Consider the following 72,089-nt stretch of genomic DNA (forward strand, 5'->3'; position numbering starts at 1 on the left):
GTTTCACTGGGCTTTTGTGTCTGTAAGGAAATTGCTGGGATAAAAGGAATAGAGTGAGTTTGAATCATTTTCTGGTGCTTGTATTGAGATCTTTCCAACCTTTTGTCTGGTGTAATATTGTTCATTTTTTCTTGTTTAATAAATGTTTTATTCCTCATGTTAAGAGTCCATCAGCAGATTCCTGTAAATGTGTTCAGTAACTTCCTCCACATTTTCTAAAAAAAAAACAAAGTTAGGATCTATCAAGCCAGGTTTCATGCAGGGTTCTGACTTGCCAGTATTAACATCAGCTGGGATCGTGACACTATCTACATAACTGAAGTGTTGCATATCATTTCAGTAAATAATCATTAAGCAGTGACCGAGGATGTAAAGCACACGCAGCAATAAATCAAAAACACTTCCAGTTCTACTTTTCACCAAGCATTTCAACAAGGAAATCAACAAAAAATTAAGCATGAAGATGCTGTGCAAATGAATAATGAGGCCACATGTCTAACGACTGTAAAACAAAAACAGAATTACCTGGAAAAACTCAGCAGGTCTGGCAGCATCAGCGGAGAAGAAAAGAGTTGACGTTTCGAGTCCTCATGACCCTTCAACAGAACTGAGTGAATCTAAGGAGAGGGGTGAAATATAAGCTGGTTTAAGGTGGGGGGGGTCAGGTTGGGTGGGGGGGAGAGAAGTGGGGGGGGGTGGTGTGGTTGTAGGGACAGCAAGCAGTGATAGGAGCAGATCGTCAAAAGATCTAACGACTGTGTTTATTACACATTTTGGTTTGCTCATCAAAGATGCAATTAAGCCAGACCTGGGATTGGATTTTATGGCCTCCCCCATTGGGTATGTTTTTGGGTTTTTGGCATGAGGGCACATAAAATACAAGGGGTGGTAAGCACGCCACTGTTGCTCCCCCCTCCCCCATTCCGAGCTAAGCACCATAGTGTTAGGTGGGCGGGGAGCTGAAATCAGCAGCCAACCTGCGATATTTAAGTGAATAAATAAAAGTCAATTGACCGGGATATTACGTCGCCTACATGATAATATGGTTGGCGCGGGCATGCGGCAGGAGTGTAAAGTCCATTTTTTGAGGCCAAGTTGTAAAAAGGTGGGGAGAAAGGAGGGCACTTAATGCAGGGGGTGACCTGTGTACAATGGGGCACCTACCCCAAGATGTCACCACACACCGCGTCCCCCCCACTTTGTTCCTCACTGCCCGCCCCCCCAAAACCCAAACCTCTCCCATCTCCCTGGGCTCACGGATTCCTCCCCGCTCTAAAAGCCCAGGATTTACCTGCCTCAGGCAGCCATCTTCTCTTATTCCTGTGGCTGTTTGAAGTCCAGGCAGCGCTCACGACTGAGCTCCGGTGCTACCGGGGCCACTAGAGCAGCCGGCAGCACCTCGGGGGCTGGAGGTCTGACCCTGAGCCTGGATACCAGTTTACCCACCAGCAGCATGTTATGGCTGCGACCGGGCTTCTTGTAGGTACATCGGCTGCCAGCCAGCTTCCCTTTGGTGTGGGGGGTGGGTGGGTGGGGTGGGGAAGGCAGCAGTCCACCCTACCCTCCCTCGACCCCATAAAACCCAACTCCTACATTCCCAACCAGCCATATGTAGCCAGTGCAGTGGTTGATGCATTGGAAAGTGTTAGTTTACTTTTCTAACCGTTGAATAAATCTAACTGGAGAAGTGAGCAATGATAACACCAGCTTTGAATCATCTCATGTGGTGCTTACAGGCAGCGCTGTATGACAAAGGGAGGACTCTGAGAAGCACTGTTTTCTTTATTAGTTAAGGACCTGACAAACCTGAAACCCCATTACTATTTTTCAGAGTCACTTAACTAAATTACTGAGAGACAGCCACATGGGAAGATTTTTGTTTACTTATTATGGAGATCACACCCTCTCCCCATAAGGATACATGGCACTAAAAACGTCAAGAAAACTTCACTGAAGGTTGGTGGAGGCAGTGTTTGCCTCCCACACAAAACGTACATAAGAATGGAACTTAAACAGCAAAATCTAAACGAGTCTACTAGTACAAAGCACTCGTAACCTTCCTCAATCCTTAACCCCTCAGATCACCCTACCTGTAAGGGTCTTAGCTTTATGAGGTCAGGTGAAAAGAATTCCAGGTCTCAGTAATAGGTCTGTCGCTCTGGGTTTCAGCAGTGAGTCAGTGGCTGGTCAATCACCAGTGTGGTAGATGGGGAGGTGATGGTGTAGTGGTACTGTCACTGAACTGGCAATCCAGAGATCCCAGGTAACGCTCTGGGGACTGGGGTTTGAATCTCGCCACAGCAAATGGTGGAATTTGAATTTAATAAAATCTGGAATTAAAAGTCTAATGATGACCAGGAAGCCATTTCCGATTGTCATGAGATGATGGTCCTTACCTGGTCTGGCCTACCTGCGACTCAAGACCCACAGCAATGTGGTTGACTTTTAAATGCCCTCCGAATGAGGGCAATTAGGGATGGGCAATAAATGCTGGCCTAACCAGCGATGATGACATCCCATGAAAGAATTAGAAAAAGATCAATCATAAAGTGGTCTAAGGTAGCGCATGTGTAGATTACCTATTCTACTCATTTATGAGCCTTCTGTCAACTTGGCAACGGAGCTTTGACTATTTATCACCCTCAATTTGTGAAACAGTGTTCCAAGTGGGCTCCAAGAGAAAAACAAAACCACCACTGAAAGAAGTAATGAAAGTTTCTGCTGTTGATGGATTTTGGTGTGTCCCATTATTTATTGCCACATTTGACCTGAACTGTCAGTCCATTCATGAGGGTCTAAATGGGCAGAAGAACTTAAGGATTTAGGAGTACAGGTGCACAAGTCACTAGAAGTAGGATCACAGATCGATCAGGCCATATTAAAAAAAAACATTAGGGGTTCATTTCTAGAGGGATAGAACTGAAAAGCAGAGAAGTCATGTTGAACTTGTATAAAACCTTGGCTAGACCACACTTGAGTACTATTAACAGCTCTGCATATTCAAAAAAACAGATATAGAGGTAATATAGGAGGTGCAAACTACATTTACTGGAGTGATACCAGTACTGAGAGATGAGATTTTACCTCTTAGGATATATTGAACAGGCTGGAAATCTCTTCTCTGGAAGACTGCAGTGTGACCTAATGGAATATGAAAGGATATACTTGGATAGATACAGAGAAAATGTTCCCACTTGCAGTTTAATCTAGAACTAGGGGTCATAAATATAAAATAGTCACTAATAAATCTGATATAGAATTCAGGAAGAATTTCTTTTCCCAGAGAGTGGTTAGAATTTGGAACTTGTTACCAAGTTAAAGCAATGAGCATTGATGTATTTATGGGGAAACTAGATAAGTTAGATGAGGGAGACAGGAGTAGAAGTATATGTTGATGAGGCTGGTGGAAAAAGAGTGGTAGGAGGTTCAGGTGGAACAAATAGACACTGACATGTAGATGACCTGTTCCTGTGTCATTAAAAACTATGTGCTAGTACGATAAACAGCACAATAGTGACATTTTGCAGTAATGATCAGTAAAGATCTTCGCCAAACATCATAAAAGGTCCATGACTAGAAAACTAAAAAGTTGAGACCTGAGCAACTGTACATTTTTAAGAACAGAACAAATAAGGGCTGGGGTAGACATGAGGCCCGTTAAGCCTGCTCCACCATTCAATACAATCATTTTTTAAAACTCATTTATGGGATGTGGGCATTACTGGCTAGGTCAGCACTTATTGGCCATCCCTAATTGCCCTTGAGAAGGTGGTGGTGAGCTGCTGCCTTGAACTGTTGCAGTCCATGTGGTGTAGGTACACCTATAGTGCTGTTAGGGAGGGAGTTCCAGGATTTTGACCCAGCGACAGTGAAGGAGCGGTGATATATTTCCAAGTCAGTGGCTTGGGGGGGAACTTCAAGGTGGTGATATTCCCACGTGTCTGCTGCCCTTGTCCTTCTAGATGGCAATGGTCGTGGGTTAATGGCTGATGGTCTGCCTCAAATCCTCTTTTCTGCCTACTCTCCATATCCCTTGACTCCTTGAAAGACCAAAAATCTATCCATCTCAGCCTTGAATAGGCTCAATGATGAAACATCTGCAGTGGTCTGGTGTCGAGAATTCCAAAGGTTCACTATCCTTTGAGTGGAGAAATCTTTCCTAGTTTCAGCCCTAAGTCGTGAGACTGTGCGCCTGTTCTCTAAATTCACCAGCCAGCGGAAAGAACCTCTCATGTCTACCCTGTGAAGCCACTTTAGAATTGTGTATGTTTCAATGAGCTCACCTTTAATTCTTTGAAGCTCCAGAGAATATCAGCTCAATTTACTCAGCCTATCATCACTGGACAGACTTTCCATCCAAGGGGCCAACCTGAGGAACCTATAATGTATGGCCACTTATGCAAGTATGTACTTTCTTAGGTGGTGAAGGTCAAAACTGCAGAGAGTATTCTCGGCATGATCTCATCAAAGCCCTGTACAACTATTGCAAGACTTCTTTATTCTTGTATTCCAATCACTTTGCAATAAGGGTCAATATTCCATTTGGCTCCCTAATTGCCTGCCATACCCATATTCTAACTTTCTGTGTTCCTGTTATGAGTACACCCAAGTCCCTTTGAACATTAACATGTAAAAGTTTTATGCCCTTCAAAAAAAATTCTGTTTTTATATTTTCACTACCCATATGATGGGCTGAATTGTCCCCCCATCTGGGAGGAGGGGGTTGTGAGGGGGCGGGCGGGAGCGAGCACGAACCCAATTGGCCACCCCCCTTGATCGGAAGCGCGCCGCCATTTTACATGGGTGGGCCAATTAAATCCTGCTCAGCATGCTGCTCGCCTGATGCGCTGTGCACTCCTGGTGTGGGCGCAGAGGAAACCCTGAGTCAAGGCCTGGGCTTTTCCGCGCATGCGTGTGAAAGAGCACAGAAATCTCCGAGGCACACAGGTGCCTAAGGGAGGTGAGTTTCAGTTCTGAAAAATTTAATAAAGGTGAAACTGTCACACGAGCTGGGACAGGTACGTTAATTTTTCAATATTTTTAATTTAAGTAATAAGCCCTTCATGAAACCTCATCCCGCCCATGGATGAGGTTTCATGAAAAATGCGAAGGCTGCCGGGGCTCTTCGTCTGTCCCCCCACCCCCAACACCTCCCCCCCCACCCACCCCAACCTTAATGTTGGACGGGCAGCATTCTTAACAACTTTAATTACTTTCTTAATAGCCTTAGGCCTTTGCCAGTTTGGCGGGCGTGCAGCCAACTTGGCTGTGTGCCCGCCAAGCTGGCAATCTAAATGACGTGCGGTGAAGTCAGGATGCATGCCCGATGTCACCGTGCATCACTTTGTGCATCGATGAGCAGGCCCCGCCCTGCTCGCCAACCCGAAAATCAGCCCTATATTTAATTTGCCACTTTTTGCCTACTCATTAACTTGTCTGTATCTCTTTGTGTCCTCCTCATAACTTACATTCCCATCTAGCTTTGCATTATTACTCTCGGTCTATTCAACTCAGCCATTAATATGGATTGTAGATATCTGAGGGCCCAGCACTGACCCATGCAACACTCCATTAGTTACAACCTGCCAACTTGAAATTGACCCACTTACTCCTACTCTCTGCTTGTTGCCCGTTAGTCAATCAATCTATGCTTCTTTTTAAATTCATTCCTGGATGTTGGCATCGCTAGCTAGACCAGAATTTATTGCCCAGCCCTAATTGCCCCTCGAGAAGGTGGTGGTGAGCCGCCTTCTTGAATGACTATGGTCTATGTGGTGTAGGTACACCCACAGTGCTGTTAGGGAGGGAGTTCCAGGATTTGGACCCAGCGACAGTGAAGAAACAGCAATATGTTTCCAAGTCAGGATGGTGAGTGGCTTGGAGGGGAACTTCCAGGTGATGGTGTTCCCATGTGTCTGTGGCCCTTATCCTTCTAGATGCTGGTGGCCATGGGTTTGGAAGGTGCTGTCTAAGGAGCCTTGGTGAGTTCTCGTAGTGCACCTTGTAGATGGTACACACGCTGCCACTCTGTGTCTGTGGTGGATGGAGTGAATGTTTGTGAATGCTGATATATTACCCCCAATTCTATAAGCTCCTTTCTTGCATGCAACTTCTCCAGTCCAGAAATCTGAAGTTTAAAAATAAAGGGTATCCCATTTAAGATGAAGATGAGGAGAAATATTTTCTCTCAGAGTGTCATTAGTCAGTGGAATTCTCTTCCCCAAGGAGCAGTGGAGACTTGTCACTTTTTCAAAAGCTGAGTTAGACGGATTCTTCATTGACAAGGGAGTCAAAGGTTATAGGGGGTAGACAGGAAAGTACAGTTGAGGCCACAATCAGATCAGCCATGATCCTTTCAAATGGTGGGGCTGGCTCGGGGGGGGGGGGGGGAGGTGAATGACCTACTCCTGCTCCCAATTCCTACATTGCATGTACTCGCAAACAACAGTTGTCTGGAATATTTTGGGCAGGCCCACGCCACTCACAGGGCAGAATTTTAGGGCAGTGGGATTTTACGTTCCCGCTGTCGTCAATGGGGTTTAAAATGTCTCATCGCATTTTACTGCCCCGTAACATTCTGCCCACAGACGTGTCACTGATGGCACTGGAACAAATCAGAGAATAGTGAACGTGATGGCCTTTACAGTTATTCTAATGGTCCTACTTCTATTGAAGATAAAAGTAACAGCCTATGGCTCTTCAGTGGGAAGACAAGATGGATGCCCAAGGAAGAAAAGTCAATGAAAATTAAAAATCAAAGCCTTTAGCACTGGTGGCACACACATTGTCAATATTTCTGGGAAAGGAATTTTTTAATATATTGAACGTTTAGTAAATAATCATCACCATACCTTCCCCAGCCAGGGCTTGTCGGTGATGCTAATTCTGGACCACCTGCTCCCTCAACGTCGTCGTAGTAATTTATGTTCGTTACAGCACTTTGGAATCATGAAAGAAACAGCGTTTGGATGAATGAAACAATTCTTATTAGTGCTTCATAATGTTTTGTCACCGTTTTAGGTCTCAGGTGCACATCTGTATTTGGTTCACACACTTGTGGTTAGGCATTCTAACATTATTCTATAATCCAGAAAATTCAGAAATCCCTCAGTCCCAAGCGTCCTGGACTGGAGCAGTTACAGCATATTATCCTTTTATGTGACACCTTATCGAATGCCTTTAGGAATCTAACAATACCACATCTACTGGTTCTCTTATACTACATCTTCAAAAACCTAATAAATTTGTCAACTGAGATGTCCCTTTTGTTAAAGCCTGCTGCCTTTCTGATCATACTATCTATAATTTAAGTGCATTGTTAAGGCTTCCTTAATAATAGATTACAGCATTTTCCCAATGTCTGCTGTTGGGCTAATTGGCCGATAGTTCTTTGCTTTCTTTCTCCCTCCTTTCTTGAATGGTGGTGTCAACTTCCAATTGCTACTTTCCAACCTGTTGTGTCCCGGAATCTGGGGAATTTTGGAAAGTCACAGCTAGGGAATCCACTATTCCTACAGTATGAGTACACCATTTTCAAAAATACATCTATCTAAAATCACACTGTTTAACCTCTTCAAGTGCATTGCAAATTGAAACAATCACAACAGGTAAAGAATGCAGAGCCAATTAAAAAAAGGGTGGTCTGTCAGGATTAGAAGCTGCAGGCTTGAAACTGTCCACAGAAGCAGTTGTTGTACTTCAGAAAGTAGGAGGGCATGCTGATAGGGTTAGATAAAATACAGTGCAAAAAGGCTCTTGTGGGTGCATCAGCAATGGCACAGATCAGTTGAGTTGAACGGTCCACTTCTGTGCTGTATATTCTATGTAACTAATGGTGTGACATTGTTTGCATTGCCTTGAACTACGGCAAGCGGTATATAAATGCAAGTGTTACCGTTACTAATAATAAACAAGTTTCCATAATATTGCCCATTTAGAGTCTAAATAGACAAAGGAACTATTTAATAAACACCTCAATAATAATATTCGTTCCTTTCTATTAAGAGACTAGCTTTTGTAATGGATTGCCAGAAGTTATCTTTATGAATTATAATTTGTTGGAACCTTGAACCTTAAGCACAGCACCAGCAGCATCAGAAGCATCAGATTTCCTTGACTGTTAAATATGTTTGAGCTGATAAATTATGTCTCAAAGAACCTAGAAAATGGGACATATCATTGTTATCTAATTATACAATATTGATGGTAATGAAAAACAGCTTATCCTTTAACGATAGCAAGGCCAGCTGTCTGAACAATTTCATGCTGGTTCTACACCTTTTAAGTTCTCTGTGTACAGAGTACAGCCTCCTGGGTCCCTGTCAACAGCTCAAGGTGAAGGATTCATCTTCACATGCAAGGCACAGCAGCACCAATGGAAATTTATGGTAAGCTCAGGTCCTCTAATTATTCAAGGTGTCTGAAGTATTTTTTTTCTCTGTGACTGTAACTGTGAGGAAATGCAGCTGCAGCGTATGGGCGAATTCAGAGAATCAAAGCGTACTTTGACTGAATGGAGCTCACATAAACTGCTAACTAAAATTACTGGTGCATTCATTAACAGTTTTTTGTAGCAAACGAATGTAATTGATTTATTTCTGGCCAGTAATTAGTCCTTTAGCCGTACGTTACTTTTAGTGAGAGGTTCTCAGCCAGTACTTTTGTGGGGAAAATGTGCTGACTTTGCTTGAAGCTCAACTTAGTTTCCAACTTCGAACAACGTACAGTCTCTTTGCCAAATCACCGTGAAGTCACTTGAAAGAAATAGAGCCCACCCCCAGTATTAAACAGGTGCCCACGCAAGCTCTAGACACTATGGCTGGTGTTCATCTGTGTAGTATTAGGGTGGTCAGGGTTGAAAGGGTTAATGTGTGGGGCTGGAGAAACAGTACTGGCCACCTGATGATGTCAGAGACACATCACCAAGAGACACGAGGGAGAATGCTCATGCCTTAGACTGAGTAACACCTAGTCATGTGTATCTGTATATGGTCCTGTTAGGTCCAATAAACCAGCTATAGTTCAGATATACCTGTGTCTCAGAAATTGTTTCTTAGCCAGTCACAACCAACACACAACAATATGCACCACACACACATTAGGTGAATTAAGTGGCCATAACACTGGCACAGTCCGCCATCTAGGAGGGCAGCTGCAGCCCCATCTTGGCCTTTTCTGGATGCCCCAGTGGGATTAAATGGCAATCAAGCACTTAACTGCTTGGGCAGGGGGTGTGAGGAGGGGGACGGGGGCACTCGGGGTTGGGGTGGTGGCACACTAGTTGGCCTGCAGCAGGCCCTGGAGCAGCATCTATGGCGGGGGCCTCGAAAGAGAGGTGAGTAGGGCAGACTCACAGGGACCAGTCAGGTAGGTTCCGGTGAGTTGAGTTGAATGGTCTGCTTTCACAGTGGGGGTTTGATCAGGAAGGTGCCCCCACCTCCACTTTGAGGTGGCAGGGGGAAGGTCAAGTTATACCCTGTACAGTGACCACCCCAACGCGGGTGGAATGCCAGTAACAGCGGGATTAGGCCTTTAAGTGGCAATTAATTGGCCTCCCTTGACCTTCCCTGCCCCTAACTTAAAGGGGGGACATGGGGAAAGCAACGGGCTCTCCTCCCTGTGCCTTACCTGTTTACACGGCCCTGACCCCTGTCTCCTAATCCATTCCTAGGTTGGGTTATAAATTTATCGCATCACCTCAAAATACTGTTCTTTCTACCAACACCCACAAAGATGTTCTCAACCGACCAGAACAGGAAGCAGGGTGATTACATTGATTTTCAATGCATTTACTTTACATCATCGCACTGCCTCCAATGTTTAAAATTAGGTCTTATTATCTGACTTTCCATGAACGAGTTGCACTGGCTTAAAAGTTGTACCCCCAATTTCTATGCTCAGCTGAGTAAAACTTTCAGGTACACTTTGAAGTGTCAGGCTGCATAAATATGGTCGATACACCAGATGTTCCAGAAACTGTAAAAGACCACAAGGAGAGGGGTCACGGCTGTAAACCCACAGCCTTACAATGAGTAACTAAACATTATCCAGCAATCTTGTTTTGACAATATGATTGCTCACTCCGCAGCTCTACTCTAGAACAATTTGTTGAGGAACCAGCTCGGGAACGGGTTATTTTATATCAGGTATTGTGCAACGAGAAAGGGATAATTAATAATCTCACTGTGAAGGAGTCTTTAGGGAAGGGTGGTCATATATGGTAGAATTCGACAAAAAAGTTTGTAAGTGATGGCACTCAATCTGAAACTAAATCTAAACAGATGAAGGTGTGAGGGGCAAGTTGGCTGTGATAGGCTGGGAAACTACATTAAAGGGTATGATGGTAAACAGACAATGGCTAACACTGAAAGAATTAATATGTGGTTGGCAACAAATTTACATTCCTTTAAGGCACAAAAACAAAGCAGGAAAAGTAATCCAACCACGTCTAACAAGAGAAGTTAAAGATTGTATTCGATGAAAGGAAAAGGCTTAGAAATATGCCCACAAAGTAGTAAGCCTGAGGTAAACACAGAAAATGCTGGAAAAGCTCAGCAGGTCTGGCAGCATCAATAGAGAGAGAAACAGAGTGCAGAATCGTCCCAGGTTTGCACTAAGTGCTGTAGCGGGTGGTTAAAAGGATGTTCGCTGCAATGGCGGGTTCTCGCACCATTTTGTTCCAATCCTGCCTCATTAATCATATATTCCCAGGAAACACGCCATTCTGCTGACAGGCAGCTTCCGATCCATCCAACGCACCATCACCTCACTGCTTCCTCAGGCCGAATGCCATATTTAAAGTGCAGACACGTGCAGACCTCTCAGTGCTTCCAGCCCAGGACTGCTGCACAGAAGACAAGACCCCGAAAGACAAAAAGACTGCAGCTCTCCAATTCAGTGACACATCCCTGGGATACCTTCTGGACACTGTTGGAGCCCAGCGCAGTGTCCTCTATCCCCGTTCTGGCCACAGGAGGCCCATCAGTGTCACCGCTCCGGCTTGGGAGGTGGTGGCAGAGGTAGTCATTGCCAACGCTGCCTAGAAGAGTTTTGCCATCCAGTGCAGAAAGAGGGTGAATGATCTCATCCGTGCTGCCAGGGTAAGTCAACCATCTCATTACTCTAAACTCAAACACTCAAGCCCATCACACATTTACTGGCATCTCACTCACTGCCAACTCAAGGGACATCACCACCCGTTCTCACACACACACACCCTCACATCTCCATCTGGGCTCATCTCCTCTGGAGACTGACTGCTCAGCCCACACCATCTTTAGACAACCTGCTCAGATCAATGAGCATCCCACACATCCTGGGATACCCTCCTTCCCCAGTAGATCCCTCGCCCTGCAGCCTCTTCCCTTGCCCGTGGCCACTTCTCCCCCTTCCCCACGCAAGCCTCAGCCCTGCAGCCATTGAGAAGCCACCCCTGCTTTATGGCTGGTCTCAGTAGAAACCTGCTCGTGATGTGGTGCTGCCTGTGAATCCTGGCTCTGATGACCATGAGTGCTACCCAAAGCAAACAAACCTCGAAGTCCCGAGTGAAGAGCAGCTCGCCAGGTTCACCATCAGACTTGAGCCTCGCAGGTACCTCTTCTGCAGCAGTCCTCCAAGTGCTGGTGAGATTGGCTGACCCTGCTTCCTTCTGCAGATATGTGTCTGTGCAGTGACCACCAGATTGTGAGACCCTTACTGAACTATATCTTCTACCCACAGAGGTGTGTGTCTCTGCGCTGGTAGAGGGTGCAGGTGACCTGCTGTGATGCCTCTACAGATGCACTTTCTTCCTCCTCCCCAGTGTCCTCGGTCCTCTGTGGGCTGGAGGAACTGCTGGACAGGGTGTCCTCTTGTTCCCTTGCCCTCTACCTGCTGGCACCTGTTAGTGAGAGAGGAGAGAGCGAGTGACTGCAGGAACTGCCTCCAACATGGAGGAGCGCTGACCCTTAGGTTTCTATGTGACATGCACGGATCCTTACTGGATGGAGGTTGTCCACTGGCCTTACCATCTCCGCAGGCTCGGTCTGGTTCCTCCTCTGCCATCTGCACTGCCTGCTCCTCAAAGTCCATCAGGCTCTTGATGTCAGGATGGCCCCCTCCTGTCTTCTCCCTCTCTCTCCTACTGGGTTTCATGTAGCTTTCTAATGCTTCCAGTCTTACAAATAACCCACTGGATTGTGCGCCATGTGATTGATGCACTGCAGGTTGTCCACAAGGGTTCTGGGACAGCACCCTCCAGAGCAGTGAGCCCGTGCAGATACAAGGGTATGGCTCACAGTGACATGGCATTAGCAGTGCTTGCTGGTGCCCTCAATGCGTGCCTCCCTGCCCCCCATCCCAGCAAGACAGTATCTGAGCTCTCTGTGTGGAAGGGTCAGGGACCCACAGTGGCCTCTCCATCTCCAGGCTAGGTGGGCTGCAATGGGGCAATGAGTCATCACCTTATCACGTTGCCACTGAAGCCCATGTCCCCTGTGTCATTCAGTGAAGCGAATGCGAGCGTTAGGGGTTCACTTACCCTGGCAGTGCAGATGAGGTCATTCATCCATTTCTGGCATTGCATGGCAGTCCTCTGCTGGAGGCCATGGGCACTGACCTCCCTGGAGACTTCCTCCCATGCTGCGTTAGTCTGTGGGCTCAGCCTTCTCCTCCCATCCTCCAGGTAAAGGACGCCCCTCCCTGGCCTCCACTTCATTCAGGAGGATTTCCGGAGAGGTTTCAGTGAATCTGGGAGCTGGAGGTCCCTGGGATCCGTGGACCATCTCCTCAAATGGTTGATATTCGGGCACTGGGTACCTACACCACATGAACTGCAGAGGTTCAAGAAGGCAGCTCACCACCACCTCCTCAACGGCATTTAGGGATGGGCAATAAATGCTGGCCCAGCCAATGACACCCACATCCCATGAATAAATTTAGTGCTCAGATTTGATGGCAGACAGCACACCATCCAGCTCATCCTGCTGCACAAAATGTCTGGAAACCCCTGAGGCCAGTATCGCGTGATTCGGTGCAAATTCCCAGTATCCTCATTGGAGGGAAATACTCCTTGTTCCTCCCCTGTTGTGGAACTTAGTCTCAGTGGGGTGCAAATTCTACCCTTTGTGTCTATCTTCACAGCAGAAGATACAAAGTACCCTTTGAAATACTACAGAACCAATAGACTAGTGAGATTGAGGGCCTGAAAGAAATTAGTATTCATAAAAATATGGAAATTAATGAGACTATAAGTTGATAAATCCCCTAGGTTTAATTATCTGCATCCCAGGGTGTTGAAAGGAGTGGCTGTAGAGATACTGGATGGATTGGTGATCATCTTCCAAAATTCTTTAGATTCTGGAACGGTCCCTGCAGATTGTAACAAATGTAACTCCACTGTTTAAGAAAGGAGGGAAAGAGAATTTAAGGAACTACAGACCTGTTAACTTGACATCAGTAGTAGGGAAAGTGCTAGGATCTATTATATAGAATCTGATTACTGAACACGTAGAAAATAATGGTAGGATTGGCAGAGTCATCGTGGATTTTTTTTAATGAGCGGGAAACTATGTTTGACAAACCTGTTAGTGTTTTTTGAGGATGTAACTAGCAGGATAGATAAGGGAGAACCAGTCGATGTGGTGTATTTGAATTTTCAGAAGGCTTTCAATAAGGTGCCACACAAGAGGTTAGTAAACAAAATTAGAACACAGGGGACTGGGGCAATTGGACAGAGAACAGGGAGTAAGAATAAATGGGTCAATCTTAGTTGGGCAGGCTGGGACTAGTGGGGTACTGCCAGATCAGTGTGTGGGCCCCAGCTATGCATAATCTATGTCAATGATGTGGATGTCAGGACCAAACATAATATTTCCAAGTTTGCTGATGACACAAAACTTGGTGGGAATATGAGATCTGAGAAGGATCCAAAGAGGCTTCACGGGGAGTTAGACTGGTTAAGTGAGGAGGCAAGAACATGCCAGGTAGAATACATTGTAAATATGAAATAATCCACTGTGGTAGGGAAAATGGAAAAACAGGGCAGAATTTTCCATTCCTAGATTAAGTCCTGTGGTGGGGGCAGGAACTGGGAGTGTTTCCCACTGCAGAGACCGGTAGGATTTCACGCTGAATCGCGTGATGCTGGCGTAATTAATGATGCAGTTGGGGGTTTCCCGATGTTTAGCATGGTGGGGCAGGCTGGGTGGCACACACCCTGCTGTCATGTCCAGGTGCCATATTCATTAGGCGCCCGGACATCAACTTCCACACCAGCGAAGGAGGAGGTGGCCCACCGATCACAGGGACCTCCGACTCCCAGATTCAGTCAAAGAAGTGGAGGCCAGGAGGGGCATCCTTGACCCCAAGGATAGGAGGAGGAGGCTGAGTCATCAGGCCAGCCTGGCATGGGAGCAAATCTCCATGGTGGTCAGTGACAAAGGCCTCCACCGGAGGATTGCTCTGCAGTGCAGGAAACAGACGAATGACCTCATCCTCTCTGCCAGGGTAAGTGTACACTCAACTGCTCAGACTCAACTCACTGAATGATACAGGAGACACGGGCTTCAGTGGCAACGTGATAAGGTGATGACTCATTGCCCCACTGCAGTCCATCTAGTCTAGAGGTGGAGAGGCCACTGTGGGTCCCTGGCCCAGCTCACATGTTGTGTGGGTGATTGGGGGGTTGCTGGGGGAAGGGGGTTAGGCATTGAGGCCATCAGTGAGCACCGCTAATGCCATGCCCCTGAGAGCATTATCCTTACATCTACATGGGTTCACCACTCTGGAGAGTGTTGCCCCAGAACCCTGTGGACAACCTGCAGTGCATCAATCAGGTGGCACACAATCCAGTGGGCAAGACTGGAAGCATGAGAAAGGTACGTGAAACCAAATTGCTCTCAACCCCATCTTCTCTCTTTGCACAGAAAAAGTTAAGGCACAACAGGAAGGAGAGTGAGAGAGAGAGAGAGAGAGAGATAAGACGGGAGGGGGCTAGTCCGATCTCAAGAACCTCACTGACTTTAAGGAGCGAGCAACCCGGTTGGCAGGGAGAGGATCCAGCCGGAGCCTATGTGGATGGTGAGATCAACGGCAGCCTCCATCCTGTAAGGATCCGTGCATGTCACCTAGAAACCTAAGGGTCAGCGTTCCTCCATGTTGGAGGCAGCTCATGCAGTCACTCGCTCTCTCACTTACAGGTGCCAGCAGGAAGAGGGCAAGGCAAGAGGGCGAAGTCCTGTCCAGCAGTCACACAAGCCCACAGAGGAACCAGGACATTGAGGAGGAGGAAGAAAGTGCACCTGTTGAGGCATCACAGCAGGTCACCTGCACCCTCCACCGATGCAGAGACACACACCTCAGTGGATATAAGATGTAGTTCAGGCATTTGTCAGCAGCAGGTGGAGCCAAGCTCACTGGCACTCTGCTGGGGCAGAGGCCTCAACCAAGTCCGAGTCGGACGCTGAGTCTTTGGGATGCACCATCCAAAAGATGCTGGGGAAGCTGGCAAGGTGCAGGGGAACATCAGGCAGAGGCGTTGGAGGCCCTCAACAGCGTGACTCCTGAGGTGAAGGAGTCTGTCCGCTTGCTGCTTGAATGAAGTGGTACCAACATGTGATCTCCCTGGGGAGGGTGGCAGATGCCATGGAGAATCTGGTCCAGTAGAACGTAGACCTGCGCCCCATCACTGTAGCCATGGGTGAGGTTTTGCAGTGGCTACACAAGAGGTGGATGGGGCACTTCAACCTCCCTCCATGTTCCCCTCCCCTCAACGAGTTAGGTTCTATCCCTCGGACACCCAAAGTGGGGAGGAGCGGCTGTTGGACACCACTGGGACTGCCAATCAGGACTCTCTTAGGGTATCCAGCCTTATGGGGCACTGCTTGCATGTGACCCCTTCACATTTGCCCTCTGTGACCGCAATAACAGGTTGCAAATCAATTTTACACCGGCAACTGGCAGGGGGAATGGCATCCCACCATGCCGGCCGGGGCACACATACCCACCGTCATTTCACACCGGCAGGAAACCAATTCCTTAGCTCCTGATGTATTGTCCGCATCCCTCCCAATGCCCATTCCCACCACCCCCGCCTACACCCCCGCCCCACCTTCCAACAAACCCGCTGCAGTGGGGGACTGCAAAATTCCACCCACAGAGTATTTATTAAAGAGTGAGAGATTGGCAAGTGTTGATGTCCAAAGGGACCTGAGTGTTCATAGGTCACTGAAAGCTAAATGCAGGTGTAACAAGCAATTAGGAAGGCAAATGGTATGTTGGCCTTTATTGCAAGTGGATTTGAGTACAGGAGTAAAGGTGCCTTTGAGTACAGTTGTATTGAGCCCTGGTGAGACTGCATCTGGAGTATTGTGTACAGTTTTGGTCTCCTTAGCTAAGGACTGATATACTTGCCATAGCAGGAGTGCAACAAAGGCTCACCAGGCTAATCGCTGGGATGGAGGGATTGCTTAATGAGGAGAGATTGAGGAGACTGGGTCTATATTCTCTAGAGTTTAGAAGAATGAGAGATGATCTCGTTGAAGCATAAAAATTTCTTGGATAGCATGACAGGGTAGATGCAGGAGAGATATTGCCCCTGGCTGATGGGTGGGGGGATGGAGGGGACTAGGGAACACAGCCTCAAAATAAGAGGTCCGCCCTTTGGGACTGAGATAAGGAGGAATTTTCACTCTGTGGGTGGTGGATCTTTGGAAATATCTACCCCAGAAGGCCGTGGAGGCTCAGTCATTGATCAGACAGAGATCAATAGATTTCTAGATATTAAAGACATCAAGGGATAAGGGGATACTGCAGAAAAATGCCTTTGCGGTAGAAGATCAGCCATGAAGGTGGAGCATGCTCGAGGGGCTGAATGGCCTGCTCCTGCTTCTATGTTCCTACTTAGATCTCAGGTGAGATTCCCAGGGGATGGCGGAAATGCTTTAGAGATGTCCTCAAAGCATCCTTGAAGAGGTCAGACGTTCCCAGCAACTCATGGGAGGCCCTTGTGGCCGACCGAAATGGAGAAGGCTCATTCAGGAAGGCACTGAGCGCATCGAGAAACCTCATCAGCAACTTGCGGAGGCAAAGTTGAGGCATTGGAAGGAGTGCATACATCTCCAAGCAATCCATCTACCCCAACTCTTCAAACACTACCTGCCCCACATGTGGCAGTCTGGAGGTTGCACACTGGGCTTATCTGCCATCTCAGAACCCATCGCACCAGAATGGAAGCACATCATCCTTGATTGTGACAGACTGCCTAAGAAGAGAAGAGGCTCAGTCTACAGTCAAAAGGCCCGATGACATCCACTCATGAAGATTAGCCAGTTGTGCAAGCTAATAGACGGAGATAAACTCCATTCAAAATATACTGACCAAGACGCATCACTTTCAGAAGAAGAGGGAATTTTTAAAAAAATATTCATTCATGGGACGTGTGTGTCACTGGCTAGGCCACAATTATTGCCCATCCCTAGTAAATTGTATAGGACAGGGGTTTAATAATTTTAGGTATAATATTCACAAACCATTTCCTCAGTGACCCTCAACGTTAAAGAAGTACATCAGTGTGATCTATGTCATTGAAGATTCAGGAAATGCCCCAATTTCTGTACTTATAAAAGGTAATCAACAGTAACAATAGGATAAAAAATTAATCATGGCTCATTTTCAGGCACACAGCTAGCGGCATGCTTTCCATTTTAATATTCATCTCATTTTAACAATAAGAGTGAGTTCTCAATACCCATCACATTTCCAAAGTTCTCACCTGATCTAATTTAGGCCACCTGCCTCAACATCAGTATCCTCTGGATGGGGGAAGTAAAAGGAGAAAACTAGAGGGTGGAAATTATGGGTTAGCAGTGGACTTTAGGGGTTGTATGGAGCTGGAAGGAGAACTCTTGTTCCTGCCAGATCCACAGGAAGAAAAGTAAATTGAAAAATATTTACACCTAGTTGGCATCAAATTGTTAGGCCACTGCAACCCCAGTATAACATGAGCAGTACAGGCCTGTTGCCTGCGCTTCTCAGTGCTAACAAATTTATTAACCATTATCCATAAACAGGCCCCTCATTAGCTTATCCAAGGAGCCTCTTAGAGACAACAATGACTTATACAGTGACCTCAACCTAATAAAACGTCTCAAGGTGCTTCACACAAAAGTTATACAGCAAAATTAGACACTGAGCCACATTAGGGCAGGCGACTAAACGCTTGATCAAAGAGGTAGGCTTTGGGAAAAGGGAATTAGAGACGTGGAGAAGTGTAGGGAAGAAATTCAGAGTTTTAGGCTTAGGAAACTGAAGGCATGGTCATCAATGGTGGGTGTAATGAAATCGGGGATGTTGAAGGGGCCAGAAGTTGATTTTTTTTTATTCATTCGTGGAACGTGGGCATCACTGGCTAGGCCAGCTTTTATTGCCCATCCCTAACTGCCCTTGTTCAGAGGGCATTTAGGAGTCAACCACATTGCAGTGGATCTGGAGTCACAAGTCGGCCAGACCAGGTAAGGACAGCAGATTTCCTTCCCTAAAGGATATTAGTGAACCAGATGGGTTTTCACAACATTCAGTAATGGTTTCAAGGTCATCACTAGACTTTCCATTCCATGTATTTTATTGAATTCAAATTTTACCATCTACCATGGTGGGATTCGGACACCTTCCCCAGAGCATTACCCTGGGTCTTTGGAATACTCATCCAATGGGGCTGGAGGAGGGAAGGGTGAGGCCATGGAGGGATTTGAAAACCAGGATGAAAATCTTAAAATCAAAATGCTGCTTGACTGGGTGTCGGTGCAGGTCAGCGGGCACAGAGGTGACAGGGGAACAGAGCTTGGTGTGAGTTGAGACTCAGGCAGCAGAGATTTGGATGAGCACGTTTGTGAATTATAGAATGTGGGAAGCTGGCCGGGAATGTGTTGGGGTTGTCAAGTCAGAAGGCAACAAAAGCATAAATGAGGGTTTTAGCAGCGATGGAAAGGAATGTGGATTGAGGGGGTTAGAAGGAATTGACCAGAGGTGGCTTTACCTCTGATGCGATGGAAGGAGTGAGACCAAGTGAGGTGGCAAAGTCAAGAAGGTGGCCAGGAATGTGGGTGGACTGTAAGATAATGGCTCGAGATGACTGAAATATAGTCAATAGACCATTTCCATGTGACTAAGGAATACAGACTGTGGCACTGTGAAATTTGTCATTTTTGGACCTTGTTTTCCAAACATTTAGAAAATATATAGCATAATATCTGGTAATTTGTGAAGGATGCCCATTAATAAGGGGGAAGTATGAATGTAATGTTTTTGCAATACGCTATCATACATTCGAAGCACATATTCAACATTCAAATTGGGCAATCATTTTCACAGATACTACAAGCAGGAAAAAGCTGTTACTTATTTTCAAAGTCCAACCGGTTTGTCAGCATAAGGAGGTTAAAGAGGAGTTTAAAATGGTAAAATTGATTTATTTCTGCAATGACCAAGCTGTCCAATCCCAGTCGTCTTCACTCTTCAGACATCAAGTAGCTTAGCATTAAATGTGATGAGCTGACAACCCAATGTTGCCTCTAAGCTGTGCGTCTGTGTGGTGCGCAACAGTCCATCAAGTGTCACAATCAGTGATTACAGCCATGCTTATCCTGATGGTTAAATGAGGTTTACTGTCATCCTTGGCCACAAGGAAAGAGCTGGTAAACTCGCTCATCACAGGAAATTAACAGACAAGAGCCAAGCCTGATATGATTAGCCAGATGAAAGTAACAGACAAAATTCACTCATGTCAGTTCCTGGAGCCCGAAGCTACGTGAACGCTTGTCGTTCCTGTGGCCCTCTCATTCACCACTTCCCTCCCACTTGCTATCTCCCTTCCCCACTCACTGCACCTGCCCGTTTCCCTCTGCCCCCAGCCCCGACCCTCCCACTCACAGCTCCTCATGCTCCCTCACTCACTGCTTCCCTGCTCGCCGCTCCTCTCCTGAGCCCTCATTTACAGCAAGAGTTCAGGAATCGGGAGAGGGAAGCGGCAAGCGGGAGGGAGGCAAGAGGGCGAGGTGGTGAGTGGGAGGGAGGCGGCAAGTTGGGAGGGAAGCCGCTAGCAAGAGGAGCTGCGAGGGAAGTAGCAAGTGAGAGGGAGGTGACGGGTCGGGAGAGGTGATGGGTCGGGAGAGGTGATGGGTTGGGAGAGGTGATGGGTCGGGGGAAGTGACAGGTCGGGAGAGGTGATGGGTCGGGAGAGGTGATGGGTCGGGAGAGGTGATGGGTCGGGAGAGGTGATGGGTCGGGGGAAGTGACAGGTCGGGAGAGGTGATGGGTCGGGGGAAGTGACAGGTCGGGAGAGGTGATGGGTCGGGAGAGGTGATGGGTCGGGGGAAGTGACGGGTCGGGAGAGGTGATGGGCTGGGAGAGGTGATGGGTTGGGAGAGGTGATGGGTTGGGAGAGGTGATGGGTCGGGGGAAGTGACGGGTCGGGAGAGGTGATGGGTTGGGAGAGGTGATGGGTCGGGAGAGGTGATGGGCTGGGAGAGGTGATGGGTTGGGAGAGGTGATGGGTTGGGAGAGGTGATGGGTCGGGGGAAGTGACGGGTCGGGAGAGGTGATGGGTTGGGAGAGGTGATGGGTCGGGGGAAGTGACGGGTCGGGAGAGGTGATGGGTTGGGAGAGGTGATGGGCTGGGAGAGGTGATGGGCTGGGAGAGGTGATGGGTTGGGAGAGGTGATGGGTTGGGAGAGGTGATGGGTCGGGGGAAGTGACGGGTCGGGAGAGGTGATGGGTTGGGAGAGGTGATGGGTCGGGAGAGGTGATGGGTCGGGGGAAGTGACAGGTCGGGAGAGGTGATGGGTCGGGAGAGGTGATGGGTCGGGACAGGTGATGGGTCGGGAGAGTTGACAGGTCGGGAGAGGTGACGAGTTGGAGGCAGAACCAGTGAGCAGGATCAAGTTGAAACGGTTAGTAAATTATGAAGGGTTGGTAAGTGAACACGGTTGCTGAGTTATTATGAGTTGGTAAGAGGATTTTTGAGCCAGTTAGGAGCACTGACCTAGTCATGTGCTCCACCACCCCCCCAGAAAAGTCCTGACAGTGCCACGAGTACACTAGTGGACTCTGCCGGGACGGCAAGCAGGCCCAAGGAAAAGGCTTATGGACCCTGGAGCCGGGTAAGTCAGGTGGTCGGGGGTGGGTGGGGGGGGAGTTTGGGCAGTTTAGGGAATGGGGTGAGTGTGGTGTGTTTTATAGAACAGGAATGTAGGAAGAAGGGGCGGGGTTACTATTTTACAGGGGCTACCTCTCGCTGCACAAAGGCCACCTTGCCAAGATAGTACCCACCTTCCGACAGCTTGTGTGGATAGTGTGGGAAAAAGCCATTGAAGTGGGTGATCAGCCATGATCATAGTGAATGGCAGGGCAGGCTCGATGGGCAGAATGACCTACTCCTGCTCCTATGTCCCTATATCCCTCTGGTTACCATGTTGCACTCCCATCCAACTGCCCATGCCAACCATGTCATGCCATGGATAGCGAATTATCCGGGTCGATTGGCTTGTTAATAAGCACAACTGACTCTTGATTATTTATTTAAATATGCCACCCGCCCATCCCCCCCGTATTATGGGGATGATCTCGGGGGTGGGCCGTGAGGTGGTGGGGTAGCACCCACCCTATTTTACATACCTCAGCCCCCCACCCCACCAAAAATATGCCCAGCGAGGACACGTAAGATCCATCCCTGTTAATTTACCCATGTGCTAAATGTAACACGGAGGGGTATGAGCCCTGAAATACCCCCCATTTGCCTGCTGTGGACGCCGTTTGGGCCCGGACTTTCCCTTGGTCGGTCAGGCGGGTCCGGGAGTGGCCGCAAAACGGACCACCACCCGCGATCAGGCCCCGACCGTGATTTCACGCCGGAGTGAGGTCGGTCCAGCGTGAAACGTGGCTCCTCGCTGGTCAGGAAGGGTCAGAGCGGGAACGGGAGGTGGAGGGGGGGGTCCAATGGCGGTTTAATAGCGGCCCAGGCCGCCCTTGGAAGACTGCCAACGGAGGACGTCTGGACAAGATCCCGCCTTGCCTTACGGCATTAGCCCCGCCAAAAGTGCTAAATCATTGAAGTTAGCTCTAAAAATACGATAATGCAATGCATAAGCTTATAATTTATTCCAGTCTATGTTTTCTCTATGTTTTGGTGTCAGCACTTGCACATTGACATTCGAAATTAAGTTGATGGATTTCATGGCAACTAGTAGTTGAAAAACTATAAGCAGTGTTGAGGATGAAAGAGCCAACACTTAGTTTTTCACCAGCATCTCAAACTGGCATAAATGATATGTAAACTCATGCAGACTGTGTGTGACTTCACTGCAAATTAGGACAAGTTCCACATTATATTAGTATCACACACTATCCCAACTTGGATCTGTAAGTACTGTTTCTTCATGGTTGCAGAGTCAAAATCATGGAACTTCCAACCAACAGCTTTAATGGAGAGCAGCAGTACAAGCGCACTTAGTGCCTTCTCCATGACAACAAGGCCTTGCTTGCGATCCTTATATCACAGCAATAAATAAATCCTTCACTTTTTTTATTTTCTTTCATGGGATGTGAGCATCGCTGGGAAGGTCGGCATTTCTTGGCCATCCCTAATTGCCCATGAATTGAGCGGCTTGCTAGGCCATTTCAGAGGGCAGTCAAGAGTCCAACCACATTGCTGTGGGTCTGGAGTCATATGTAGGCCAGACCAGGTAAGGATGGCAGATTTCCTTCCTCAAAGAACCAGATGGGCTTTTACAACAACCGGTGATAATTTCATGATCACAATTACCGACAAGCTTTTAATTCCAGATTTTTTTTGTTAATTGAATTTGAATTCCACCAGCTTCCTTGGTGAAATTTGAACCCATGTCCCTACTGAATTAGCCTGGATCTCTGGATTACTCCTCCAGTGACATTACCTCTATGTCATTACATCAAAATACACATTTCAAAATATTTCATATTTGGTAGGACAAAGGAGAAGTCAATTATTTGTAATGTTTCATTCATTTAAAAACATCTCTGGAAAACCTTCAGATTCATCAAACCTCATTAGTTTCTAAGATTTTTCAGAGGAAGGGAAGAGTATGAAGATGGATGTTATCTTTTAAAATATTTTTTGTGAATATGGTGGCATTTTGTAAAGAAGGATGTGTGTGTGCATGTGTGTGTGTGTGTGTGTGTGTGTGTCTGTGTCTATGGGTAATTAAACAGGGGGAAGATTAGTTATGACAACTTGTCTGTGGGAACTGAGAGATGAAAGGTGAAGTGATGGTGAACGGCTAAAAGCATGCATTTGTAACGAGAGGCTATGGCGAAGTTGGAATCACAAGTAAATAAGTTGGATCTTAACATTTGCATTAGGTGATAGGTAAGGACTTGACTTTTCAGCTGCTAAATTTCAAAGGGAGTTTAGGGACTTCTACAACTTACAAAGATTTCATCAGTAACCAAGGGAAGGTTATTAAATTTTATTGACCTGAAAATGGAGGAAATAGGAAGATACGAAAGATTTTTATATTTTTGAAAAGTTGAGTTCAAAGAGGTGCTGAGGGCAATGGAATCTAGGTTGAAAGGGAAAAAAAATGCTACTTAAGGGAGATGTTTAGTTGCATTGAGGTGGCTGTGTGGGTGAGATGCCCTGAAACTAGCTCTGTGCTGAGAAAAGTTGGGAATTTGAAGCAGCCATCCAGTTTCAAATCAGAAAAGTCTGTGTTTTCAGAAAGCAGTCTGTTTCTGAATTTCCTTCAGATTTTCCTAGTAGAGTTGAAAAGAATCAGAAGTTGTGTAGTATACTTTACTAAAGTAACAGCAGCTTTTGCCTTTGGTGAAATTACTGGATTTTTACGGTTAAACATGTGTAAGGGAACTATTGTTAAGTAGTTTAATTCTGTGTTCTGACGGAGTGGGCTTTTTTGAAGAATGTTTTATAAGACTGTTATCAATCTGCAATTTTACTCGTGTGTGTTTAATTCTCTTTTCTTCTTGTTAATAAATCTTTTAATTATAAAATCCTAAAACTGTTACTGGGATTGTATGCTTCTGGGATCAATAGCTTTTCCCTCATTTTAAAAATGTTTTTAAAAAGTCTATGAGCAGTCAGACAAGTTTCCCTCTGGGATTGGCTTGCTTGGTGATTAACACTGGCTGCGGTTGTAACAATAAAATGATCATACAAATCATAACATTTCAATCTTCAATTGCGGCCAAATTAAACTGAACACCAACACTTACACTCAACAGGCATTTTAAAACCGATATACATCCCATGTGAAAAAGGACTAATGTGAAATGACAATTGGCTCCTTCAGTTTGATTCAGCTACTCTGAGATGCTCATCTGCTAGTACAAACCCACTAGCTGATCCATCACATTGTAAAATCTGGTTTGACAGTATCTATTATAAAGCATTAGTTTAATTTAATTGCTTTTGAACATCTTAACATGTTAGTTTAGCCTCTGGTAAGAACTCGATTCAAATATGTGACAAGCATTTGATGTAGTAATCATACATTTTACACCAGACCTGTGCTGAGATTTGAGATTGAGATTGTGACCTCAGAGGCTTGGAAGAAACCATCCCTTTTGTTTTCAGAAGCTATGTTGGCCATGGGTAAGATGTGGTTTTCCATGAGGATCAATTACTGAGCTGTTCTGTTGCCTGTGCGAGTGGTTTGGGAGGAACAGAAAAATAATACTGGCTTATTTTATCTAATTGTAACAGCCCAGCGTTGCTACAACGATTCTAAGACACACACATTCTGAACACAGTGAGAATGCAGTGTGGGAAGAAATGAATCACATTTTGTAAAGTCTCTGTAATGCTGCCTGTAACATTAGTGAGATTGAAAAGACTCTTAGAGCAAGATAGGGGAAAATATTGATCAGTGCCAACAACATTATTTGTCACCCTGCAACTAAAACACATCCACAACCAGCATCAAGCTTAATAAGTGACTGACAGCTTGAATCCTTGCTGCTCGTGGGGCTGGCCATCACATCCTTTTTAAAAATACTTTTGCTGGTCATTATTAGTTCCAAGAAAAAATGTTAATGATGTAAAAAACTGATGCAAATATCTCCATATGAGGAATTTGGCACTTAAAGAGCAATGAATAGAGACGACATAATGAAACAATAAGTTAAAACGACAAATTAACTGTACCAGTTAGTACTTACAATATATGAAAAACTCCATTCATAAAGGCTAATGAGAGCAACATACACCATTAGTTATGAACTGTTAGAAGACACTTATAACAAGTTGTGTAGTTAGCAAGAAGACAGGTTATGGATTGGAAAAAAATGAGCAAGATGTTTAATATACATTTTCAGTAATGTGTGTGGTGAAGGTAACTTTAACTCCTTCCCGAACAGCAGTGTGTGTGTGTGTACCTACAACACACTTACTGCAGTGGACAATGAAAGCCTCTCACCAAAACCTTCTCAAGGGCAATTACTGGTCAGCAATAGATGCCGGCCTTGCCAGTGATGGTCACGTGGCATGAACAAAGAATTTTTAAAAATGGTTGTAAAACAGACTGCTTTGGAATAGAAAGAGTAATAAATTTCATTGAGAGATGGATCATTTTTTCTTGTTTTCTCAAATATTGGATAAATGTGAGGAATTGTTTTACATTCAAATCTACAGTTGACAGCCTTACAATGAATTGAAATCAATGTCTATATTTTTTCCTTGAAGAAAATTGGTATTTTATTATTTCAGTATGACTAATGGTCAGAAGTCAAGCCAACCCTCTGTTGGGTTCCTAATCAATTTTTTAACTGTGTTCAGGAAAAAGCAGGCAAACAAGTTGCATTCGTCATTAGGCTAATTTTACATTTCTAAAGCGATTGAACAGTTTAACTGGAAGACAAGTGAGAACACATGGGCCGGATGTTTTCCTTCGTAGGGCAGGCTCGGCGGGAGCGATTGGGAAGCCGATCGCCGGCCGCTAATCACTCAGTGCCATGATTTCACGCGGGTGGGCCAGATACAGCCAGCCCACATGGATCGCAAGCGGAAGTGCTGAGCACTGGCTGGCCCAGCATTTATTGCCCATCTCTAGTTGCCCTTGAGAAGGTGGTGGTGAGCTGCCTTCTTGAACCGCTGCAGTCCATGTGGTGTAGGTACACCCACAGTGCTGTTAGGGAGGGAGTTCCAGGATTTTGACCCAGCGACAGGGAAGGAACGGTGATATATTTCCAAGTCAGGATGGCGAGTGACTTGGAGGGGAACTTCCAGGCGGTGGTGTTCCAATCTATCTGCTGCCCTTGTCCTTCTAGACAGTAGTGATCGTGGGTTTAGAAGGTGCTGTCTAAGGAGCCATGGTGAATTCCTACAGTGCATCTTGTAGATGTTACACACTGCTGTTACTGTGCGTCACTGGTGGAGGGAGTGAATGTTTGTGGATGTTGTGTCAATCAAGTGGGCTGCTTTCCCCTGGGAGGTATCAAGCTCCTTCAGTGTTGTAGGAGCTGCACTAATCCAGGCAAATGGGGAGTATTCCATCACATTCCTGACTTGTGCCATGTAAATGGTGGACAGGCTTTGGGGAGTCAGGAGGTGAGTTACTCGTCGCGCGATTCCTAGCCTCTGATCTGCTCTTGTAGCCATAGTATTTATATGGCTAGTCCAGTTCAGTTTCTGGTCAATGGTAACCCTCCAGAATCTTGGTAGCAGGGGATTCAGTGATGGTAATGTCATTGAACATCAAGGGGAAATGGTTGGATTCTATCTCATTGGAGATGGTCAATGCCTGGCACTTGTGTGTTTCTTGCCACTTGTCAGCCCAAGCCTGGATTTTGTCCAGGTCTTGCTGCATTTGGACATGAACTGCTTCAGTATCTGAGGAGTTGCGAATGGTGCTGAACATTGTGCAATCATCAGCGAACATCCCCACTTCTGACCTTATGATGGAGGGAAGGTCATTGATGAAGCAGCCGAAGATGTTTGGGCCGAGGACACTACCCTGAGGAACTCCTGTAGTGATGTCCTAGAGCTGAGATGACTGACCTCCAACAATCACAACCATCTTGCTTTTCTGCTAGGTATGACTCCAACCAGTGTAGAGTGTTACCCCCGTTTCCCATTGACTCCAGTTTTGCTAGGGCTCCTTGATGCCACACTCGGTCAAATGCTGCCGTGATGTCAAGGGCAGTAACCTCACCTCACCTTGAGAGTTCCGCTCTTCTGTCCATGTCTTAACCAAGGCTGTAATGAGGTCAGGAGCTAAGTGGCCCTGGTGGAACCCAAACTGGGCATCAGTGAGCTGGTTATTGTGAAGCAAGTGCTGCTTGATAGCACTTTTGATGACCCCTTCCATTGCTTTACTGATGATCGAGCGTAGACTGATGGGACGGTAACTGGCCAGTTTGGAATTGTCCTGCTTTTTGTATACAGGACATACCTGGACAATTTTCCACATAGCTGGGTAGGTGCCAGTGTTGTAGCTCTAACGGATCAGCTTGGCTAGGGGCGTGGCAAGTCCTGGTGCTCAAGTCTTCAGCACTATTGCCGAAATGTTGTCGGGGCCATAGCCTTTGCAGTATCCAGTGCCTTCAGTCATTTCTTGATGTCACGTGGAGTGAATCGAATTGGCTGAAGACTGGCATCTGTGATGCTGGGGACCTCCGGAGGAGGCCGAGATGGATCATCCACTTGGCACTTCTGGCTGAAGATCGTTGCGAATGTTCAGCTTTATCTTTTGCACTGATATGCTGGGCTCCTCCATCATTGAGGATGGGGATATTTGTGGAGCCTCCTCCTCCAGTGACTTGTTTAATTGTCCACCACCATTCACGACTGGATGTGACAGGACTGCAGAGCTTAGATCTGATCCGTTGGTTGTGGGATCACTAACGGCTTATGCTGTTTGGCATACAAGTAGTCCTGTGTAATAGCTTCACCAGGTTGACCCCTCATCTTTAAGTGTGCCTGGTGCTGCTCCTGGCATGCCTTCCTGTACTCTTCATTGAACCAGTGTTGATCACCTGGCTTGATGGTAATGGAAGAGTGGGGGATATACCAGGCCATGAGGTTACAGATTGTGTCCAAGTACAATTCTGCTGATTGCCTAGTCTTGAGTTTCTAGATCTGTTCGAAAGCTATCCCATTTAGCATGGTGACTGTGCCACACAACATGATGGAAGGTATCCTCAATGACTGTGCGGTAGTCACTCCTACCGACACTGTCATGGACAGGTGTTTCTGCAGCAGGCAGGTTGGTGAGGATGAAGTCAAGTATGTTTTTCTCCAACCACCTGCACAGTCTATCAGCTATGATCCAACCACTCTTGGTGATAGACGTTGAAGAGAACATTCTGCACCCTTGCCAACCTCAGGGCTTCCTCCAAGTGATGTTCAACATGGAGGAGTACTGATTCATCAGCTGAGAAAGGGCAGTACATCATAAACAGCAGGAGGTTTCCCTTGCTCATGTTCGACCTGATGCCATGAGTCTTCATGGGGTCCAGAGTCAATGTTGAGGACTACCAGTGTGACTCTATACTTGTGCCACCATACTGTCTTGCTGGTAGGACAGGACATACCCATGAATGCTGAGCGCAGAGTCTGGAACATTGTCTGTAAGGTATGATTCCATGTGGATGACTACATCTGACTGTTGCTTGACTAGTCTGTGAGACAGCTTTCACCAATTTTGGCACTAGCCCCCACAGGGTAGTAAGGAGGACTTTACAGGGTCAACAGGGCTGTGATTGTGTTGTGGTTTCCAGCGCCTAGGTGGTCCATCCAGTTTCATTCCTTTTTTTTTGTGTCTTTTTAGCAGTTTGTTAAAACTGAGTTGCTTGCCAGGTAAGGACAGCAGATTTCCTTCAACAATCATGGTCATCATTGGACTTTTAATTCCATATTTTTATTAAAATCTAATTCCACCATCTGCCATGGCAGGATCTGAACCTAGGTCTCTGGATCATTAGTCAAGCAACAATATCACTATGCCATTGCCTCCCTTCAAGCATTTTTTTTAAATTAAGAAAGACACTAAAAATTTAATGAAACATGCCCCCTCATGTAACTCTGTCACATGAGATGGGACCTGTTTTTAATGCCAAAATAAAGCTTTTATTTAACGTGTATTCGCTTTAGGAAACCTCCTCCCACTCATGCATGAGGCTTCTTAAAAAATGTAAAGGCCACTTGGCCTTTTTGCCTGCCCGTCAACTGTTAGGTTGGACGGGCAGCGTAAATTTCAAGTTGATGAGGTTGTCATTGGCCTTAAAAGGCCTTTTAATTTTCTGCGGGAATGCAGCCCACTCTGGCGTTGTGCCTGCCGAACGAAACATCGCGAGACTGCGCAACGGCTTAGGGACCCACGCCCGACTTCATCGCACGTCATTTCACGCTTGGGTGAATCGGGCGCGCGCCTGCACACCCAGCGTAACATTCTGGCCATGTAATTCCATGGTAGATTTAACTAACTGGAAGGAGAGCGATATCCATGCAAGTGGGGAATGTTTGCACATCCCAATTTTCTGGGTGGAAAATGCGCAAACACTTCATGTAATTGTTGTAGCCCACAACCAGCCAGCCATAAGATGAATTTTAATATCCCCGTGAGCTCAACTCTCCTACCAGCCTTCAGATCAAATCCCAGCTTAATAATGAATTTGTATTTATAGAGTGCCTTTCACAACATCAGAATGTCCCAACGCACTTCACAGTCACGTTACTTTTGAAGTGTAGTCATTGTTATTATGCAGGAAACAGGACAGCCACTTTGTAGATAGCAAAGCTGTACGTGAAAGCCCACACACTGAAATGTAAGAAGTTACAGCTGACTTTGGATCCCATTTTATTTCTATGCACGCGCCATTCATCCATGTCATTCCTCCGTTTCTGATAAGATGATAACTTCTTCCTTTTTAGTGACAGCTGATAAGTGAGTCACTCTGAAAGGAAGAGGAGGCCCATAAATGGATTCAGATTTCCAGCGTCCATAGTAGTTGGTTTTTATGCCCATAATTGGGTTAGTTTCAAAAACCTGGTAATGCAAATACTGATTGCACATTGTCCAAATTGAAAAATCGTCCAATTGTATTTTCCTTATCAACTGCAAGCAAATTATAGGGACATTAATCTCACTCATGAATGACAGCTATATGAATAAATACATTTGTCCATGTTTCAAGGTAATAAAATAATCTTTATGTGTGATATTAAATGACCAGAAAGTCCTAGCTGTTTAAGGTGTGAGTTTTTATAGTGAGCACCAAGAAAAATAAACTTTAAGCATAGATTAAACACATTTAAATTATCTTATTTATCAAATCCTTCTGATACAATACACAGTATTAACAAACCTTTAATTTAAAATAAACATTTTTTTCCACCAAAATGTTTATCCTGATTAGTTTAAATAATGGTAATGGTACTTCCAGAAATTGCCATTCTTATACAAGCATGTGTTTATCTTATCGGCTGTTTGGTCCCTCAAGGATACATAACTGAAGTTAAAGAAGCAGGTTAGGGTAAATTTTAAATAGAAATTTAGCAATGCTACAAATATTAATGTGAACATTTTTATTTGTTACACATATAACATACCGTCTTAATTAAATAAACATTTCTTTATAATTTATACTGTTTACCATAGGGGGAATAAAAGCTGAAAACTCTGTTTCTCATGTTTTAAACATTACAAAAAAATACTATTTGTGCTTCTCCTGGCTGTTAGCGTTTCTCCATCACTGGACTGGAAGGCTGATGAACAACACACTCTGTGAAACAGAAACAAAACAACATTCTGGGAGCTCTAATCCATTAACTCATTGAGCTTTCATAAAGCTGACTGTAGTAACTCTGGTGAATTCCGTCAACTCAAGTCCAAAGCTTTTAGTGAAGCAAAGACCTCACAGGAATAAACTACTTATTTCAAATACACAGAATGCTTTGTCAAATTATTTTCTCTTTTTTTTTTACTTCTATGCCCTACTATTGACAACAACTGATTTCCAGAACCATTTTTAAGTTTATTCAGTATCTAAAATGGCAACCAAAACAATTTTAAAAAAATAATTTGGACTTCATTGCTCTGCCTGGTACTTATTAGTAGATTCTGTTAATTATTCATTTTTAAAAGTGCTTTCATAGGTCCTTGAAAATGTTTCCATTGTAAGTTAACATATGATTTTTTGCCTGTTTTTGACTGGTATATTGCCAACACTACTCAATATTCCTGTTTTATTTGGGTGAAGTGTGCAAGTGGTCAAAGACCTTTCTTAAATTTTGCAATTGTGGGACCAAACTGAATGAAACATTAGCATTGAGATGTTGAATGAGAATAGCTAATTGTCTAGCTTTCCACTTTCCAGAACTTAGCTAGCCAGAGTCCACAAGATTTAAATTTTGGATGTTTTTTTAATGTTAAAAATGCACCATTCTGAATTTTGAAGGCTTGCTGAGTTTGGTAATATTGCAACTGCAGAGGGTGAACCAGCAGCACATGTAGGGCGGAATTTAATGAGTGCGATATGGGTTTCGCCCTCATTGCTAATCTCCAGGAGGCTGGACATGATTACCCAGGTAATCAGGCATTTACCTATTACAGCGTCAGACTTCTCACTTGATTAAACCCCCAGCAAGGTGGAAATTCTTGGGAGCTACCAGACAATCAGAGGCAGGCAGCTCCGCAGCACCGGCAGCATCACAAAGAGAGGTGGTCACTGGAGGTACTGCTTGGGGAGCGTGTGATGGGACAATATACAGGGCTGTTTTCTCTGTATCTATATGGTGCTGTAAGTGGGAGAGGCTGTAGAGGGAGGGGAGGGGTACAGCGAGGGCTTGGGAGAAGTATGGCGAACAAGAGGGTGGGGAGGGGTTGGTGAGGGAGAGGTGGCGGAGAGCACAGAGAGGAGTGGCGAGGGATGATGAGGGCTCGGGAAAGGGGTGGTGAGTGAGAGGAAGCAAGGGCTAAGGCCAGTGGCATAGCGGATAGCGAAAGCGCAAACCAATACTGGCACCAGCTGATAGGCACATCCCAATGACATCAGCGATAGGAAATACCGTGCAATGTAGGCCAATTGTCATGGCCAGCCAGAATCAGGAGGTACAGCGTTACAAAAAAGACAGTCAGAAGGCAGGCAGGTAGCCTCATTATATCATTGAAATGATCAACCCCATGAGCAGCACAGTCCGCTTCCTGTGAGCGGAACAGCCAACTTCCTGTGAGTGAATCAACCCACTTCCTGTGCGGAACAGCCCACTTCCTGTAAGTGGATCAACCCACTTACTGTGTGGAACAGCACACTTCCTGTGAGTGAATCAACCCACTTCCTGTGTGGAACAGCCCAATTCCTGTGAGTGAATCAACCCACTTCCTGTGTGGAACAGCCCACTTCCTGTGTGGAACAGCCCGCTTCCTGTGAGTGGATCAACCCAGTTCCTGTGTGGAACAGCCCACTTCCTGTGTGGAACAGCGCGCTTCCCGTGAGGATCAACCCAGTTCCTGTGTGGAACAGCCCACTTCCCGTGCGGAACAGCCCACTTCCCGTGCGGAACAGCCCGCTTCCCGTGCGGAACAGCCCGCTTCCTGTGCGGAACAGCCCACTTCCCATGAGTGGCTTAACTGCTCCACCTCCCATGTTTCTCAGAGATAAAAACAAAAAAACTGCGGATGCTGGAAATCCAAAACAAAAACAGAATTACCTGGAAAAACTCAGCAGGTCTGGCAGCATTGGCGGAGAAGAAAAGAGTTGACGTTTCGAGTCCTCATGACCCTTCGACAGAACTTGAGTTCGAGTCCAGGAAAGAGCTGAAATATAAGCTGTTCAGCTCCTGTTCAAGACAGTTTGCATGTTAACCTGATGCAACCCAGAATCCACCCATTTTTAAAAGCTGAGACTCAACCAAATGGATCCATATTGAGAAATGTATTAAAGAAAGCACAATTTCTTTGTTGTTGAGCTAAACCTCCAAATTAAATCAAGTTGCAGCATTATTCAATATTAAAGCACTTATAGAAAACTGGCTTGTTCCCATTTCAATTTGAACATTTAATATCTGGGACTAATGAAGATTATTTAGTGATTTCCTGAGGCTGGAGACCAGAAAACTCCTTTAATGTTGAAGCCTGTGTAGTCTTCAAAGCTACTGATAGAGGTTTAGACATTTGTAGCTGGTGATATTAAGAAGCTTTGCAGACCAGGAGGGAAGTGAACGGGTGTGAAACAGGGAAGGAAAGGAGACTGAGAGAGATGGGAAGAGGCATTAGGTAAAGAGTTTTGGACGGGAAGGGGGAGATGAAATGTTAGAGGAAAAAAGCCAAGAGAAGAGGAGGAGAAGGGTGGATTGGGACAAAGAAAAGGGTGAGAGAAGAAGAGGGAGAGTGAAGAGGAAGAGGGGACAGAGTATGAGGAAGGGAAAGAGGAGAGGGGAGTGGGAAAAGGAGAGGGGAGTGAGAACGGGTAAAGAGAGTGGGAAAGGGAGAAGAGAGTGGGAAAGGGAAAAGGGAAGGGAAAAGGGAGAGGAGACTGGAAAGGGGGAGAGGGTAAGGGAAAGGGGAGGATGCAAGAAGAAAAGAATGGTGCTGGAAGAAAAAGATATGTGACAGGAGGAGAAGAGGGAAAGAAAAGGAGTGGATGAAGAGAGAAGAGGAGGGGGAGGGTTAGGAGCTGAGGGAAGAGAGGTAGAGAAATGTAAAGGTGAGTAAAAGGAGGAATGGAGGTAGAAGGAAGGGAGAAGCGGAGTGGAGAGGGAGGAACTTTGTAAGGTGATTGTACTAAAGGGAGGTGACCAGCTGTAAGTTTATATTGAGTGAGGGTAAGATGGCCGGGGGGTTGCAAGAAGAAAATTCCCAAAGTGAAGATGTGCTTGAGGTGAGTGAGGATTTATCTGGAACTAAAAGCTGAGGGGGGCAATGTGAGGGGGAGAATGTGAGGGGGAGAATGTGAAGGGAGAATGTGAGGGGGAGAATGTGAGGGGAGAATGTGAGGGGGAGAATGTGAGGGGAGAATGTGAGGGGAGAATGTGAGGGGGAGAATGTGAGGGGGAGAATGTGAGGGGAGAATATGAGGGAGGCAATGTGAGGGGAGAATGTGAGGTGAGAATGTGAGGGGGAGAATGTGAGGGGAGAATGTGAGGGGGGCAATGTGAGGGGAGAATGTGAGGGGGAGAATGTGAGGGGAGAATGTGAGGGGGAGAATGTGAGTGGAGAATGTGAGGGGAGAATGTGAGGGGGAGAATGTGAGGGGAGAATGTGAGGGGAGAATGTGAGGGGAGAATGTGAGGGGAGAATGTGAGGGGGGCAATGTGAGGGGAGAATGTGAGGGGGAGAATGTGAGGGGAGAATGTGAGGGGGAGAATGTGAGGGGGGCAATGTGAGGGGAGAATGTGAGGTGAGAATGTGAGGGGGAGAATGTGAGGGGAGAATGTGAGGTGAGAATGTGAGGGGGAGAATGTGAGGGGGTGAATGAGGGGGAGAATGTGAGGGGAGAATGTGAGGGGGAGAATGTGAGGGGGAGAATATGAGGGGAGAATGTGAGGGGGCGAATATGAGGGGAGAATGTGAGGTGAGAATGTGAGGGGGAGAATGTGAGGGGTTGAATGAGGGGGAGAATGTGAGGGGAGAATGTGAGGGGGAGAATGTGAGGGGAGAATGTGAGGTGAGAATGTGAGGGGGAGAATGTGAGGGGAGAATGTGAGGGGGAGAATGTGAGGGGAGAATGTGAGGGGGGCAATGTGAGGGGAGAATGTGAGGTGAGAATGTGAGGGGGAGAATGTGAGGGGGTGAATAAGGGGGAGAATGTGAGGGGAGAATGTGAGGGGGAGAATGTGAGGGGAGAATGTGAGGGGGAGAATGTGAGGGGGAGAATGTGAGGGGGAGAATGTGAGGGGGAGAATTTGAGGGGAAAATGTGAGGGGGCAATGTGAGGGGAGAATGTGAGGGGGGCAATGTGAGGGGAGAATATGAGGGGGAGAATGTGAGGGGGAGAATGTGAGGGGGAGAATGTGAGGGGAAAATGTGAGGGGGGCAATGTGAGGGGAGAATGTGAGGGGGAGAATGTGAGGGGGAGAATGTGAGGGGGAGAATGTGAGGGGGAGAATGTGAGTGGGGCAATGTGAGGGGGAGAATGTGAGGGGAGAATGTGAGGGGAAGAATGTGAGGTGAGAATGTGAGGGGGAGAATGTGAGGGGGAGAATGTGAGGGGAGGATGTGAGGGGGGCAATGTGAGGGGGAGAATGTGAGGGGGAGAATGTGAGGGGGAGAATGTGAGGGGGAGAATTTGAGGGGAAAATGTGAGGGGGAGAATGTGAGGGGAGAATGTGAGGGGGAGAATGTGAGGGGAGAATGTGAGGGGGAGAATGTGAGGGGGAGAATGTGAGGGGAGAATGTGAGGGGAGAATGTGAGGGGGAGAATTTGAGAGGAGAATGTGAGGGGGAGAATGTGAGGGGGAGAATGTGAGGGGGAGAATGTGAGGGGGAGAATGTGAGGGGAGAATGTGAGGGGGAGAATGTGAGGGGGAGAATGTGAGGGGAGAATGTGAGGGGGGCAATGTGAGGGGGAGAATGTGAGGGGGAGAATGTGAGGGGGAGAATGTGAGGGGGAGAATGTGAGGAGGAGAATTTGAGGGGAAAATGTGAGGGGGAGAATTTGAGGGGAGAATGTGAGGGGGAGAATGTGAGGGGGAGAATGTGAGGGGGAGAATGTGAGGGGGAGAATGTGAGGGGAAAATGTGAGGGGAGAATGTGAGGGGAGAATGTGAGGGGGAGAATTTGAGGGGAAAATGTGAGGGGGAGAATGTGAGGGGGAGAATTTGAGGGGAAAATGTGAGGGGGAGAATGTGAGGGGGAGAATTTGAGGGGAGAATGTGAGGGGAGAATGTGAGGGGAGAATGTGAGGGGAGAATGTGATGGGGAGAATGTGAGGGGGAGATTGTGAAGGGGTGAATGAGGGGGATAATGTGAGGGGGGAAATGTGAGGGGGAGAATGTGAGGGGAGAATGTTAGGGGGAGAATGTGCGGGGGGAGAATGTGAGGGGGAGAATGTTTGGGGGAGAATGTGAGGGGGAGAATGTGATGGGGCTGATGAGGGTCCCCAAAACAAAGTCAGTACAAGCTGTCAAATCTGCTCGTTGGGTGGGAACAGAGGGGACAATGCAAAGACTATTGTCTGAAGGACGGGCAATGCAATGTTGCTCTACATGTTGACCGGTCTTTGTAATCTGAGCTGGAACTGGATGGAAAGTGGAACCTGGAGGTGGCAGACAGGGCACCCGCAATTGCCAATAATCCATGCAATTGCCAATCTGGGCAGAGTCGATTGGGTCTGTCGTTGCTGCAGCTTGGATGTTTGGTTCCTTAGTTTCTCAGTTCTATGTTAGAGGAACGATCAGTAGCCTTTCTGACTGCACAGCACTAAAGTGAAGGGCCACCAAAATATTACAAGGAAGAGATTGTGAACAGACCAAGGTGAGATATGATATTTTTAGTAACTACTAGAGACATTTGATCCTTATATGGATGGGTCACTTCCAGAACAGACAGGCTCGGGTGCTGCCTGGAAGGAAAATAGGGCAGAGCAGCCGAATGAGAGAGAACGGAGAACTGAGAACTGAACTTTGAGTAAAGCAGGAGGTACAAAGGAAGGAGGGAGGGAAGGAGGGGCTGCGGAAGGAAAGCAGGAAGAAAGGCAGAGAGATAGACAGATAGACAGAGAGACAGAGAGACAGAGAGACAGATAGACAGAGAGACAGATAGACAGAGAGACAGATAGACAGATAGACAGAGAGAGAGATAGACAGATAAACAGATAGACAGATAGACAGAGAGAGAGATAGACAGATAGACAGATAGACAGATAGACAGAGAGACAGATAGATAGATAAACAGATAAACAGATAGACAGATAGATAGATAAACAGATAAACAGATAGACAGAGAGAGAGATAGACAGATAAACAGATAGACAGATAGACAGAGAGAGAGATAGACAGATAGACAGATAGACAGATAGACAGAGAGACAGATAGATAGATAAACAGATAAACAGATAGACAGAGAGACAGATAGACAGATAGATAGATAGACAGATAAACAGATAGACAGAGAGACAGATAGACAGATAGATAGATAGACAGATAAACAGATAGACAGAGAGACAGATAGACAGATAGATAGATAGACAGATAAACAGATAGACAGAGAGACAGATAGACAGATAGATAGATAGACAGATAAACAGATAGACAGATAGATGGATAGACAGATAGATAGATAAACAGATAGACTGATAGACAGATAGACAGATAAACAGATAGATAAACAGAAAGGAGAGACAAGTTGTCAGAGATATATAAAAAAAATGGAATTACTTAAAATCTACACCAAAACAGTTCATTCAGCCAACTGGTCTCTGCCAGTGTTTCTGCTCCACCACATGAACTTCAACCCAGCCCTCTTCATCTCACCCTATCAGCATATCCTTCTATTCTTTTCTCCCTCATGTACTTAACCAATTTACCCTTAAATGCATCTATACCATTCACCTCCACTACTCCCTGTGGTAGCAAATTTCACAATCTCAACACTTACTGGGTAAAGAAGTTTCTCGTGAATTCCCATTGAATTTATTGGTAGCCTTACATACCTATGACGCCTAGTATTGGTCTCCTCCATAAATGATAATATCTTCTCTCTGTGTATGCTACCAAATTTTCTAATAATTAAAAAGCCCTCTAAGAGGTCATCTCACAACCCTTTTCAAAGAGAAAAGAGACACAGCCTGTTCAGTGTTTCCTGGTAAGTATCGCCTCTCAGATCTGATATCATCCTTGGTATCATTCTCCAGTGCCTCTATATTATTTTTATGATATGAGCTGCAGTCAAACCAATGTCCTATACAAGTTTAATTTATAGTTGCTTGGTAGCACGGAACTTGAGCTGAAAATAGAGACATGCTGTTGAAGCTTGTGGTCCTGCACTCATCAGGACAGATGAAAGAATGCCAAATTTCAAAGGGAACAGCAATTTATACGGCATGAGAAAAGCATGGTGATTGGATGGCAACTCAGCCCTGATGGATTGAAAAGGGCACAGGGCCTGGAACCAGCCCATGCGTATGAAACCCAGAACATAATGGCCAAGAACTTCTGTCCCCTGGGGAACTGTATCCGGGAGGTACCCCAGAACCCCAGAAGATGCCCTGGGGAACAACGCCACCGGGAAGTCCCCACACAAGGACTTCACAGAAATTACCCCGGAAGTTCAAGCTTTCTGATAGTAGATTACTCCAAACCGGGAACCATCCAATACTCCGACTTAAATTGGAGACTTTGGGTAGTTCCGACTGTCTTAGCAGAATAGTTACGCAGGAAAAGTCAGAAGAATTAAAACCATTGCTGATCCCCAGCTCCCCTAAACCCCCAGTCCATCCCCCAACCCCTTGACAACCTGACTACCCCGTCCACGTCCATCTACTCCCCAGCCCCTGACTACCCTCCTCATCCTCCTATTACCTTCCTGATGCCCTGACTATCCCACAAACCACCCCTGCCTCCCCTCAGACTACTCTTCTGGCCCCCGACTACTCCCTCACCCCCACCGACTACTTTCCTGAACCTCCTTTTGCCTCCCCGGCCCTCTGGCTATCCCCCAGCCACTCAGCTACCCTCCTAACCAGCTGACTTCTCCGAACCATTCTAACTTTACTACTTTCCCAATCCCCTCAGCCCATCTTACCCTCCCTCCCCACCAACCTATCCTACCGACCCCCAGCTCACCCTACCCTCCAGACCTATCCTACCCTCCCCTAATCCCATCGTACCCCCCTGCCCCGACTCATTTACCCCTCCCATCCTACTCACTTAGCTTACACATTAACCTCCTGCCTGGCTTTTCAAAGTGGCTATGACCTTTAATCTTTCCTGCTTTACAACCACGAATTCACTTTCCTCATCGCTGCTACACTAGACAGCAGGCCTCAGGAACCCGCTGCACTGTACTCACCCAGCCTGAATCAGGAGATCGAGTGAGGAAGGTGCAGCTGCCGACTAAAGTAGGAGAAAAGTGGAGTGCCAATCTGACTGTGATTCTGTGATTGCTACTCTTCAGAAGTTCTGGCCCAAAGCCTAACGTTAGCTATGATTCAGTGATTGGGCAACACTTGTTGAACAATCCCGAGTGTGCTAAGAACTACACAGATAATCAATTTAAGGTTATCAGCTGGGCTCGTGATGTGGCTTACTTATGCTTGTTAGAAGCTACGTATATTCATATGCAGGATCCTGTCCTCTGCACAGAAAAAAACATGTCCTGGTTTTATGCCTTCTTTAATTAAACAAAAACAAGGGAAACAATAACTAACTCGACCCTTCTAGTCATGGCAACGCTTCAGCCATTCAGAGCTGAGTGGCCAACCAATCAGCACCCTTTTTCCATGCAGTATAAATTGTTGTTTCCTTTAAAATATGGTATTCTTGCATCATCCTGACGAATGCAAGATGAAAAGCTTCAACAGCACGTCTTGCTTTTCATCAATAATCAAATTTAATATATCTTTGCTACTTCTCAATTCTACCCCTCTAGCTGTGAACCCCATGACTTTATTTGCATAAATTATGGCCTTATTAACCAGTTTAAATACTTTTAGTGATCTATGCATTCGTACCCCTAGATTAGTTTTCTCCTCTACCGCTCGGGCTCATTTATCTAAGCATTATGTGATAACTATGTCATACTTTCAGCTTCGTATTGGATTGTATTACATTAATAATTAATTTAACTCTTTGACCCAGTAATGGATTATACTCTATTATGTTATTGAATTAGTTCACCTCTCTGACCCGGTACTTGCTGTTATATTAGAAACTTACTCAACTCTCTGACCCAAGTAATGAATTATATTTGGTCTCCTGTTATCCCATTACCTCAGCATTCTGACCCGAGTCATAAATTATGCTTGATATTGTTTTATTAAGGACCATTTAGCTCAGTTGGCTGGCGCGTGGTTCAGAATAATGCTAACAGTGGGGCTTCGATTCAGGTCCTGGCTGAGGTAGACTTGGGACTCGGCCTGGCCCTCAGAGTTGAAGGCAATGGCCAACCAGCACTGACAAAGGCTGCCAAGGATGTCTTAGACTGAAGCATCAGCAGAAAATCAGCCGAGGATTTGCCTTCGGGCAGAGTAGGTAGAATGAACCGTTTTGTTCTAGAATTCCTTTTCTAAAATGATCAGTTTTTATTGGGTGGGATTTTCCAGCCCCACCTGTCACCATGGGATCGTCCGCTCCTGCTGCAAGTCAATGGGATTTTGACTGGGCTGCCGAATCGCCTGTGTCAGGTCCCACCACAACGAGGCAGGAAAACCCTGGCCATAAGAAACAGATTACAAGGCATCTAAGAGAGGCGACCTAGAATGGAATATGAAAGGTGGTACAACAGGGCTACAAACGGTGATGACTGATAAGGACCAACAACAGATTCACAGCAAAAACAGAATTACCTGGAAAAACTCAGCAGGTCTGGCAGCATCGGCGGAGAAGAAAAGAGTTGACGTTTCGAGTCCTCATGACCCTTCAACAGATTCACAGAGTTGTGCACAACATTGGGAGAGGATCAAAATGGCCACGATAAAGGTCAATTGGTTTGCAAGGCATTGCAACAGTGACTAAGAATGAGGCCATAGAAGCACTGACCAGTAGGGACAGGATGGGACCAGAAGGGACCAAAGATAAACAATAAAAATGTTGAAATAAAAGCTTTGAAATACCAAATAAAAACAAAAATTGCTGGAAACACTCAGCAGGTCTGGCAGCATCTGTGGAGAGAAATAGAGGTAACGTTTGAGGTCAAGGTGGTCTTTAATAAAAACTGATTCAAATACAGATGCAGGAAATGTATAAGGTTACCTTGAGACCCTACAGAACTCAACCAAGAATATATCTTGAAGAGAAATATGTCCAAGATGGGGGGAAATGACAAATGATTAATCAGATATGAATATGAATAAAACATTAATAAAAAATTACGCGCCTTGCTTGGCAAGGACCCAACATGGTGGTGATTTGGACAACTTGGTACAGATGTTTCAGTACCCAGGAGTGTCACCCAGTAAAAAGAGCATGCAACTACATCCATACCCAATGCACTAAAGTGTATTAGCGTCACAATCCATCGGCTCAATGGCAAAATCCCCTCAAAATTCTTACAAGACTGACATCACCAGAATTCAATATTGCAAATATCACGGGCAGAATTTCTATAGAACTTTGAAGTGGAAACTTGAGAGGATATGCACACATTTCATATTTAGAATCATCTCAGTTTTACAAACTCTTTTCATTTGCTTCAGTTAATTTATTAGACACAAACAATATTTTTGCTACTTTGAAGGCACTTTGCACAAAAGATTCAGAGTCAATTTGACATGACTGAAATAAGGGTACTGCAAAGATAAGAATTGTCTCTTTAAAGGCTTGTTATTTCACTTTTTCATGTAAATTAATTATATTTAACCTCTGCAATTTCCATAATGAGCAATACTGCTACTGGTAAAGAGTAGGTTTCAAAAAGGATTAGCAGAAACATTAATTAACCTTTTTGTTTTCACTTTGGTTAGGTGGACTCAGGCACCCATTTAATCTGAATGAAGTCTAATTTTTTTTAAAGTTGCTGACATCTAGCAACAGTTCACAGGGCTAATGCTTTTCACCCATAGATTATTTTTGACCGTGTTCAACTGCATACGTTCCTGCAATTGTCAAATATCTTGCAGTGTTGATGATTTCTCAATAGCCTGGGATTCAGCACAGGTGAGGCCCAAGCTGAATCTGGTTACTTAAAATAATTTGAGTATGACTGAAAGAAAGAGAGGTTTTTGGTCGAAGCTTTTCGCCTAGCACTCATCAGGACAATTCGCAAGAGCACCAAATGCAAAGGGTACACCAATTTATACTGCAACAAAAAGCTCTGAAGAAGGGTCATACGGACTCAAAACATTAACTCTGTTTCTCTCTCCACAGATGCTGTCAGACCTGCTGAGTTTTTTTCCAGCATTTTCTGTTTTTGTTTCAGATTTCCAGCATCCGCAGTATTGTGCTTTTAACGATTTATACTTCATGCTTCAGCAAAACAAAGTGGTCTCTTTTTTTTTAAGCAATACTCAAGTTTTGTACCATTGCTATTTAAAGTGACTTATTGATAATCTCATGAGAGTGGGGAAGGACGGATACTGTTGGTGCAAACCAAAACATCTGGTCTTCGTCACGTATGACTAGGCATCAGAATTAAATCATCCTGATTTTTGATCAAAATCAAAAACCAGTGAAATAATCAAGTTAAAGCATTTTAATAATGGGTCAGATTCCCATCTGAGCTGAAATGAAAACTAGCTCTTTACTTATATTTATTCAAGATTTAACTTGAGTGATAATTTCACTGATTAAGCATTGCTTTCGTCTTTTTCAAAGAAGCTTTCTTCAGGGAATGTGGTACTTATTCACAAAATGGAAGAATTACTTACTTTTCATAAGTAGTTCTGGCAAACATGCTGAGGTTAGATTTAAAGAAGGCACGGAGCAAGTTTCTTCCCTTTCTGCCTCAGCTTTGGAACTTTAGCCTTTGCTTCACTGGAATGAAAATTCCAAGTTTCATTTTTCATACCAGTTATCCTTACTGATACACCAAGGGCAGGATTTTACATGTCGGCGTAACATGTTTACATGTTGGGGGGGAACTCCTGACATCACCGCGCCCCATTTAAATTTTCAGGAAGGCGGGGGTGCAATGAAATCAGCTGTGGGCCCGCCAACCTGTCAATGGCCAGTTAAGGCCATTGACAGAGGCAATTATGTAATTAAAGGACCTGCCCGTCCAACCTTAAGATCAGCGGGCAGGCCGTGAGCCCCGGCGGGAACTAGAAAAAGCATGAAACCTCATCCACCGGCGGGATGAGGCTTCATGTATAGGCTGTAAAAAATGTTAATGAAGTTTTTGTGAAAATTATGGGCATGTCCCAACTCATGTGACATTGTCACGTGAGGGGACATGTTAGGGAAATTTTATTTTTCTATTTTTTAAGTTTTTGACATTTACAGCTGATCTCCCTGAGGCTGCACTTAGCCTCAGGGAGATGAATGCACTTTTTCGTGCGCATGCGCAAAAGAGCACACTCTCAATTTTGGGATTCCCCCCCATCCCTACAGGGGTCACATAGCGCTTCCGTGCGGATGTCACGCAGGGTTGGCCTTTATTGGCCCGCCCACGTAAAATGGCACGCGCCCTCAGAAGTGCGCCTGTGCACGCCCGCCATTCAACTTCCCCCCAACGGGGAGAAAATTCAGCCCCAAAAGATGAGTGGTATTGAATTATGAATTGTGCTCCGGATTCACACACGCCATGAGTTTCCAGAAATTGTTACAATCCTTACCATTATCAGAGAGATAAGTTTTACGTTCCATTAATCAGGTTGGATAATATGTCCCCGAAATAAGTGTGATCACTATTCCAATCAGTTTCCTGTAATTATGCAAATCTCCCCTGGCATTGCTCAAATGTAGCTTGGGACCTAGAATACAGTTTTGTTGTTTAAGGTGATTCCTTCGCAGTATAAATGTGGCAAGGCCCATCAATATAATACTGCAAAATTCAGCAATTTATCATAAATGATCAACACTATTTACAAAACTGAATGCTTATTTCAGCAAATCACTATAGATTATGTGTAACAATCTTAAGTACAACACCCATGAGTTATAATGCCTTTGATAACTGTGGCATGTGATGCATACGCGACACAGAGTCAGGCTCACTTCATTCAGGACAGTATTGCACAAACAATTTCACAAAAAAATTCAAATTATGTTAATCTGCTAGAATGGGATAATTTTTTTTTAAAAATAAGTTTCTCGCACCTGTATCTCGGAGTATCTCACTGACTCAGCACAATGGGGACAATACATGTGGTTTGCCTGTCGGCCTGACTTTGGACCAAGCCATTTTGATTGGTCAGAAGATTGTTTCATAGTTTGCCATTGTGAGATCTGAACTCTTGATTTTGGAGTTACAAACCCAGTACCATAACCACTTGGCTATTTAGGCCAAGCTTTCAGAAGATGTAACTCTTTCGAGTACAAACCTGTTTCCATCTGTTTCAGATGAATTGGTCAGAAGATAGAGCACAGGGGTATTTTATAAGTACTAACTGACTTGTATATGGCCAAAGCATTAGCAGTTAATGGGATGAAATGCAAACACTTGAGCATTAAGCATTATCATGGGCAAAATATTTAGCTCAGCGGATGGGCGCGCATCCAACCCTCTCCAGCGTAAAATGACGCGTGTTGATGTCGGGTGCACATCCCAATGTGAAAGCGCAGTCTCCTGATATTGCGGTCGGCGGGCGCACACCGGAGTCAGCAGCATAACTGGCGACAATTAAAAGGCCTGTTAAGGCCAGCAACAAGGTTATTTACTTAAACTTTTCGCTGCATGTCCCACCTCAAGGCTGGCGGGCAGGCAAAAAGGCCAAGCGGCCTTTGCACTTTTTGGAAAACCTCATCCACGGGCGGGAGGAGGTTTCCTAAAGCAAATAAAAATAAAACAAACATTTACAATTTAATTAATAGCATGTGTTAGAGTCACGTGAAGGGACACGTTTTATTACATTTTTCATTTCTTTGTTATTTTTTTTTAAAATTCCTCATCTCCCTGAGGCAGCTCTGTGTCTCCGGGAGATTTTCGAGGGTGCAATCGCACGCATGCGTGAAGTTCACGCTCACCCTCCTGCCCCCTGCCCCTGCACAGGCAGCGCTGAGCGCTGAGTGCTGCCGCTCACCTTTCACGCTGGGTGGGCCTTAATTGGCCTGTCAGCATCAAATCGCGGTCTGGCTTTGATCACGGACAGCGATCGGCTTCCCAACCTTCCCCACCAAGCCCGCCCAACAGGGGCAAAATCCTGGTTTGTGACATGGGAATGATATCTTCAAGTGTTGCATTTTCAAACAAAAATGATTTCTAAAGACGTTTAAACATCAGAGACAGGTTTGCAAATGAACAAAACTATCTTCACTGCTGTTGACAATGGCTGATGTCACAATGCAATTAGCTATCTCATTTCTGATGACCTGGCAAAATAAACACACTCATTATAATAATTCGGTTCATGGGCGGTTTACATGGGATATCTGCTGAGAGTGTACTCTCAGGTGTTACCAATGGTAATTGGCATGTTTTTTATTCATTCATGGGATGTGGGCATCACTGGCCAGGCTGGCATTTATTGCCCATCACTAACTGCCCTTGTTCAGAGGGAGTTTTGAGTCAACCACATTGCTATGGGTCTGAAGTCACATGTAGGCCAGACCAGGTAAGGACAGCAAATTTCCCTCCCCTCCCTAAAGGATGGGTTTTTACATCGACAATGGTTTCATGGTCATGATTGGGCTTTTAATTGCAGATTTTTTATTGAATTCAAATTGCACCAGTTGCTGTGGTCCTCAGTGTATTCCCCTGGCTCTCTGGAATATTGTCCCCATGACGATAGCACTATACCAGCACTAGGCTTGACAGGCCTCCGGGGCGGGGGTTGCTGAATGTGGAAGAAGTTGGATGCACAGCAGGTCTCACTTACCAGAACCACAAAGAGAAAAGAGGCAGGCGGTGAGGCTTTTTTAAAGAACATAAGAAATAGGAGCTGGCCACTCCCTCCCAGGCGGGGCCATCACAGGCTCCACAGGCCAGAGGACGTCCGCCAAGGTCACCGAGGCCAACAGGACAGCAGAGTCAGCAGGCTGGCTCACAAACCACTCCCAGCGATGGGCAGCACCTAGAAGTAGCACCTGGAAACGTAAGCATAAGGCACGTTAGGCCCTCCCCGGGTATGTCATTGGTGGTTTTGTGTTGGCCCTAGAATATGGAACAAAATTCTTCTTATTGCAATGGAGAAGTATATGTACTTTTTTTGGACACAATAAAGTCCACTTTTCTGATTATGGCTGACGGTGTTTCCTTAGTGCTGCATTTTTCTTTTTCACAGACATCTCATGAGTGTTTGAGTGGACATTGATGTTTCTGTACTAAACCCTTAGTTGCAGCTGATGAGGTGGGAGATGTAGCACCAAGTGCCACGTGTGGAAGTTCCAGGCAAAGCTGGTCCTGCTGATCCATGTGTGTGGAGCTGGCTGCAGGTTCATTGGATTAAAGTGTCCCGGGTGTCCCTGCCTCCTTGGTGTAGTAGCGGGTCCACGTGCTGCCCCTCATCATCGCCCTGTGCTTCCTCATCCTCCGAGCCACTGCTGGATTCATCATGTGCAGCCTCATCCAGGGCATCAAGGTCTTCATCGTCAACTGCATCCCCCCTTTCCAGCGCAAGATTGTGCAGGGCGCAGCAGACTACAATGATCAGAGAGACACGATCTGGGGGGTACTGGAGTGCGCCTCCTGAGCGGTCCAGATAACAGAAGCGCATCTTGAGAAGACCGATGTCTCTCTCCACCACAGCCCTTGTGGAGCCGTGGCTCCTATTGTACCGCTGCTCAGCTTCTGTTCTTGGATGGTGGAGAGGCGTCATGAGCCACCTTCTGAGGGGATAGCCCTTGTCACCCAGCAGCCATCCATCCAGCCGGGCTGGAGCACTGAAGAGACCCGGCACCTGGGAGTGTCTGAGGATGTAGGTGTCGTGGGAGCTGCCTGGGTACCTTGCACAGACTTGTAGAATCAGCATCCTGTGATCACACACTATCTGCACGTTCATGGAGTGGAAGCCCTTCTTGTTGACGAAGGCACCGGACTCACCTGCTGGCGCCTTGATGGCCACATGTATATAGTCTATAGCACCCTGGACACGGGGGAAGCCAGCAATGGCCGCGAAGCCTCTGGCTCGCTGTGTCTGGCTTGCCTGGTCCCAATGGTAGTGGATGAAGGTCAATGCACATCTGAACAGAGTGTCTGTAAGCTGCTTGACAAAAGTGTTGACAACTGATTGGGAGACACCGCAAAGATCACCCACCGAGCCCTGGAAGGAGCCAGAGGCATAGATGTTGAGGGCAACTGCGACCTTCAGAGCTACTGGCGTAGGGTGTTCACCCACACAGTTAGGGGAGATCTCAGGGCCAATCATCTGACAGACATAGTTGACTGTCTCCCTTCAGATTCAGAGCCTCCTTTGGCACTGCACCTCAGACATATTGAGGTAGCTGCTTCGCCGCCTGTAAACCCTGGCAGCAGGATAGTGGCATCTTCTGCAGCCCCTTCCACCTTGGACAACCTCTTGACCCTGCGCCCCTTGTGCCTGCGCCTGGCCTCCCAAAGGTGGCTCCCCTGGAGGCTGATTGTCCACTCCCGGCCTCCTCCTTATTCTATCCCTCCCTTCCTCCTCAGAGGAGCTGCCTCTAGTGGAGAGGCCAGGTTAAATGGAGGCCTCTGGAAAGCTGCACGCCTGAGAAAGTTAACTGTCTGCAGACTGGTTTCAAAGTGCAGAAAAAGCTCTTGGAAATCGATGAGAAACTGCTAACAATCAAACAGGCAACTTAAAAACGCTTTCTGCAATTCAAACTCTGTGGAAAGCATGAACAACCCCTCTGAGTCCACATATCCCGCCAGTGCATGACTTTTATTAACAAATCTCCTACCCGCTCGCAGGTTGGGCCCGTGTGCTGACCTGAAGGTTGCACGGGCCCCTCAAAATCCTGAACAATTGGCAAGTTAAAAGGGCCTTAACAAGGCTTTTCATTCATGGCGAGCGCGAGTCCCGCTGCTGTCCGCGCCTGCCGACTGAAATATCGCAATGCCACGCGTTGACTTCGAGACACTCGTGCCACGTCAGTGTGTGACGTTTTAAGCGCTGATGTGTGGACTCTACTACCCACCCGTCAGCCAGAAAATTCTGCCCTCCGTCTTTGGACTTTACCTCCTTAATAATAAAAATCTATCATAGTGCCAATTTTACCAGTAATCATTGGGAAAAATAAACACTATTTCTTACCTTCCCCTGGCTAAGTGTTTCACCCCCTCTTTTGCTGAGTTTTTCCAGGTATTTCTGTTTCTGTTTTGTTTTGGATTTCCAGCATTCGCACTTCTTTGCTTTTATCTCTGTGTTTAATTGACTGCCCCTTCTCTTCAAGGAATGCCTAAATTGAAGAAGTTTTGCTCTACTCTCCACCAGGATTTTCGTATCTCACTTTTGCCTTGTTCACCTTCATTGCTTTCCATTTCTCTCCTGGTGTTTGACAAGGTGTTTACTAAAACCCGCTTTCACAGCCATATCTCCTTCCTCAGTGACTGTATCAGTCAATAATGTCACCACCTTCAACACCTCTTTGTCCTTTTGTCTGTGACATCTTTTGATTATCTCCACCCATCACTGGCCCTTTACCTAGCTCTTCTTGTCCCAACACCCCCCCGCCCCCACCTTCTTAAACCAGCTTATATTTCACCCCTTTCCTATTTTTACTTAGTTCTGTTGAAGGGTCATGAGGACTCGAAACGTCAACTATGCTCTTCTCCACCGATGCTGTCAGACCTGCTGAGTTTTTCCAGGTATTTTTGTTTTTGTTTTGGATTTCCAGCATCTGCAGTTCTTTGCTTTTATGCCTTTAATTCAATTAAGTCCCACGCACACAGACAGACACACACATACATAGACACAGGTCCCACTATTGCTCTGCTTTGCAATAAATTCCAAATAACATTATGAAAATTATTATATCTTCCTGACACTAATTGCTTTCAATAAGAGACAAAAGTTTGAGTGAAGACATTGGAATTTACTTTAACCATTGTTCTCTGTGTTCACATAGTGTTTATAAAAGAAAGTAGCTTACTGAACTGATTCTTCATTCGCCTATGGAAAGATTGGAAGACCATTCAAGGTGTAAAAGAAACAGCATTCATTACGGATAGGCACCTTATTGTTACACCTCTAGGTTACATTATTTTACACTAATTAAAAGACAGTATCATCACATTCCTGAGCACAAGAAGCTTGGGAAGTGAGAAGCTGGGGAATGACTATACCTGACAGCATATCTAAGAAGTGATAGGCAATAGTTCTGTCTTTATTTTTTGTCAAGGTTAATCAACTTCAGACATCTGAATCGCCTTAAGCTCTGCCTGGAGCACTGAACCGCATGTGTTAACTGGAAATCTGCAACTCCAAGTATCACATTGCACAGTTAAAGTCTACCAAAGGCCATTTCATCCAAAAGTCCCATCACTCAGCAAACTGTAAGAAACCTCTTATGAAGGGTCATCAACTTTAAATGTTAAATCAGTTTCTCTCCACAGATGTTGCCTGGCCTGCTGTTTATGTCCAGCATTTTCTGTTTTCATTTGTGTAAGAAACTTGTTCTAAATAGAATATCTTAATCACTTGCAGCCTGATTGTTTTCTTTAAATATTGTATTTTCATTGCCTTGTTATGTCTCAGTGTCCTATACATGATTAAACCTTTCAGTAAATCTATTAGTTTTGCCAGACACGAACTGATGTTGCTACACGTTTGCATCTCCTAAAGGAATCTGAAGAATATATTGTGCAGCCGATAAGATCATAAGAAATAGGAGCAGGAGTAGGCTATTCGGCCCCTCAAGCCTGCCCCTGCCATTCAATAAGATCATGGCAGATCTGCCCCAGGCCTCAACTCCTCTTTCGTGCCAGCTCCTCATCGCCCTCAAATCCCCGATATTTCAAAAATGTATCTACCTCCTCTTTAAATGTTCTCAGTGATCTAGCCTCCACAAATCTCTGGGCTCGAAAATTCCAGACATTCACTACCCTCTGAGAGAAGAAATTCCTTCAAATCTCAGTTTTAAATTAGCGTCCCCTTATTCTATAACTAGGTCTCCTAGCTTGATATTCCCCCACTAGTGGAAACATTCTTCTCAACATCTACCCTCTCAAGCCCCCTCAGAATCTTGTACGTGACCCAGAATCTATGTGACCCAGAACATCATTAAGCAGTAATTATTCATCCTGGGTATGCTAACCCACGTTGGCATATTGGAGGGCTTCCATTCACCTTTTCAGGTGTGTGTTCTAGATACCAACAAGTCTAAGCGAAAGCATTCTCCTCACCTGCCTTTCAACCAATTGCCAATGATTTTGAATCGATGACCTCCAGTTATTGATCCATCACCTGAGGAAATGTTTTTTCTCGGTATCTGCTCTATTATGACCTCTCTCTATTTTGTAAACCTCTTTACCTCCTCCGCTACAAGGAGAACAGAAAATCTCCTGTGCACCCTTTATAAGGCCTTTATGAATTTTGGGAAGTGTGGTGCGCACAATACCCCAGCTGAGGCCGAACTAGTGACCTGTAAAGTTCTCACACGGCCTCTCTGTTTTTATATTCTATTCTACTATTTATGAACCTGTGTGCTTTTTTTTTAACTACCTTATCAACTTGGCCTGCCATCTTTAAAGATTTGTGTATATGGACAACAAGGTTGCTCTGTTCATCCACACTTTTCAAAATTGTGCCATTTATACGTTATTATCTTTCCATATTACTCTTACCAAAATGCATCCTTTCACATTTCTCAATACTGTCACTCTCCCACTTGACCTTTTCCTTTGTTACAATCTTTTTTGGGGCCAGCAACCTTTTCCTCAAAGTGGATGAAGTTTGAAACCCATGCAATTTTTGGGGGGTATTTCTAATTTTCCTCCTGTTCATATCTCTCTGTCCTCTAATCTCATTTCTGCTTTTTCCGATCGTTTTTCCTCCCACTGCTACATTAGCTTAAGTCTGCCCGAATGGTTCTATTTAACCTCTCAGCAGAACGCTGATACTAGCTTTGATCAGGTGCACCCCATCCCACCTTGTACAGGTGCTCCTTGCCCCAGTGCTGATCCCAATACCATATAAAAATTACTTTGAAGATTCTAGAAGCTTTTAAAGCTCCACTTTATTGCAGTCTAAATAATGTGTGCAAACGCAATAACATTGCTGCATCATTTCAAGTACATAACAGAGCTAGAGATTGTCTCCAGAGAGACTGTCTAATGATTCCTTTTTACCAATTACTGCAAAGAAAGGATGAGTATAGGAGGTGTTTTCTTTGCATATTAATTTTCATAAAACAAATTTCAGGTTTCGCTCCAATATGCTAAACTGGCTGACAGTGTCTGATTCATCTCAATTCCACTGAGGGCAAAGCCAGTGTAGCTTTTAGCAAGAAACAATAATGCACTTCAGTGAAATATTCATCTTTGTAAGAGGAATGGAAAATTAGGCTCCTTAACTATTTAATTATCGCCAAGTAAAACCATTGCAATGTCGTGCTCTACCCCTGTGAAGATTTCAGGTCTCCTTTGAGAATCTTCATGACCACACGTATCAATCTGTTAAAAATCACCCATCTACCATCAAGTAACAGGATTTTTTTTTCCCCTCGGGATTCCTGAGCCAAAGTGTGTCGTCAATTCTTCTAGAACCAGTTTCATCATTTCTGATCAGCAAAGCAGAAGGTTTAGAAAAGCCTCAACGCTGATGATTGATGAATAATCAAACAAACAGCATGTTTATGGCCTCCTGAGCAGATAGGACAGATTAAGGAGGAGTATGTTCAAAGTATGTTTGCCTTTAGAGATTGCAGCTTAACTTGCTTTTTCCTTTCAAAAAGTCCAAAAACTTGTTTAAAAGTATTAAAACTTATTATTGAAGTCTTGCTACTCTATCCTTTTATATGTGTTATTCTAAGGAAAAATATCCTGAGGTGTACAGCTAATACATGAAACAGGTGAGGCTTCAGCTTATCATACAGTTAGTTGAGTACTCCACTGAAAATAATAGAAGGATAATAGAAGGTGGTGATCTTAATACACACCACCCCTTCCAAATACCACCCACCCCCCCCGCCCCCCCAAATGGTGCCTTAGCTGGCTTGCAACTCTATCCATCTCTGAAACTTCCATGATCACCTGCCACAACTGGGATTTCCTCACCTTCCCTTGAAGAGACCGGGCAACCTATTTCACACGCATGGATCCAGGTACAAAAGCACAATGGGCAGGATTTCTTGGCCCCGCCCCCCTGCCAGAATTGTCCGCTCCTGTTGAAGGTCAATGGACTTTTGGCGGGGCCACCGAATCTCCCACGACGGGACTGGAAAATCCCAGCCAATGTCTAATCCATTGCTTGAACCAGCTTATAAACCACCTTTGTGCAGCCTTTGGCCTTTATAGGCCCAATTTTAACTCTGAGTTTTGAATAAGAGATAAATTTGGGCCGTGTAAGACAGACGTACTACCCAACCAACAGAAGCAGGTTGGGTAGTTAAAATAGCAGGTGAGTACTTAATGCTGTGTTCACAATGCACTCATGCCCAGCGCCATTTTAACCATTCAGATTTTGAAGTCAGCTGAGGTATCAGCCAGAGGTAGACGTTGCCTCATGAATATATATAAATCTGGATCCAGGGAGTTGATGGCCTAGTGGCATTGTTGCTGGACTAGTATTCCAGGGGTAATGCTCTGGGGGCCTGGGTTCGAATCCCACCATGGCCGATGGTGGAATTTGAATTCAATTAAAATTTGGAATTAAAGTCTGATGATGTCTGTGAAACAACTGTTGTAAAAACCCATCTAATGTCCCTTTAGGGAAGGAAATCTGTCATCTTTACCTGGTCTGGCCTACATGTGACTCCAGACCCACAACAACAACCGAGCAAGCCACAGAATGAAATTGGATGGACCACTAGGCATTGACCTAGGCACTGGAAATGGCAAATGCAACCCTGTTGACCCTGCAAAGCCCTCCTTACTAACATCTGGGGGCTAGTGCCAAAACAGAGCTGTGTCACAGACTAGCCAGACATAGCCATCTTCATGGAATCATACCTTACAGATAATTTCTCAGGCATGACCATCACCATACCTGGGTATGTCCTGTCCTGTGGCAGTGGTATACAGGTGGGTGGGAGTTGCCCAGGGAGTCCTCAACATCAACTCTGGACCCCACAAAGTCTCATGGTGTCAGGTCAAACATGGGCAAGGAAACCTTGTGCTGATTACCATGTACTGTTCTCCCTCAGTTGATGAATCAGTGCTCCTCCATATTGAACGTCACTTGAAGGAAGCAGTAAGGGTGCAGCATATACCCTGGGTGGGGGACTTCAATGTCCATCACCGAGAGTGGCTTGGTAGTACCATGACTGGCTGAGTCCTTATAGCTCCTAGACCAGGTCTGCAGCAGGTGGTGAGGGAAAATCATTCTCACCAACCTGCCGTAAGCATGACATTATCAAAGAAGTGACTATGCACAGTCGCTGTGGAGACGACGTCTCGCCTTCACATTGAGGAACACATCGTGTTGTGCGGCACTACCTCTGTGCTAAATGGGATAGATTTCAAACAGATCTAGCAACTCAAGACTGGGCATCCATGGAGGTGCTGTGGGCCATCAGCAGCGGCAGAATTGTACTCGAACACAATCTGTAACCTCATGGTCTGGCATATCCCCCACTCTGCCATTACCATCAAGCCAGGGGATCAACCCTGGTTCAATGAAGAGTGCAGGAGGGCATGCCAGGAGCAGCACTAGGCACACCTAAAAATGAGGTGTCAACCTGGTAAAGCTATAACACAGGACTACTTGTGTGCCAAACACCATAAGCATCAAGTGATAGACAGAGCTAAGTGATCCCACAGCCAACGGATCAGATCTAAACTCTGCAGTCCTGCCACACCCAGTCGTGAATGGTGGTGGACAATTAAACAACTCACTGGAGGAGGTGGCTCCAAAAATATCCCCGTCCTCAATGAAGGAGAAGCCCAGCACAGCTGTGAAAAAGAAAAGGCTGAAGCATTTGCTACAATCTCCGGCCAGATGTACCGAGTGGATGATCCATCTCGGCCTCCTCCAGAGCTCCCCAGCATCACAGATGCCAGTCTTCAGCCAATTTGATTCACTCCACAGGATATCAAGAAACGGCTGAAGGTACTGGATACTGCAAAGGCTATGGGACCTGACAATATTCTGGCAATAGTACTAAAGACTTGTGTTCCAGACCTTGTTTCAACCCGAGCCTAGCTGTTCCAGTACAGCTACAACACTGGCATCTACCCGCCTATGTGGAAAATTGCCCAGGTATGTCCTGTACACAAAAAGCAGGACAAATCCAACCTGGCCAATTACCGCCCCATCAGTCTACTTCAATTGTGAGGGAAGCCCCCACTCACAACTGGAAAGCTTGGTGCTCTCTTCTGTTGCCTGTTGAGGGGAATGGGGAGGTGGTGAACCGGGTGTCGGTGGGCTGTTTAATAAAGTGGCGTGCTACAGATTGGGTGATGTAGCTCCCATCCTTCATCATCGACTGAAAGAAGCTAAGGGCTCTGGGGAATTTTGCTGCTACAGGGAAAGCATGGCCTACTGATCCACTAGTTACAGAAGGGGGCAGAGGTCTACAATAACATGTATTGAGAAACCCAAACTTCTGAGATAAATCAAAGGAAGTGACTCCTGATGTGTACATCCTATGTGCTGGGAATGCCCACCTAGGAGTTGCTGTTGTTTTTCATCCTCCAAATATTCTTCTTATTCTCCTACCCAAATTAAACATAATGATGACTAACAACTTAAAGGGGTGGGGCGGGGGGTGGGGCTTGTAATAACAGATAATGTCAATGAGTAGAGTTATAGAGTTATTTATGGCACAGAAGGAGGCTATTTAGCTCATTGTGTATATGCTGACTCTCCATGGAGCGACCCTGTCAGTCCCATTCCCCCTGTTCTATCCTCCAAACCCTGCAAGTTTATATCCCTCAAGTGCCCATCCAATTTCCTTTTGAAATTCTTCATCGTCTCTGCTTCCACCACCCTCAGTCAGTGAGTTCCAGGGCATTACCATCCACAGCGTAAAAATATTTTTCCTTACATTCCCTCTGCCAAAAACCTTCAATCGGTATGCGTGTGTGTGTGTGTGTGTGGGCATGTGTGTGTGCATGTGCGTGTGTGTGTGTGTGTGAGTGTGTGGGGGTGTGTGTGTGTGTGTGTGCATGTGTGGGAGTGTGTGTGTGTGTGTGTGCGTGTGTGTGTGTGGGCGTGTGTGTGTGCATGTGCGTGTGTGTGTGTGCGTGTGTGGGGGTGTGTGTGTGTGTGTGTGTGTGCGCGTGTGTGTGTGGGCGTGTGTGTGTGCATGTGCGTGTGTGTGTGTGCGTGTGTGTGTGCATGTACGTGTGTGTGTGTGCGTGTGTGGGGGTGTGTGTGTGTGTGTGTGCGCGTGTGTGTGTGGGCGTGTGTGTGTGCATGTGCGTGTGTGTGTGTGTGTGTGTGTGTGTGCGTGTGTGTGTGCGTGCGTGTGTGTGTGCGTGCGTGTGTGTGTGTGTGTGCATGTGCCCCCAGCCCACAGTCCTTGTACTATCAGCGAATGGGAATAGTTTTTCTTTGTCTGCCTCATCCAAACCTGTCATAATCTTGTACACCTCTATCAAATCTCCCCTCAATCACCTTTGCTCCATCAAGAACAACTGCAGCTTCTCCAACCTAACCTTGGAGCTAAAATTCCCCAACCCTGGAACTAGTCTGGTAAATATACACGATGTGTAGAAGAAAAGATCCGGAAGCTGGGGTAACTCTCTTGGCAATCAAGACAGCAAAAAAGATTCTGTGCTGCATTGTCCCGCATCATAAAGTGTTCCTTTAAATTTAGCTTCCATGCTCTGAGACACAATTCCTGCAAGGACTTAATGGCAACTTACTCAGCAGGTGAGACTTCTAAGAGTTTTAGTTGAAGTTGCATTGTCTCACAGGACCCCAATTTTCTGAAAAGAGCGAGGTTTGTATATGACGGGAACCTGTTCCAAATGAAAAACCTGCAAGGTTAAAATGGAGGCTGGCAGGAGCATTTCAGGAACATAACTGTAAGTTCATTATCACTATTGTTAATTGGTCCATTCTGGCCAGGATTGAAAATCAAGTGTTTAGAATTTGACCTGGATTTTCATGGAGTTGTGGAGACTCCTGCCTTATCCAAACTGGTACTGGAACCCAAGATCCAGAAGTCCTGGCCCTACTTTTGACACATATTTTCTCTGGTAGGAGAAAGGGATTGGATGTGATTAACACATGGGGAAATCTAAACATGGAAGGGATATCTGAACTCAGTGCTAAGTTCAAACAGTCACATTTTCACTGAAGTGAGGCCCATTTCCCAATTTATAAGCGTAGATGTGACTACTTGTAGAAGTCAGATAAGGTCTGTGGAGCTGTCAAGCTGTCATGTTATTTAAATCCCTTGCCCTTTAAATTTTGAGGCAAAAAAAAACTACTCTGTCCCTGAGTTGAATAAAATTGGTGCTTGCAGTACAAATAGCCACTTGTTGACAGAACCCTAAGGGCTTTCATCATAGTATTATTACTGTTTGCTTCCACAACCTGTCGTTATCACAGCGGGGGGTGAGGAGCTGTAAGTTCACAGTTTGATTCATGGCTCCAAGAAGTTATGAAGGGATTAGCTGTCTTTAATGTAAGGCTATGAACACAATGTTTTTTTTGTAAACAAGGGATTAAGCACTTGAGGAGATTTTAATTTATTGAATGGCTTTTTTAAATTAGACATCTTTATGTAATGAAGTCTGATACAGATACTTAGAATGTTATTTTATTTCATTTCAGCGTAGCTCCCAACGTATGCCCATGTGGATACTGACTGAATTGGCCTGGAGGCTATAAGTGCAAAGGATAGCATGTGGAGGCATGGGTTTGCATTCATTGGAATAAAGTTGGTATAGGAGCAGAAAGGGGCCATGGAGATGAGTGGGGGATGGCATCGATTAGCATGAGTTGGCATGAAGTTGGAATAGGTGCTATAAGGGGCCAAGGGGATGAGTGGGAGGGGCATTGATTGGCTTGGGTTGGCACTAAGTTGGAATAGGGGCTTTTGGGATGATTGGGTGGCTTATATTGGCATGAGTTGTTGCAAAGTTGGCATGGTATTACAAGGGGCCATGGGGAATGAATGGGAAGGCATGGGTTGGCATGTAAGGTATGAGGGGCCTTTGGAGATTGGGTGGAGGCATGTGTTGCCATGAGCTGGCTTGGATGGGGCATTTGGGGAGTGTGTGGTGAATTGAGGGCATGTGGGGGGTAAAGGCTAGAGGGCTTAATATTCAACCACACACACTGGGACGAAGTCCAGAGCACCAGCCTTATAACCAGCCCATGTTGGCACTCGGCATCCGCTGTGGCTGCCCTGAAACTGTTTCTGGGGGCAGTGGGACCGACTCCAGCATGTACCCACACCCCACCCGGAGTGAAGACCCCGTTATTCAGGGCAGTTTTTCCCGATGCGAGTGCGGGAGCTGGACATTTTCCTGACTCTGCACACCTGCCTGAGGAGAGAAATTCTGGGCCTTTGTCTTCAAAGTCATGTAGCTTTGTAACAAAAAACAAAAATAGCTGGAAAAACTCAGCAGGTCTGACAGCACCTGTGGAGTGGAAGACAGAGTTAACGTTTCGAGTCCGTACGACTCTTCATCAGAACTAAAGAGAAATAGAAATGTGGTGAAATATAAGCTGTTTAAGGGGGGCGGGGGGCTGCAGGTGAAGCTGGATAGAGGGCCAGTGATAGGTGGAGACAAAGAAGAGATTGTCAAAGATGTCATAGACAAAAGGTCAAAGGGGTGTTGACGGTGGTGATATTAGCTAAAGGATGTGCTAATGGTGACATTAAGGGTAGAAAGCAGGATGAGCAAGTGACTTTGTGGTTTGTGAAGTGGGTAGGAGAATAGTTAAGTTTGCGGTGCAGCATGCCAACAGTGCAGGTGAATGTGGTGCTCAAGAGTCACTGATGCAGCCGTATTCTGGGCAATAAAACTGACCCTGTGACTGTGACATTACAAAGCATTCATCTTAACTGGCACAATTAACAGGATGCTTTGCAGAGTTTCAACCGATGCTCAAGAAAGGTAACAAGCACTAAATACTCAGCTACAGTCCTTCCTACTCATGAGCCAAACAGGAGTTAATGGCCACTGAATTATTACCGCTTTAGTGGATTTAATTGGACTTATAACATAACCTGTTAATAGAATATTGCACCATTACTATTCCTTTTTATATAGTTCTGATTCAGTGTACTCTTCAACCATATAATTTGAAAATGCTCTTTGCTGTTTTTTCTTTCGCTTTTCTACAGGCAGGTTGGGTGAAATCCTTCCTGATATCGTCAGCGGCTGTTAACCCACCAATCGGGGAATGAGATGCGCATAATAAAGAGCTTTGAATCACTGAGCCTACATCCCTTAGCAGGCAGATGAGGCTAATGGTCTTTGCTGCTGAAACTCACACCACAATATAAACTGCACTGATGTCAAAATCAATGGTGCCAAATTAGCTACGCACATTATTGTTGGACAGTAATCTGCCTCCAAACTCTTCACAAGCCCCAACTTCATCGCCGCACAACCAACCCCCCCCCCCCCCCCCACCCAGCGCCAAAAAAACATAAATGCTTACAGGATTTTTATTCAGGCTACGTAACCCTTTTCGTGAGGAAAAGAAGTAATCTGAATATTTGAAAATGTCAGTGCCTCTGGAATGACAGAGCTTTATGACTCTGCTGATGTCAGGGCATAACGTGCATGACAAATGACCAGCTCAGGCCACGTTGAATACACTTATTCAAACACACTGGGTGAATACTGAAAGGCTGATGTCAAACTTCCTTCTTGTACCAATGGCTAACAATGTTCCAAAATGTTATTGAAGCTTTTTTTTAAAAAATGTATTCCTTCATCGGATGTGGGCGTCAATGGCAACAACAGCATTTGTTGGCCAACCCTAGTCACCCTTGAACTGAGTGCTTGGCTCGAGCATTTCAGAGGACAGTTAAGTTTAAAAATAAGGGGCCATCCATTTAAAATGGTGATGAGGCGAATGTTTCTCTCTCAGAGGGTCATGAGTCTTTGGAACTCTCTTCCTGAAAGGGCGGTGGAAGTAGAGTCTTTGAATATTTTAAAGGAAGAGGTGGTTAGATTCTTGGTAAGCAAGGGGGTGTTAGGTAATCGGGGGTAGGCGGGAGGCAGATTTGAAGTTACTATCAGATCAGTCATGATCTTGTTAAATGGTGCAGCAAGCTCGAGGGGTCGAGCTCCTTGTTCATACATTCAATCAAATTGTTGTGGGTCTGGAGACACATGTCAGTCAGACCAAGTAAAGATGGCAGATTTCCTTCCCTAAAGGACATTGGTGAACCAAATGGGCTTTTACAACAATTGACAATAGTTTCATGACCATCGTTAATGAGACCAGCCTTTTATTTCAGACTTATTTATTGAACTTAAATTCCACCAGCTGACATGATGGGATTTGAACCCCTGTCAAAGAACAAAGAACAAAGAACAAAGAAAAGTATAGCACAGGAACAGGCCCTTCGGCCCTTCAAGCCTGCGCCGATCATATTGCCTGTTAAACTAAAACATTTTGCACTTCTGGGGTTCGTATCCCTCTATTCCCATCCTATTCATGTATTTGTCAAGCTGCCTCTTAAACACCACTATCGTACCTGCTTCCACCACTTCCTCTGGCAGAGAATTCCAGACGCTCACTACCCTCTGCGTAAAAACTTGCCCCGCACATCTCCTCTAAAGTTTTCTCCTCTCACGTTGAATCTATGTCCCCTAGTAATTGACTCTTCCGTCCTGGGAAAAAGCTTCTGACTATCTACTCTGTCCATGCTACTCATAATTTTGTAAACTTCTATCAAGTCGCCCCTCAATCTCCGTCACTCTGGTGAGAACAATCCGAGTTTCTCCAACCTCTCCTCATAGCTAATAACCTCCAGAATGGGCAGCATTCTGGTAAACCTCCACTGCACCCTCTCCAATGCCTCCATATCCTTCTGGTAATGTGGTGACCAGAATTGCATGCAATATTCCAAGTGTGGCCTAACCAATGTTCTATACAGCTGCAGCATGACTTCCCAGCTTTTATACTTAAAGCATTAATTAAACCAAAGCATTAACCAGGGCTGCTGGATTACTAGTTTTAGTGACATTACCACTACCCCACATAACAATATTGCCTTTGCAACATTTGATTTTACCACCATTGAAAATTTGATGAAACGTGCTGGCCTGGAATTTTGTCATAATTTCTGGCACAAAAATTGTATCTTTTTTAAAGAGATTTGTGAGCAAGTCACTTACGTCAATTTTATGGTTGAACACCGCTATGTTCAAACTATTCTCCATCATATGCTTCATTCCCAAGTTACGTTCACCATAACACCATTTAACTCATTAAGTTAGTCCTGCTCCCCAAGCAAACGGTCAGACTGCAATTTTCATCTGCTAATCAGGCATAAATTTATCCATAAATTCTTAGGGACAGTAAGACGCAAAGTCCTATTTTTGGTGATTTACAACATTTCTTTTCTATTTCTCCTCATGGAGATCTGCATGCTAATTCCTGTATCTTTGGTACTTTTAAATGGCATCAGAATGTGTTACAATACATGAGAAAACGTTCCTGATTGTATTTCCTTAAGCATTTGCAGTCTCTCAAATGTTGAATTAGACTATTCCAACATGCAGCAAGATCCAGGCAGCATTCGAGTTGGACTGATGAGTGACAAGTAACATTCGTGCCACACCAGTGCTGGACAATGACCATCTCCAACAAGAGAAAATCTAACCGCCAATTAAGAGGTCAATCTGAGAACTCTATGGAATGGGCTGCAGGTGGACCAAGAAAGAAAGAAGTCCAATGAACGGAGTTGCAGTGATGTGTGGCTGGCAGCACAACCAGTGAGGTGGAAACAGCTGAGGAAGGTGGGAGAGCAGCAGAGCATGTTCACATGGTTGCACACACCACTACCTTCTGCAAACATTAGATTGAAGAGGCTCACACTAGATAGGGTCTTAGGTATGTAGAGGGAGCCTCTCCTTGATGCTGGCCATGGCGGTGGCCTTTACTGCGGCATGGAGCCTCCTGGTCTGGTGGCCTCCTGGTGGCAGAACACTCCTATGAAGGGAAGATATCATCTCCAGCAGAAAATGGCTCCTAATTGGGCTCTTAAGTGGAGCAGGCAGCTGGCTTTCTTGCTCGCCCGCCCTGGGATGTTCCTCCAGAGATGGGAATGCATTAGGAAACTGTCCTAACATGGTTTCCTTGTTTTCCCAGCCTCCGACCACTAACCCCATCTCAGGGAAATTCAGCCCAGTATTTGAAGTCCATGACCTGTCGCCAGAACTCAACAAACTCCACATTTCTTTCCGAAGCACACATCATCCTGACTTGGAAATATATTGTTCCTTTATTGTGAGTAGCTCAGGATTCTGGAACTGCCTACCCAACAATAGTACCTTCACAATCCTGACAGCAGTGATTACGAAGATGACTCAGTTCCTCTTTTGCGAGAGGAATTAGGGCTGGGCAATAAATGCTGGCCTTGTCAGTGACACACATCCCATGAATAAATAAAAAAAAAACTATGTTTAAAGTTTACAAAGGATGGTTTAATGACTTCAAACTTTCATTTTCATGACATAAGATAACAAGGAATTTCAATGTTGCACCCTTCCCTTTGGCCCTGAATAATTATGTTGAGTGCCATTCATTAATTGTCTATTAATTTCTTGCGAAAGCTAATTCTCAGGCCTAGCTAGTAAGATCAATGTAAAAACAGGCATGTATTTCAACTTCTTTATAAGATACGTTGTCTGAGAAAAATCTGTGCCATTTGGAAAGGAATTTATGGTGGATCCTAATAAGGCTGGTGCTCTGTCCCTTTTCACATTTATCATAAACGTCACCAAAAATGGAGATGGGTATTTCTTGTGCTTATTACCTTCCATGTGGAAATCACAGAAAGAGGCAGAACTAGCGGGACATCATTCATTGCAAAATAGAACAGAAAGCAAATAGAGAGAACACCAAGATAAATAAAGATACAATAAGTGACGGTAGTCTGACAGATAGATATACTATTAGAGAAAGAGAGAGAGAGGGGTTACCAGGTAAGCCAAATTACATATAGTCAGACAGACAGAATAGTACTAAGATAGCAGATAGTAGTGGAGTTTGAATCAAGAACATCAACACAGACAACTGAGTAAAGGTATAAGACAGCACGATACATACATATAGGTCTATGGGCACAGAAGTAGGTCAAAAGAGACAAGAGATGGACATATGGAAAAATGCTATCAGACAAGCTGAGGGGCATATTGGAATGCAACAGCTCTATTGATACTGCACTCATGTGTTCGTATTACATTACTGACTATTGCCAAACAGTCAGGTATTTGTAATCTCCGTTAGATCAGCAGATTTGATAGTGAGTAAATGAGCCATATGGACAATGATTCTAGATTCATTCTCCAAATTATGCTGAGTTATCTGACCTCAGCCAGGATCTTGATAGATTCACCTAGGTGCTAATGAATTAAGAGGAAATCAGCCATGTCCCATTCTTGGTCAATATCCTCTAATTCCAGATTTTCTGTTTTCTCTTTTGTGGACTATTGACATCATTGGCCTGGTCAGAATTAGTTGCCTATCCCTAATTGCCCTTGAGAAGGTGGTGGTGAGCCACCTTCTTGAGCTACTGCAGTGTACCTGGTGTAGGTACACCCATAGTACTGTTACGAAGGGAGTTCCAAGATTTTGTCCTAGCGACAGTGAAGGAAGGGTGATATAGTTTCAAGTCAGGATGGTATGTGACTTGGATGGAGACTTGCAGATGGTGGTGTTTCCATGCATCTGCTAGCCTTGTCCTTCTAAGTGGTAGGGTTCACAGGTTTGGAAGGAGCCTTGGCGAATTGCTGCAGTGGATCTTGTAGGTGATTCACACTGCTGCTATTGTTCGCCGGTGGTGGAGGGATTGAATGTTTGTGGATGGGGTACCAATCAAGCCAACTGCTTTGTCCAAGATGGCGTTGAGCTTCTTGACTGTTGTTGGATCTGCACTCATCCAGGCAAGTGGAGACTATTCCATCACACTCCTGACTTTTGTCTTGTAGATGGTGGACAGGCTTTGAGGGCACAGGAGGCCGCAGAGTTCCCGGCCTCTGACCTGCTCTTGAAGCCACAGTATTTATATGGCAGGTCCAGTTCAGTTTCTGGTCAATTCTAACCTGCAGGATGTAGATAGTGGGGGATTCAGCAATGGTAATGCCATTGAATTTCAAGGGTAAATTGCTAGATTTTCTCTCCTTGGAGTTGGCCATTGCCTAGCACTTGCATGACACAAATATTTCTTGCTATGTATCAACCCAAGCCTGAATGTTGTCCAGGCCTTGCTGCCTATAGACACGAGCTGTTTCAGTATCTGAGGAGTCACAAATAGCATGAACACTGTACAATGAACATCCCCAGTTCTGACCTGCACATGTGTAGGCAGCAAGTGAGGAAATGGTAAAGCTCGGCAGTGATTACTTTGATTGCTGAGTGGGATGTCAACACTCACCAAAGAATAGGATGTGGGTGGCAGAGACCTGGATGAGCTGGACTTAGACGAATGATGGAGGTCAGAATCAGGTGATTCTACTGAAGTAGAGGTTTCTGTTCCTGATAATGGATAGTCACCATTTTCTATTTCATGTTACCTGAACAACTATGTCAGAGGATATTAGATTAAAATCCTTAGATTTAGAGAGATGCTGCAATGTTCACTTTGCAGAACCAATTCCTCACTCATTTATGAATCGATTCAAGTCTTGCCTGAATAGACAGCTCCATTCCTAACAAAAACAACTGAACGTTCGCAACACTGATGTACACAGCTTATATTTTCATAACATTATTGAGAACCATTCTTTATTTCAATCTATTTCCTCTGCAGGGTGCATTTGTTCCAATTTCAATCTGAGACGTCTATATATTTCCAGAATCTGAGGTATAAGCATAGCAATACACATTTTCTGCCCTTGCCATGTCTAGTAGCATGTATAACTCAGAAAAATAACAAAGTCAGTTGTTTTAACTATTTCTTTGAAAAATGTGCATTAAAGTTTAAAGAGATACGTCCACTTTTAGCACCGAGATACGCAAATCTTAGTAGTTTGCGGGATTACCTGGCTTAATCTATTATAACATGTAATGTTACTTTGTTGAGAAAAATCTGTTGCAGAAAAATGTACAAGAATATTGTCAAACCTTTGGGGATCACTTTACAAGGTCCACAATAATAAGCAAAAATTGTATTTCATTCTTGCTTGTGAGGAAAACCCTCAGATGGTGCATGATAGGTGTTACATGTTAGCTTTCAGGTAAAATTTATATCTAATTGTAAAAAGTAAATCATCCTTCATCATCCAGTTTACTGCTGACTACCATGTATATATTATGCCACAAATCTTTGCCATTTTCAACCATCTTTGATTAGCTACAATAGTTAAAAGGGTATGATTGGAAAGGTCTGGAATATGTTGAAAGTTCCACCAAAAAACCCTGCAAACTAAACGACAGAAATATAAGCAGTCAATCAGCAACAGCTACTTTTGCCAATTGAGTATACATCAGAGAAGCCCAGTAAATGAGATAAATATTTTAATTTGTTCCTCACATTATACAGATTACATCCGAAAGCGAGAATGGAAGAAAACAGCTTGGCTGACAAGATACGCTGTTGATCTCTGAGCCAACACTTTAGTCAATAATTAATTGGCATTTCTCACCCAACAGAGCTTTGTAGCATTCAAAAAGTTGTATTCTGAACTCTAGCCAAAGATTTGGAAAGTTTCTGAATAAAGAAAAATTGAATTCAGTTTATGTTCTGCCATGCAATTTCTCAATTCTTGTGCCATCTTTTTGAAAACATTATACTTCAAAAAGTAACAACTTTTACAGTGAATGCTATTTTAATTTTTGAGTGTGGGTTTCATTGCAGCATAGGGAAATGCAGCCATTATTTCAACTGCATGTTTCAAGGCAAAATAAAGGACAAGAATGGAGAAGCTTCAGGCTCAGCTGGAAAACTCTGCTGCAGCCATTAGTCCATAGGTAATACTTGATTTCAAATCCATTCTTCGAACAAAGCAGCATGTAGGCTTTTAGGCATGTTTCATTTCAAAGCCTGCAGACTTTTAGTTGAGTAGGAATGAGATACATTTACGTTGCTTTGGTCATGAAGCATTTGAGAGGCAACCAGTAGAATTGATCCATCAAGACTCCATTAGCTCCAAGAGTCTTTGCTGTTTTGTAATGAGACCTTGTGCCACCACCAATAGGGATACAGTTATTGCACAACAAACTGTATTAGCTAATGATACACATATATGTAGCAATCAACTCGGACTCTTAATTTTTCTTCTGTCTCACGTTTTGCCAAGTTAATTCACAGCATTTAATGAAATAAATAATACACTCGCCCTTACTCATTTCTGAACTATTCAACAAATTCAACAGAATAGATTAATTGTAGGGTTTTTACAATTTTATATGTAAGTATGACATCTTAAAGTTCATAGGTCACAAACTGTCTTAGTCACAAGGAATACAGACCAAACATTGCAATGATATCATTATGAACACTGACATATTTCTAATTTCCTATCATCCATTCTTGCTTAGGCTTAAATGCAGCAAGTAATACCAAAATATTTGCCCATCGATTGAGCACTCATTTCAGAATAATGCAAATGATCGGTTCTAGTGTTGGATATCCAAGTTCATGATTTGATTGATGATTGTCACTTGAACTGGATGTCCTTTGTTAACCTGTAGACCATTTTGAGAATTTAAATAACTCTGTCCAGTGGGGTGACAAATCTCAACAAGCAAGTTACCTCAAGCAAGAATATGTGATAGAAAAAGTGGCATTAGGGCTCAGCAGGATTAATTGTCAAGAGCCAGTCACTGGTAAGGCAGCACCATGAGGTGCAGCCTCATAGAATCACAACATTCTAGAGGTGGATTTTAACTTTCACGACTGGGCTAAAAAAACAGCAAGAGCAGATCATTTACTCATTCTCCAACTCAGCCAATCTAAGTCTTGTGGGATGTATAACCAGTAACCAATCCATTTATCAAGATATCTGCTCGCTGGTAAAAGTTAAAATCTACCTATCCATTTCGAGGAAAGAGAAAAAATAAATGAACAATGCTCAGTTACACTTATTTTTCATTTGAAAAAAAATATTACTGGCCCGGAATTTGCAGGAGTCGGGAATCTCACATCATGTCCTGTTAGCTAGACTTGCTGCTGAACCCTTCAGCTCAAAAACTTTTGTCCACAAAATTGCTGGAAGTGCAAGCTGATGATAATATGCTGAGGGAAACAGGGGTGTGTAAACCTGGTGAACGATAGGGTTAAAAGTGAACCTCCTTATCCGATGAGATCTAGGAATTAGGAAATGAACAGGGGAAGGGCTGAGAAGGGAGGTGAATTAGAATGGGTGAATTCAATGTCAAATCAGGTGGTGGTGGTGTTGCGTTACAGATCACTCAGGGAGCCCAGGTTGCTGTGGAACATGCACTTTTACATGCATGTTGTTGCCTGTGATGGTAGAGGCTCCAACTTTCTTTCCATCACATGGCTGACCAGGCATTGCTCCACTCTTACCACCTGCCAATGGCATGTGTTGGAAGGATTTGCAGGTTAATACTCAACCTGTTTGGTCATGTTGTGAACGCACCTTCCATGGCCATCAAGTGCTTGGGTGGGACTCAAACCCGGAGCTTCTGGCTCAGAGGTAGAGATGCTACCCACTGCACAACAAGACCGCCATCAAATCAGCTGCGGAAGGACAAATAAAGGAATAGAAAAAGTAGATTGAGATAAAAGGTAGAAAGTAAAAGTAAAACTTTTTTTTTAATTTAACAGTTTGACATGGTTAACATCTCCAAAAACAGTTAATTCCCAGAAGGTATGAGCCTCCACACTTCCAATTATTCACTTTCTGGGCAAGAGAGGTGATTGTCACTCATTAACAATTATCATGTAATTAAAAGGTTACTTATGTTATTAATTACTAGACAATTACTGTGGAAAATGCAATGGACAATTAATATACAAATGCTGCAACTTCATGTGCATCACGTGGAATTTAGGGGTGGGATGCCGTTTGCAGAAAGCTAATGACAAAGTGGTGCGAATCATCGTGCAACTTGTGACAATTCACAGGGTGGCTTTTCCTCACTAAAAGTTGTTGACTAATTTGTATATTAATAATGTTGTGCATTGTTTACACCTTATTTTTTTCAGTAAATTCTGGACCAATGAATCCTTTCTAAATTGAACATTACCTGCTTGACTGAGAGAAAGCCCAAGGTTGTCTTAATCAGTTTGTCCGAGCTGAAAACCGATTAGGAGGTTGCACAGATAATATTTAATACATTAAAGTTAATTCTATACTGTATAGATGTTTTTTACAGACCAGAGGGAAAAATGTAAAAACAATTGTTCACAAGAAGCTTTTTAATTTTCCATTCAGAAAGGAAAACTTCCGCGATTCAACCCATGTACTTACATGACATTTCTGATGCTTTGTATGAAGTAGAATGTTCTGCATCAAAACAACCCAAAACAGTAGCCAACACAATCACATGGACCTTCACTAGAGCCAGTGATACTCAATACCTGCAAAGTAAATTGGAAATAATTAATAATCAACAACCGAGTGTGCTGCACACATAGTTAGAAGGTTTTAGGTTAGAATCCCAGTGGAATTAGAATCCCAGCCTCATTTGTAATTCTGAGATTATCTGTCTCACTGTGAATATTTGCTTTACTTCATCTAATGTGCCAGAAATGAGATAATATACTTTGCCCAGTAAATCATTCTATTTCAAGCAAAAATGACACAGAATACAATCAGGTCCCATTGTACATGTTGCCTAATAATCAATCTGTTACATTTGCACCATTGGACTCTGTCTCTGGCCTGTTGTTCTTTCATTGGTAACCTTCTTCCTTCCCTCAGAGACTATCGAAAACAATTCCAGCAGATGCTGCCACATGAACGCTCCCAGCACCACTCACCCACCCACCGACACCCCCCCCCCCCACCCCCACCCGCTCCTTTTAAGAGGGGCAGGTGACCTTTAAGAAGTGCAAGCTAGCTGAAACTTGCGGTCTGCATGCCCATGCCTGGGCTCCATTGCTGGACATACGGCCATTCAGAAGCAAATTTAGATGAGCAGACAGCACAAAGTTTTCATGCTGCCTGCATCACCTCAATTAGGCAGAGTAATTGTGTGTTGCTTTTCGCAAGCCCGCTAACAGGCTGAACTGAATTTTTGTTCCAATAATAAAACTGTAAATGTTCTTGTGTCTTAAGAGATGTGCTGGAAGGAAGATTTGACTGTACCTAACCATAAACAGGAGGAATGTTCAAAATCCTAATGGGGTTATTGGTGTAGGTCAATACTTTGCAACAAAATAAAAAGGCGTACCACGTAAAAATTTATTGATAATTTTATTATTTCAGTCTCTTCTTTATCCTACACCATGTATGAGAAGATACAGAGATGACCTGTTCTAAGATCAATGCTTGGTCTATAATGCTATGTTGATACCACCTCTGTAAAGACCAATATCTTTAATAAAAAGAGATGGGGCAGAATTCTGCCCTTGGCGGGCGTGCTTGACGGGGGTGGACAAAGGTGGTCAGGGAGCCGACCGCCACCCGAGATCAGCACCGCACCATGATTTCACGCTGGCGGGCCAATTAAGGCAAGTGAGAACTTCATGCATGTTCATGGCTGAGTGCTTCACCATCTCCCTGAGACACGGAGCTGCCTCAGGGACATGAAGAGATATTGTAAAAATTAACTTAAAAAGTAAAAAAATTTAGTGAAACATGTCCCCTCATATGACTCTGTCACATGAGCAGGAACATGTCATTAATTAAATTTTAAAACTTTTATTTTATTTTTATTTGCTTTTGGAAACCTCATCCCGCCCGTGGATGAAGTTTCCAAAAAAAACGCAAAGGCCGCTTGGCCTTTTCCCCTGCTCGTCAACTGTTAGGTTGGACGGGCAGCGAATAAATTAATTTATTTGATTATTTAATGGCCTTAACAGGCCTTTTAATTGTTGGTGGGCGGCTGCCGACTCCAGTGTGCACGCACTGACTGAACTATCGCGCGACTGCGCATTGAGGTCGACACACTTGGCCGAAGTTAAGGTGCATCACTTCATGCTCAAGCGGGTTGAACGATGACCACCCGCTGAGTGAAAATTTCTGCCCACGAGTTCCCCAGAAATAGGCAGAAAGAATCACACAAGATTTCACGTTTTAAGAGTTTTACTGTAACAAACTAACTAAGATCATCCACAAATAAACATTACTTAACAGGAAACTAAAAACCTAAACAATAGAAAAGGTACTTCCCCATTAATTAATCAGTTAACTACACTCCTGACAGTTGGTTAGCTGTGAAGTTTCAGTTCCAAGCCTATCCTGGGTTTTCAGCACAATCTATCATTCTTCCAATACCCTCTGAATGTTGCTTCATTGTCTTCTGAGTACCCTTGAACAAGATTCCAGCAGCAAGGCCCACACTGATGACCACTTGTTCCTTAAAACTCCACAAGTTGCGTCTCTTCAAATAGAGAACCAGTTCCCACCAATATCCTGCTTGGTGGCTAACGCGAGAAAAGTCCTTTCCCTCTGCCTTGCACAGAAGCAGCTGTTTCTCTCTCCTTCTCTGGCTCTCTCAGTCTGTTTATCTTTCTCCGTAAAAAAAAAGCTGCCACTCATTTGTGTCAAGGTGTGAAAACTTGTCAATTGATTTTCCATGGGTTTCAGTTACAGATCTCATGAGCCTGTCTCCGGGCAAAATGGATATGATCACACCAGTTCCATTCAGAACACTCTGCTTTAGACAGAGTAGGTAACGTAGCCTATATTACAAAGAAAGATTTTCTCAAGGGACACTGGCAAGTTCCTTTGAGTACCCATGTGAAGGAAATCTCCACCTTTGCTAAGACTCTTGTGACCTACTGAGGTGGGTCAAGGGCAAGTACTGCCCAGAACTGCAAAGGTAAAAGCAATAGTACGGTCTCCCATTCCCACAATAAAATGGGAAATCATGAGACTTTTTAGGGATGTGTGTATTCTACCGCAAGTTCGCCCCAAATTTCAACACTGCAGCTGCCCCACAGACAGACTTGCTAGAGAAAAAAAAGCAAAATTGGTATGGACTGAGAAATGCCAGAGAACCTTTGAGAAGCTGAAAGCCATTTTAATAAACAAATCAGTGCTAGCAACTCCGAGCTTTAACCAGGTATTTAAAGTAGATATCGATGCTGGTGACCTCAGGCTAGGCGCTGTGCTCCTCCAGAAGGACAAATCAGGAATAGAGGGACCAGTCGGGTACTTCTCCGAAAGCTGAACAAATATCAGAAATGGTTATTCCACACCGGCAAAAGAATCCCTAGGCTTACTACTGGCTCTCAAACACATTGAGATATGTGCCCAAAATGGACACAGAGAGACCGCAATCTAGACCGACCACAACACCTTAACCTTCCTGGAGAAATTCAAAACTCAGAATGCAAGATCATTCTATTTTAGTCTGTTTCTCCAACCATATCCCCTAAAAATCATCCACATTGCAGGGAAATCAAGTGTGATTGTGGCCACCCTGTCCAGAACTTAAAGGGTCCAGTGAGAACTGATGGGGTAATCCAGACCAAGGCTAAGAGAGAAAATGGGAGTAAATGTGTATTTGTTTTTATTTGGATTTTTTTTATACCTCGTAATTGTTGGGAAAACCATGTCTTCATAAACTGGATTTTTCTTTTAAGATCTGGAACAACGGTACATTATCTGGATGCTGACCTGGAATTTTTTTTTTTAAAAGGGTCACAAGTTCACCTTGGAACTGTCAACCAACAGCCTTTTCCAAGAAATCACCTGACCAGCATGGTATTTGAGGGAGTGCTGTTTATTTGTTTTGAACTGCAATCACTGCAATTGGTCGGGGGGGAGAGAAAAACTGGTAAAGGCACAGACAAGCGATTCACTGGAAATCACATGGCAGAGACAAGCTTTAAGTTTTGAACCTGTTATTTTGTGAATTCAGTCTTGTTGGGGAATAAGCTAAGCAGGAAGGCTACCTTAACTGACTCTCTCTCTCTCTCTCTGCCTTGGCTGAAACTCTGTGCGTGGTTATAAACCTGCAGCCAGGGAACCCTCATCTGAGTATAACTTGCCTGTATTTTGGATCTGCAAAGCTGATGCAGGAAAAATTGGTCCAGCTCTACATTCTTCTCCATGCTGAAGTTGTTGGTGAGCTCCTCCAGGCATCTACTGGGACCAACAGCCCATCTTCACATGAGGGAACTCCAGATCCATAGCATCGAGACCCTGCGAACTTTATCTTTGATTTTTTTTAACTCCTGTCCTCAAAAGCCCATCTCTGCAGAGAAACCCTGTCTATTTGTCCTTTGTTTGTCTGTGAGTGCATGCATGCATTCTGGGGTATTTATAAAAGGGATAGATAGTTATACTTCCTGCGTACAACTGTGTGTTAACCAGTTCTTGCAACTTATTTTTAAAACAAGTTTTTTTAATATAATAAATCAATCATTCTGAGAGTATTGAAAAAAAAAGCCTGGTTAAAGTCTCTTTTGTTCTAGGTCTAACTGTAGTGAAGGTAACTAATGGGATATTTTGGTGCATGAATTAAACTTTTAAACTAAGGGTGCGACCTGTGGAGTAGTGGGGTGAGATAAACTGCAAACTCTTCCCATCTCGGTCGTAACACCCCGATCATAACACTCACGATCCTCGTGAGAAAGAAACTTAAGCCTTTGTTGTGGTCACTCAAGGAAGTTGAATAGAGAAGAGTCAGTTAACCCCTTCTCACCTGGTCATAATAGTTGCAATGGACGATTTGGTTAAAAAAAATGTCTGGTGATTGGTTTTCTCAACACTAGCATTGCTTTTCTATTGAGGATGATATACTCCAGGATTTAATTCCTCAGCTCATTGTTATTTTGTTTTATCCCCAAATCATTCCCCAATTTTCTTTCCCGCACTCCATTCCTCAAGGCATCAACTGCAGCACCCTTCTGTGCTTCCAAGTATGCATTATATCTGAGCTCAGTATTGTCCTTACCTGACAGCATACATGTACACTCCTAGTAGCAGTTGGCAGGTGGTCATCAAGAGTGAGAATCTGTGACTCCTATCACCCTCTGTCTAGGATGGTTGTAGCAGCCCTACCTCAGG

This window comes from Carcharodon carcharias, chromosome 10, assembly GCF_017639515.1.
Source record: "Carcharodon carcharias isolate sCarCar2 chromosome 10, sCarCar2.pri, whole genome shotgun sequence".
In the NCBI taxonomy this organism is placed as follows: Eukaryota; Metazoa; Chordata; class Chondrichthyes; order Lamniformes; family Lamnidae; genus Carcharodon; species Carcharodon carcharias.